Genomic DNA, 72089 nt, shown 5'->3' on the forward strand with positions numbered 1-72089 from the left:
CTCTGTTCAGGGTGCTGGTGGCTGGACGGCTGCCCAGCTTGATGTGTTTGTTGTCGGTGGAGATGGAGCAGCTGTTCCAGCCCTTGTTGTCCCTTCCCTGTCGTGGGGTGTATGAGCCCCGTCCTCCGGAGATGAGGGTCTTCTGGATCCTCAGCTGCTCCATTTGCACCTCCAACTCTGCATCTTTGTGGACCTCCTCGATGGTCTTGGGACCCTGGTCTCCTCGCCTGGGCACCCAGTTGTTATGTTGAAGGTCCAACAGGTCCTGCATCATGAAGCGGATCCTGGGGGAGGTCTTCCACTCCTTGATGATCTTCTGCATTTTGTCCATGCAAGGCCTGGCTATCTCAGAGTCCATGTCTTTGCCTATGGTGGTAATGAGCGTACATAGGCACTCCAGGGACTCCTCGTCAGGTCTCACGAGCAGCTTGCTGACGATGCCTTTGTCCATGGTTGCCCCCGTCATCATCTTGAGCTTGAACAACTCACCGATGAACTTAATGTTGCCCAGGGAGCACCTCCTGGCCTTGTTCTTGTACTGGTCCAGTTCTTCTTTGGAAAGGTCCTGCCCCTGGGCAACATTCAGCTGCTTGTCGAACTCCACCTTGCAGCGGTTGAGCAACAGCCTGCGGAAGTTAACACAGACTCCTGGCTTGTCTGCACTGGGGACCTGGAGCTCCAGAAGGCACTGGCACAGTTTGGCATAGACAATACTGAAGCTGGGCTCCGAGATGGCCTTCTCAAAAATGGTGTCGATGACGCCCTTAAGCCGGCCCTCCGTGTCGATGGGGAGCTCCCTCACCTGCTTCGACAGCTGTTGGAACTTCTGGGGGGTTAGCTTGTTCAGGATGCCACGCACTCTGTTGACTAGATCCTGGGTCATGGCCTCCTCTGTGTCCTTCTCCTCCTCACACCTCTGCTGCTTCTTGCCGGAAGGCTTCCAGGCCTCCTTAGCCTTGTTGAGCTGCACGTCGACAGACAGAATGAAGTGGCGACGGGGCTTGTCTCCAGCAGAAGGCTTGAAAACAGAGCCACGGTCCATGGCTCCTGGTGGACGCCTGGGGTTCAGCTTTCCCACTGGTACAAAGCCATCACAATGCCTCTGGGAAACTCCCAAAGGCTTCATGTTAGCTTTGTCCAGGATTACATCCCTGTTGACTGGCAGGTCATCAGGTTTGATCAAGCTGGCTGAGACGAACTGCAAGCTGAGAATGAATTCTCTCTCATATCTGATTTTCTCCATGATGTGCTTCTCCATAATCACCACCATCACCATCAAGTAGAAGTCAAGTGAGCTCTGTCGCCGCGGTCCGGCTTTATTTATACACGACGCACATCAACAAACGCCGTACACAAACCGCGTCCAATGAGCGCTTTGTTGACACGTCAGCGACATTCCCGTCGCCAGGCGACGCTAGTCCGACGGGGGTCTGTGACACGCCCACTGAGATAAAGCGAACAGCCTCCAACCAAGAGTCAGATTTCAGACATTTAAATACAAATAAATAATTACATATTTATTTTTTGTGTTATTCTGATGGACGTTGTATGTGCGATGGCTGTAGGAGAATGGTGTCAAATTAACTTTATTCAGCTGGTTTCATTAATTTGAAATCAAGGCAAATTAGATATGGCCGGGTTTTAAGTTGGCCCGTTAAATGGACGTGTTTGTGTTTTCTGATTATCTGAACTATTGGGTTGTGATGACGTTTAATTCGTCTGTTAATTTTGAAATTGTGTGTAGAATATATTTACTTTCCACATTCTACCATGTAAACAAACTTCGTCGCCGGCCACGGTTTGGTTTGTCCATATTCACTTTCCGTACTTGGAGGCTGGAGCAGAGTACACACGAGTACACACCAAAACAACATGGCAGCCTCCCTGTGAGCCACGCATGAGGAGTTTAAAGTTGAGGAGATTTGCTGAAATATACATTATACACGTGGAACTTTTTCCTGAATCATGTCAGGCCGACACAACAACAAACTGCCAAACAATCTGCCTCAGCTGCAGAACCTTATTAAGAGGGATCCACAGTCATACACGGAAGAGGTTGGTTTTTATTAGCTAACAAGTCGGTTGGGTAGCTAATGGTGTTAGCAAATACATTTGATTTGCTACGCACACACTTTTGTACTACTGTACCATAATAATTGAGTTCGAATTGAGTTGAATCTGAAATTATATTTGTACAAGGTTTTGTTAGTTGGCAGGTTTGACCAAATCTGTATCTTGATCTCTTCTCAATTTTCCAGTTTCTGCAACAGTATCGACATTACCAGTCCAATGTTCAGATCTTCAAGTTACAGCCAGGCAAGCCCAACAAAGTCCTGTCAGAGCTGGTTATGTTCCTTGCACAGGTGTGTGGTAAACTACTGGATCCGCAAGGGTCCAGGTCCATGTTACAATAAACAGTTGTAGATTGGGGTACCAGAGAGAACGTGAATCAAAGTGGTATCAGTCGTCTAGTGTTGCATTACAAGCTTTGGGCTTTATTCCAGGGGTCTTCAACGTTTTCAGGCCAAGGACCCCTTAGTTGAGAGAGATGAAGCAGGGACCCTCACAACCTGTTCATAGATTCCATATAGTTTAATTGTTTGACAGCACAATCATCAGTGTATTTTGGATTCATGTCCATTTGTGTTTTCGGATATTATTTAACCACTTGAACCGTCAATACTTGACCTTTTACTCAGTAGGTCTACTTAGTCTGCTCTTTTCCCCCTCGACATCAATGCTCTTTGCTAAAAATAGCCGATCTACAAGCTCACAACGCTTTGTGCTGCGAGGCGCTGTGAGCTAGTAGATCATCTATTTTTGTTTAAAGTGATCAGAATATGGACACTAAGGTTCAAGTTGTTAATATAAAAAGGATTGGATTATTTGGAGGACCCCCTGTTTAAGACCCTTGTTCTATTCAATTACAAACTGTTAGAATCGGTGTGGTGGACTTTCTATCTGTCCCATTATATATATATATATATATATATATATATATATATATATATATATATATATATATATATATAAGTGTAACATGAACCATTACAGTGGTTGTAGAAATTGTAATGCACCTTTATTTCTCAGGTTGCACACTGCTATCAGCAGCAGCTGTCCACCTTCCCTCAGGATCTGACTGAACTGCTGTTGAATCATCACACAGTGTTGGAGCATGACTTGCGGATGGTGAGACAACACATGATCCCCCAGTACCCCACACATTAGATCCTCTGTACTTAGTATAGTAATAGTAAGACAGACCTGAGTTGGCACTGTACATGTTGCTCTGTTCTCTTCCCCCTTTAGACCAATTCAATTTGCAGAAAATGGCGATCTACAACTCATGTGATGCATGTCAATGCTTGTGGATTGGCTATGTTCTGCAAATGTTCACCCTCATCAGGGCCAGGGTGTATTATTGCATGGGTCAGGCCCTGGGGACTCTAGCTAGAGCTTTTGCAATGTTGGCATCAGAATTGTCGCTGTTATTGACTTTGTCAAATTTCTTGTCAAAGGGCTTAGTCATTCATGTAAGTAACAGAGCCCTACAATTACTACTGAAATGTGAAGGAGTAGCCTAAATATTTACTTTGTAGATGAACACAAAGTAAACCATCATTCAGGAGTCATGATACCTTAAGTTCATGTTTAACCCACCAGTTAAGGTACAGTATATTGCAGGTTTAAAACGGCATTCATTTGGAACCCCTGAGATGCAGGTTGTGTTAATATGTTGTTGGTGTTCTGTGTAGCCTATTCATGTGCACAAATATTTACTTTGGTGTTGACTGCAGGTCAGTGTAGCTGCTGCTGGGTGGGGAGAGCTTTTACAAGTGTGCCCAGGGCCCCATTTCTAATGTCTATGTATTCCACTTTCTCTGTCAGACCCTCTGCAAAGCGCTGATTCTTCTTCGGAACAAGGACCTGATAAACCCCACTGCCCTGCTGGAGCTCTTCTTTGAGCTGCTGCGCTGTCACGACAAACTGCTCAGACAGGTGAGGGAAGCCCTGAACCCTGGATAGAAAAGCTGTATTTTTATTAACCCTTCTGTCGAGAATATTACAATGAGCGCTACGTTTTAATGGCATGATTAGTTTGGGTACCTGTATAATCGTAATTTGGGGGTATGTATAATTGTAAATCTGGGGTATATTTGTGCTAAAATATACATAGCCATTTCCAATCGGAAAATTACCACTATATTTTATTTATTTTATCATTTTTTGTCCATTAATGATTTATCTTCTTTGCCTCCACAGACATTATACACGCACATTGTATCAGACATCAAAAACATTAATGCAAAACATAAAAACAACAAAGTAAACACGGTAAGTAAACACGCCCACAACTTTTATGTAACTGTTCCAAATGTGCTCATGTACAGTATTTTGACATCACTGTGAGGTTTATCTGATATAGGACTACACCCAAGAAATGTCTTTGGTTTTGGGTGCTCAACATTGTAGCAGAAATAAGTACAATAAGAAAGCTGATGATTAAAAATAACAACAGTAGTTACACATTTAGCATACTGGCTGGCTTGAAGTTGTTGTTTGCATGGTCCCTGCTTCTAAATATTACATTTGCATATATGTACTTTGAGTGTGCATTCATTTATAACTGATATATATATATTTATGGATGTGTTCCAGACTTTGCAGAATTTCATGTACACCATGCTGAGAGACAGTAACCCTATAGCAGCCAAGCTCTCTCTAGATGTGATGGCGGAGCTCTACAAAAGGAACATATGGTGAGCTGCATGTCTTGTATCGTGAGTCAGGATTTAGCTCACTATCAATAATACCCGAGGCAGATTATACAAATGCCTTCTAAACCAGTGGTTTTCAAACTTTCAAGATTTTGTACAAGCTGTACAAGCTCGTATATCACTATGTCTGCTATTTTTTTAAATCAGAGGTGTGTCCAAGAGATGTCCAAATGTTCAGAAATGGATCTATGATGTCACATCAAAGAAAAAGGTCCCACACACTGGAACCTAAATATGCTCTTTATTATTTAATATTATAAAGACAGTTTGCGGGATCTTTTTCTTTGATTTGATGATATCGTATACTGTATATGATGGATGCTTTTAATCAGTTAAACCACATTAAGGTATGTAAAGATGTTGTGCTCAAGGAAGACACATGAATGAATGACTTATTGTTGTGCTATGTTATAGGAACGATGCCAAGACAGTTAATGTTATCACAACAGCGTGCTTCTCCAAGGTAACAAAGGTAAGTCATCGTGATGAAAGCAAGCCCTTGACTCCTTATCTTATTCTACTGAATGAGAACTTTGACTGAATGCACAGTGTCTCTTTCTGTGCAGATCCTTGTAGCAGGGTTGAAGTTCTTCCTGGGCAGAGATGAGGATGAGAAGAAAGACAGTGACGACGAGTCAGAGGCAAGTAACTTTGATGATTCATCAAGTCATCTCTAGGCCTGTCACAATTATTACATAATCCTCTACTTGCAATTATTTGACATAATCACAATTATTTTGTCATAATCATCATAATCGTTTCCATGTTGTAAAATGTTCATAATCTTTAAACATTTTCAAAAATTGTGGAAATAGCAGATCTACAAGATTACAACGTAAGTATAACGTTGTCAAATATGTCAGTCGTTTCTTTGTATATTTAGGTTATGTGTCATATCTGCCATGTGCAACCTCAAAGCCTACAAGCCAAACAGAAGTGTAATTGTTAACGACAAAAATACAATTAAATTGTTGTACAATTATTTGAGTGACAATTAATTGTCATGTACAATGTCATAATCATAACAGTCCTAGTCATCACTACAATGTGGTCATTATCAAAGTAATGTTAACATTACTGCTTGCAAAAGATTAATCTTTATTGTCTCTTGTCTCGTCTCTAGGATGATGGACCAACGGCCAGAGATCTGATGGTGAGGTACTCTACGGGCAAGAAAAGCTCCAAGAACAAGAAGAAAATGGAAAACGCCATGAAAGTCCTCACGGTACCTCAGATATTCAGCACTGAGACATGACTCACACCTTAGGCTTTGTTCAGACTGCAGGGAAATCGGATTTGTTTCTCGTTTCTGATACGGAGGCCTGACTGTCCTCCATGTTATTTGCTAGTGTACAGGTCAGATTTGTGTATTTAGAAATCGTTTCCCCAGCTACTTTGGTTGCTGTGGTAACAATGTAACACCTTAGGCATACGTAATGCAAGAGTTATACTCTGTAAAATTATACAATATATAAATTATACAATATTTTGTATGTAGACAACAATGGAAGGAAGGAGATCTGTCATCCTGCCCGTCATTCTGATTAGTAGAATTCAGTTTCCATGGGTTATTTTAGCTGATGTAGGCTGCCAGTCTGAACATAGCTTTGTCCGTTTCTGTTTTCAGTATTTGCCTATACAAAAACATACACTTGTATTTTACCATATGCTTATGTATTCCTTTTAAAGAAACACAAGAAAAAGAAGAATAAACCAGAAGTATTCAATTTCTCTGCTATTCACCTGATTCATGATCCTCAAGGTACTTGTATACTGTATGTTCACACTTATCCACATTCCACACTCGAAAATTGACATCTAGCTCAGTGGTTCTCAACCTGTGGGTCAAGATGATTAACTTATTTAATGTGCAACATTGGTTTCTCACTCAACAGTAAACAAACCAGCATAAGGTTTAAGTATCTGCACATTTCTAAAGTGACAATTTGAGGACTTTTTAATACCTCTAAAATTACAAATGAAACATTGGCCAAATTGTCAAATCTGAGAGGCAGAAATTGTGAAAATAGCCGATCTACATGCTCACAACGCCGAGGCTATTTTCACAATAGAACCGTGTTATACAAAATGTAATGCCTCAACTCTTAGTGCTCGTCAGGGTGGGGGATCCCCAGTTAAAATATGATTACTTTGGGGGTCGCGGCCGGAAAAGGTTGAGAACCATCTAGCCTACCTCAAAATAATGCTTTTGTGTTTAGATTTCTCAGAGAAACTCCTAAAGCAGTTGGAAGACTCTAAAATAATGTTTTTTCTTTTTTTATTATTATTATTATTTTTTTTTAAGATTTCTCAGAGAAACTCCTAAAGCAGTTGGAAGACTCTAAAGAGCGATTTGAGGTGAAAATTATGCTGATGGAGCTCATATCCAGATTGGTTGGAATTCATGAGGTAAGTTACTATCAGCAACTATCAGCCAGTTACTTTACCTATAACAATGATATAATGATTGTGTAAGTGATCAGTTTCTGTTTGTCTGTTGTAAAAAGGACAGGTGATAAATGAGTTGTTTAGGCCTATCGCTAGTAATTGTTACCTTAAATTAATTACAGTTAAATCATCTAAAGCTCTGTTTAATTGACGACCAATGGCTAGTTAAGAGGAATGAATTAAATAGCAAAAGGGATCCAATCTTGTGTTAACAGTTGAACATCAATATTACTATGCACTGCGAAACATGTTTCAAAATGCAAATTCAATATTTTGAAGAAATAAAATCATTGATAATAATTGAAAAAAAGTGTGAAAACATGAAACATTGGATAATTGCGTACAGGTTTGGGTGTAATATTAAAAACCTCTGGATATTGTTAATTATTTCCTTGAGTGTTACAGTATATTGACAAGGTTGAGAAAACGAGCAAAGAATTTGTAATGTTATTTTCTAGGCCAAAATGTTTCGGTTTATCCATTTCGGCAGATGAATCGCCACCCAGTTGTCTTCTTGTGAAGCTACTTCTTCCTTGCATATTTAGCACCAACCTGAACACATTATGATAATTATGTACACTAGCCCTTACCCGTTCAAAGATATGAGCTCCAAAATGATGTGCAGTGTGTGGGTTATGGGATGTGCACTGTGCATACAGTATCTGAGGGATGGAAAGTAACTTTAACTGGTGCTTGCATGATAATATGTAGGAGCATCAATGTAAGAAATACCCGTTTCGTTTAATGGCTACCACCCCCCCCCCCAAGCACACACACACACACACAGAGAGAGCTGGTTAAACATGTTGCCTCATGCTAGATGCAGAATAGATGTGCCTCATGCTAGATGCAGAATAGATAGTAGATACACCATAAAAATGCTAATATACAGTATACGATTTGTGAAAGTGACAAACGGGCTTCACAGTTATGTCAGGTGTGTTCATATGCTAATGGTGATGCGATTTCAGATCAATTGCTCCAGCCACTGAGGAGAAACGCTGTTTCAGACAGACAGACAGACAGACAGACAGACAGACAGACAGACAGACAGACAGACAGACAGACAGACACTCACTCACTCACTCAGACATTCGCAAAATTATAGTATAGATTGACAATTGCTATTTCCCCTCTACAGCTCTTCCTCTTCAATTACTACCCGTTCATCCAGAGGTTTCTCCAGCCCCATCAAAGAGGTAATTATAAATAATATACTTTCAGTACATTCATCCTGTGTTGACACTAGCGGTGACAAGGCTACAAGTCATTTTCAAAGGAAGCCAGTGTCATGAAGCCTGTGTGACACGCCAAAAATTCTTGTCTCACCTTTTTTCCGTGCTTCAACGATGCAGTGAAGCATCAAACAAACATTCTTTTGTTTCAGCATTTCCACTCCCTGCTCTCAAGACTATTCTTGCTCCATTCTGTTAATGGAATGAAAACTCATTCTCGCTGTTAACCACCTGTTGGTTATTACAGGCAAACATTTTCCCAAAATAACAAAAAATACTGTAGTATATCTAAACTCAATACACATTGCAACTTATCGTCAATTGTAAATCTTATTTTTTTATAGGGCTTAGGCAGTTAGCAGTTCCTTTTGCTATTTAATCCTGACCCCTTCATTTATGCAGTGTGGCTTGAGCAACAACTACAGCTCACTACGCTTGGTCATGTTGAAGCTTTGTTGTCGCTAGTGTGAATGCAGCGGCAGGTGTAAACATTTGTCAAATGTATTTCCTTGCCAGATGTGACCAAGATCCTCCTGTGTGCCGCCCAGTCGACCCACCAGCTAGTGCCTCCCGAGGTACAGTAATATCAATTTATATACATGATGGGACATTGTACTGTATTTACACACATACAGTAGATGCATATGAAAGTCCAACTAACCAAAGTGCACTTGACATAAGCATTATAATCTAATGCTGTGAATTAATTTCTACTTCTGCAGACCATCGGACCTGTGGTCATGACCATTGCCAACAACTTTGTGACAGACAGGAACTCTGGCGAGGTGATGACTGTTGGGTAGGTCTGTTTTTAATTGTCACCAGTCATCAATGTGCTATGAACTAGGGCTGTCTTCAACTAAAGAAATTCTTAGTCGACATTTGTCAACTAATCAATTAGATAATTTAATCGGAAAATTGTTTGCTGCATACGATAAGAGAACTGAACTAAAGTTCTAAAGTTGATTTCACAATGTGCATTGGCCTATAGACCGATATAATATACTGTAACATAAGGGTCCTATCTAGATTTTACAGGAGATGTGCTCATAATGTTTCCAGAAATAATTTGTTTTCATAAAAGGCATAAAAAAAAACGTACTAAGTTGTGATGTACTAAGTAAGAACTGACTAATTATTCAACTATGAGGGTACAGCCCTACTGCAAACAGAGTCTTATTATAACCTTCTAATTGAATGCATTGAAATGTGAAGTGAAAGCAGACACATTAGCTGTTCTGATTAACAAGTGCACCTGATGCCATCCTTATAACATTATGACATGTTATTATGACCTGTGTAGCATCAATGCCATCAAGGAGGTGGTAGCTCGTTGTCCCCTGGCCATGACTGAAGAGCTGCTACGTGACCTGGTGCTGTACAAGAACCACAAAGACAAGAGTGAGTGGTCCAATAACTGGCATTATTAGGGTTGGGATCCGGAACTGGAGGAATCGGGTGGAACTTGATTCAACATTGAGGAACCGGGAATCAGTTCCATAACATTTGGAGCCGTTTCAGGTTCCAGTTTTATCACACTGTCAGAGCTGGCATGTGGACTTCACGTCTGCTATACAATTACAATACAGATGTTCCACAAATCACACATTAGAATGTGGCTATACAAATATTTTCGGTTGTGAGATGTTATTTTGCTTTAATCCATGTATTCATGTATTGTTCTAGATGTGATGATGTCTGCCAGAGGACTCATACAGCTTTTCAGAAACCTGAACCCACAGATGCTGCAAAAGAAAGACCGGGTGAGGAAAATGTTTTTATTTTACACTCTCCCCCACACATACTCTAATCCTGACTCAAAACCGAACTGGTCTCTTTGTTGCCTAGGGGAGACCAACAGAGTCATCAGCAGAAGCCACAATCCAAGACTATGGACATCTGCAAGCTAAAGATTACATCCCTGGAGCAGAGGTCCTGGAAGTGGAGAAGGAAGAAGGACAGGAAGATGATGGTATGGAGCTGTTCATCATACTACTGTATTATATTAAATTAACTACTGGCTCTGTTTGGCCTATCAGGAAGCCCCCACAAAATTTAAGCCACGCTGAGGGTCTATTTGGCTATAAGGAAACCCCGCCGTCCATCAATCAGCCAAGCTGAGGTCAGTTAGGCCTTCAGGAAGCCCAGAATCTGTCTCCCCCTCAGACCTGACTTCAGACCGCACAGCATACATGCTTTTTCGGTTCTCAGTAACCGTAGACACCCCCCAATTGCCTTTCAAGGGGTCTTATGAAACTGTTTGCTCTAGCCTCTATCACTTCCTGAGTTATGCCCCGGTACAGACTGATTTGGTGACTTATACTGTAGATAGAGATGATATACTGTATTGTTTTGAGGTGTGATGGAAAAGAGCTTGTGAGGATGGCTGAGGCTGGACACTGGGTCAGTGTCTCTATGCTGTGGAGGTTTGGTTCATTAGGGGGGCCACAGTGGCCATGGGTGAACCAGGGAATGTACTATACCTAGCTGTCTTCTTTTTTGGCCCTGGGCCCTGCCACCTGGTTAAGTGATGATATGTATTATGATATACTATATTATAATCATAGAGTATAATGTATTATGTATCTATTTTGAGTGCATTTATTGTTTCACACTGAAGAAATGAGGCAGCAGTGGCTCAGGAAGTACACTGGCCCCTGCTTGGGAATCGGGAGATTCCCCGTTCGATCGCAGACATGAACCCGATGAGCTCATTGGTGCCATGCATGGTTTCCTCCGCTGTCAGTGTGAGAATGGGTAATGGGTAATAAACATCGTAAAGAGCCGCTTTTTGTTTTAACTTCCAACAGATGGTTGGGAGGATGCCAGCATAGGTGATGAGGATGAGGATGGTGAATGGGTGGACGTTCATCACTCCTCTGATGAAGACACTGGAGAAATGGTGAGAATGAACAAGCCGACTAGACAGTATGAGCTCCAACCTGGACTAATAGTTGATTGAGAGGATGATGACATTTTGTTGTTTGCTTTAGGCAGAGAAGCTCCACAGCATACCAGCTGAGGAACGGAAGGCTAAAGCAGCAGCAGTCAGTGGCAGCAGGCTCCTCACTCAGGATGACTTTAAGAAGATCCGACTGGCCCAGATGGCAAAGGAGGTCAACAATGCTCCAGGAAAGGGCCTGAAGAGGAAGAATGTTGACCTTGATGACGAGGATGATGCCAGGTTAGTGGGGTTTATCATTTAGATAAACTGTGTGAGGCATGAATTTTGATCTCCTGGCGCTATGAATAATTTGTTTTGTAAATATTCAAGAAACCCTTATTTGGAAAAAGTAGAAATTGTATGAGATCACAGTTTACTCTTTCCAACTGCTGCTTAAAGCTACAATCCAGGTTTGTGGTTGTGTGTGAATAAAACTATTGAACCAAACTGTATGGTAGAGTATATTAATACAGTATCATACGGTATACTAACACAACTGCAGTGGTGGTCTACCTGCTCTTCTATTGAGAAATGTAGAGCCTGGTGTCCGGTAGGACATCTACTGGTTGACAAGTGGTATTGCATGTAAGTCAGAGAGTAATACTCGCCTTCCCAGATTTCCTCTTATAGCTTAGCAGTAGACATGGCAGTAACATTTATGAGTGGGACTGTGGTTTGAATCCCGGCTAGGACATGAATCTTAGGGATTGCAGCTTTAACTAAGATTTTAATTCCCTAATATTAATAGGTGAGCAATGAGCATTGTGTGTCTACATTAAACCTGTTTCGACTTTTTCCCACTTTTCAGAGGCGAGATATTGACTTTGAGGAATATTGAGAAACTACACAAGAAACCAAAACCAGACAAGGAAACAAGACTGGCAACAGCAATGGTAACTATATATATTTGTACTTATTGTTATTGTCTCCACCAGTCGAAGGCATGGGGGAGAGTATGTTTTCCCCTTCGTCCGTCCGTGCGTGCGTCCGTCCGTCCGTCCGTGCGTCCTCGCAGTTTGTGTGCACCAAATCTCAGTCGCTGTTTGCCCGGTCACTGCCAAAGTGAGCACACACATTCCCTGGATGCCAATCTAGAACCTCTGCCCTAAATTTTTCAAATAGGCCTTTTCTAGCGCCACCTAGTGGCCGATGTTCGCAAAACACATTTCTGTGCACTACTCTTACAGATTTTGTCCAAAAATCCTACAAATCGGTAGGAAGTATCTCGACAGTCATGTGATCGACACGGATCTGTCCAATTTTGCATATTCCATCCTGATTGGCTAAGATTGGCTTCCAAAATGTGTAGGATTGAGCCGTTTTGAACAAAATGCCTCAAATCCCAAACGCAAAGTGCAATTATCATGAAATCGCGCACACACGTTCCCACTAGGTCGAGGAAGAAATACCACTTCAAATTTTTGAAATCAGCCTCATGGTGGCGCTATAACAGGCCGATTTGTGGTTTTACCTATAACTCCACCGATCAGTTTCAAACTTTGTAAGCGCACTCCCTAGAGGCTAAGGATAAACCTTTGCCCTGCATTTCTCACATCAGCCTTTTATAGCGCCACCTTTGGGCCGACTTATGTAAAACACATTTTTGAATATTACTCCTTGAGATTTTATCCAAAAATCACACGAATGGGTACACAGTATCTCTATATTGTGATCAAGTCCGATCCGTCTGATATTTCATATTCCATCCTGATTGGCTAATATTGGCTTCCAAAGTTTGCAGGATTGCTCCGTTTTTGAACAAAATGCCTCAAATCATCAACGCAGCTTGCGATTACCGTGAAATTTGCCACACATATTCCCACTAGGTCAAGGAACAAATGCTACCTTTTTCACATTGGCCTGTTATAGCGCCACCAGCAGGTAGACTTTAGCAAAACACATTTTTGGAACACAATGCTTCAAATCATGCATGCAGCGTCCGATTGCCATGAAAGATCTAAGGTGAAGAACATATGCCACCCTTTTTACATTGGCCTATTATACAGTAGCACCACCAGGATGCACGGCCTGGTGGAGACCTGTGCTCGGAAGAGCACTGCTTCTAGTTTGTACAATAATTCACTTCAGTGCATAATTAGGTCACTTTACTGTAAGGGATCTTCCTTATGACCGTTTTAACAATTTTCAACCTGGCGTCCCTATTTTGGGCTTAGGCGAAAACAACTTACACTGTAGGTAGATCAGACCTAATTCTCATGCATGCTTTTTTTGAGATTGGTCTGTCTGTACAGTAGTAAGCAGAATGTAATGACCTGCCATCTTCTCAGGCTGGGCGAACGGAGCGTAAGGAGTTTCATAAGAAGCATAGCAAACTGAACCCGTTTGCTAGCACCAGCAACAAGGAGAAGAAGAGGAAGAAGAACTTTGGGATGATGAAATACAGCCAGAGCGTTCGGACCAAGGGCAAGCGCTCCTTTAGAGATAAACAGGTACGGTAAATCAACAAGAATGTATACTCTCTGCATTTCACTTTTATCTTCTGGAAATATACTGCTGGTTATGTTGCTTTGATTGCCAGAACATGTCAACTGTCATCCTCGTTCAGATTGCTCTGCGAGATGCGCTCCTGAGGAAGAAGAAGCAGTACAAGTAGGAGATCTGGAAGATGACACCATCAGACCCAACATTAACATGATCTCATGTTGCAATATCTTTGTTGTGTACTTCATAAACATATTAACAGATGTTATATTGTATTCCTTGCCTTTAAACTGTGCTGAAATAAATCATTTGACATATTAATAACTCATGTCATTTTATCTCATTTCATACTATGACTAATTCATTGGCAACCAGAACGTAGAAGGTTCCCTCTGCTGGTATGGGGTCGTGGTCCACGAACATCGACTGCAACCCTGTCCATGGGTGCCCCCTCACAGTGCAGATGCAAGGGCGCACAGGACTGGAGTAAGAAAGTGCGGATTGTGTCTTAGTTTTTACATTTGATGTGAGTCTGCACCCAGTATATTCTTGAACTTTTACAGACTGTCCTTGAGCTGAGCAAGACCTTCCCTTGAACTGTAGTATCCCACAACATAACTCTTGCTCTGGCCCCAGCACAATTTCTGTCTCAGCCATCTTTGTCATTGTCACCCTAAAGTATGGGTCTTCAACAGGGGGTCTGGGACCCCTAGGGGGTCCTCAGAGTTACAACAGGGGGTCCTCCAAATCTTTTGAGCGATAGAAAGTGTTTTTTTTCTCCTTTTTTACATTAACCACTTGAACCCTAGTGTCCATATTGTGAGAACTTTAGACAAAAATAGCAGATCTACAAGCTCAACGCCTCGCCTCGCGGTGTGAGGTGTTGAGAGCTTTGGTGTAGAGTGGACAGAAGAACAGACTAAGTAAAAGTTTATTAAGTATTGACGGTTCAAGTGGTTAAATATCTGAAAACACAAATTGACATGAATCCGAAATACACTGACAATAGTGCTGTCAAACAACTAAACTATATAGAATCTAGGGAAAGGTTGTGGGGGTCCCTGCTTCATCTCTCAACTAAGGGGTCCTTGGCCTGAAAACGTTGAAGACCCCTGCCCTAAAGTAACCGACTCCATGAAGTAGAACCTTAATTCCATAATTGCCAGTATGGCTTAAGGCAGCACCTCTTCAAGACTCCTCCCTGTAGTCTGACCCCCGGCTGTTGAGACCAAAGGCTTCCGAGTATTATCCCCCCCCCCCCCTGATTCTTGCAACCATATCCCTGATAAACAGCCTTTATTAAAACTAAGTAAATGCCGACATGTTTCGACTTCAAGCGTATCCCCCTGATGAACACCGCTTAAGGTGGGAACATGTTTGCCCTCTTTCAATTAAGACTGTTAGCTCTTTTATACCAGCAATGTCTGTGGTTGAGGCCTTGGTACAAGTAATGTTCATTGTTCAGCCACCCATTTCAGTACCCACCCTGAGCTCCACTCAGACCGAGGGCAGAACTTTGTGTCCCAGGTGTTTACAGAAATGTGTAGCCAAGATCAACATAAAATAAGACAACCTTGCTGAACGGTTCTTGAGATAGGCAGGGAGTCGGGACAGATACAGTATGCACACTCACTATGAATTTAAAGATGGGAGATTTGATCTGTGTCTGCTTGTTTCAGGTGTGCAAATTATCTTGTGCTTTACAATCTAAGAAACTGAAACTAATATCTAATCATCATATTGCTTAGATATTATCTTGATATAAAAATTGTGAATTCAGTAGAACTCAGTTGTGGTCCTAACCTACAATAAGCAGCTCCCCTTCCCTTAATTAAGGGTGTTTTGTGATTCACTGGAATTATTCAGGGAACAAAAATGACAGGCAGTGTCACGCGACAGGTTTGACATTTATTTAACACATGCAGAACATACAGTACTACATTTTCAGTCGGGTGGCTGGAAGAAGTGAATCATAATGACTGATTGAGATAGACAACGATGGGACAGACATTATGCTGGCCAGAGTCCTAAAGGGAAAATACATACAGTATGATACTGTGCATTATCTATTTAGGTGTTATAAGATGAGTCATACTTCAACAGTGACATCCTGTGTGTTTTTGGCCTGCAGTATCTTGCATGCTTGCATAGGTACAAGAATTACTGATTGCAATTCAGTACAGATACTATCGAGCTACTAAAGTTGCTACTTGAGTTGCTTTGAAAATGTGTCCTTGGAACTACAAGTCTACCCTGAGTAACAGTCACTTAGTTACACCATTGTGACATTAACCAACACTAAATCATAGTGTAAATCACCGGTTCTCAACATGGGGTCCAGGGGGTCCTTGAGGGGTTACAGGCCTATAACTCTGAGAGTACAAATGGAACTAAAAGGACCTTACGGGATCCACTTGGTTCAATTTGTGCACTCAGAGTTAAATTAACACTGACGATTGTTCAGTGTAAATTGGGGTCCCCCACTAGAGATCAAAATCATATCAAACAGGGTTCTGTGGCCTAATGCCTTTCAAGCTGTGGGTCCTTGAAATTAAAAAGATTGAGAACCACTGCTGTAAGTAATAAACACCAGAAGGGTTAATCCGATTGGTTTCCAGTGGCAACGTGCATTCCACAGGACCAGGCGGAGGGAGTAGAACATGGCAAGAAGACGTCAGGCTGAAGAATGCAGAGGGAAGCTTGAGCCAGGAGGAGGATCATGTGTTCACCTTGAGTTCCCCGTCTCAGTCGCATTGTTATTACATTATCACCCGACTGACCACGATGAACAACAGCAGTGGATCTTCCTCGGTAGGGAATGGATCTCTGGTGGATCTCGGGGGAGACGGAGGCCTCCACAAGGCTCTCAGTGTGGTCCTGACCTTCATGCTGGCCCTGGTGGTCTTCTCCCTGGGCTGCACTGTGGAAGTGTCCAAGCTCTGCTCTCACCTGCGCCGGCCATGGGGGGTCCTGGTGGGCCTGGCGTGCCAGTTTGGTCTGATGCCCTTGACGGCGTACCTGCTAGCCACTGGTTTCAGGGTGCTGCCTGTCCAGGCAGTGGCCATTGTCATCATGGGCAGCTGTCCAGGAGGGGTCATCTCAAACATCATCACGTACTGGATGGATGGAGACATGGACCTCAGGTACAGAGGGAATGTCACTGTTTCAGGCGGTCTTGTTTTGCTCTGTCAGAATAGGGCTGGTTAATATTGATATTATATGGATATCGTGATATGAGGCTAGATATCGTCTGGGATTTTGGATATTGAGGCTTTAATCATTTAAGTCCCTTTTAAAACATTCAAAAGTTGTTGATTTTAGCACAAATAGAACTACAAGCTCACAACTCATTGTGAGCTTGTGGATCTGCTATTTAAATTCAAAAATATTTATAAATGTTTTTCATCACAATATATACAATATTAACGTCACAATATCGATATTAGGTCAAAACAAATTGTAATATTTTTTCAGAATATGGCATGTCTGTATGCGTAAGCTGTGATGTGGCATATCTTTACACAGGTCCTGAGGGTCAGCCAGTTAGTAGCCTATCTTATCATCTATAAAGTTGTACGAATAGAATGAGCAGAGGTGGAACAAGATGTGATTCAAAAGCATCTATGCCTGTTTAATTCAGATATGTGAAGGCAGATCGTGTAAGCTGAGTTGACAACAGGAAATGTGTCCTTTCCTATCAGCTACCCATGTTGTTGATGTCTTCTTCTCTTGCTATAGTATCACCATGACAAGCTGTTCCACGGTGCTCGGTCTGGGCATGATGCCGCTCTGTCTTTATGTTTACACTCATGCCTGGGTGGAGGCAGGACACATTACAATTCCATATATGAACATGGGTAGGAAATGTGTTCTTTATAATCTCCATACTTTTACAATTCATTTTAGTCTAGCCTTCTGGAGTTTCTGTGGTTTCATGGAAGATGATAAGAATGTGAAATTCTGTTCTTGTGTGATCTATATGTTTTGGTTCTGTAGTATCTTTGATAAAGTAAAGCACGGTGCATCACAAGCATACATCTAATTATTGAAAAACATGGCCGTTGTCAGCAGTCAAACAATGAATTCATTTTCAATTAATTAATGAATAAATGTCCAAGGTTTGTGCCTCCATGCATCAACCTATGAACAGTACTGTTGCTAACCGGGCCATCAGAATTATACATTGGAAAACAATTGTAAGCTGCGATCACTTACTTTACTTCTATACTTTTTATCTGCCCTAAATACCATATCAAATCCACATTGAATCAGTTGAAAAGGACTCCAAAACCATGCCTTGGAACTATCTAACTGTACTGTATATAACTCACTTACTAATAACTAACTTACTAACTTCTGTAGCTTTTGAGGAAGCATGGGGTGATGGAAGTATCATTAAAGGAACCACCCATTTTCAATATTGAACCATGTCATTAATATACCTTTGAGTTGTTATGTGGAAATAAGAAAACGGTGTACTTTGCAACACAAATCCCAAAATCAATCCTCCAGTTCTAGGCAACAAAGAAGGGGGGGACCTTTTTCTTATTTCCACAGACCACATAACAACTCTAAGGTATATTAATGACAGTTCATTATTGAAAATGGGTGGTTCTCCCCTTTAAATGTTATCATTTAACAGCTCTTAACAGCTCTTGTAAATATAATTTATTGTTACATTTATCATAGGTATTACTCTTATCACCCTGGTTGCGCCTGTGGCCTGTGGTGTTTTTGTCAACTACAAGTGGCCTGAAACAGCAAAAACTATATTGAAGGTACTTTTCATGCCATTCAATCTATACAGCTTTTACCATTTTTATAACAGTTTCTGTATTTCTTTCTTGTAATTTGACTGGAGATGAAGGTGGTGTCTGTCTGACTGTCTGTTATCATTATTTTCCTTAAACGTCCTTATTGCTTTCAGGTGGGGTCTGTGGTTGGAGGTCTTCTGCTGCTCGTGGTTGGTATCGCCAGTGCTCTACTATATAAAGGTTCCTGGAATGCAGATACCTCACTCATCATCATCGGCTCTGTCTTCCCTCTCATTGGCTACAGCGCTGGCTTCGTCATCGCCGTCATTCTCAGGCAGCCATGGCAGAGGTGAGAAGGGACAGGAGTTGTACCTGAACAGTTTTACAATATGTGTCCATTCTCTGTGACAACTTCCAAGCTGAATATTATTAGAACAACATATAGAGTCTAAGGAGTATAGAACAGCAGAAACAGGAAAGAAGCGTTGGATTTCTTTGACTTGCAACTTGTAGAATTTGATGGACTAAGTCCGGGAGTGTCAATCACCAAACATTAAATGTATAGAAATAAATCAAGTAGATGAGTCTTCAGGTTTCTTCAGTTTATTACAGTTACTAAGGTAACAAGCAGTAAGCAGTTGTAGCAATAGTAGCAGGTACAATTCTCTCCCTAACGCACTGACTCATCCTTGGTGAAGTCGGGGCACTATCAGAAACCCACTCCTCCCCAGTCCCCATATTGCTCAATATCAAAATTATATAATGTCTTCTCTATTCTTTCCAGTTGGGATAATCTCTCCGGGGCCCCTATTAATCTGTTTTGGCTCCCATTTTACTGGATTTCTCGGCAACTCTTGGCACCAAACTCTGCTCTTTCGCAAAATATCCAAGCTCATTCATTCATCTTTTGTTCATGAATCCATACAACACTATACATGTGATCTGTTTCCGATATGACAACTTGACAAAAAAACAAAAAGCTTTCCCGAAATTGGCCACTCCCACCCCACCTGATCACCACAGAATAACAGACATCATGCATTGATGTATCCACGAAAGCTAAATGAACAAAAGCAAAAACAAAAACGACAAACCATGGCATGCATGCACATGCAGTTACAAGTATTAACATACCTATACAAATACACAGAATACAGACATGCACATGCACCATATGATTCGCAAGATGAATTATAGCTGACAAAGAAAACAATCAGGGGCAATTACAGTAGAAACAGGAACAGGATGTTTGAAGTTGAGTAAAGATAGATTCTTTAAAGATTTTGAAAGAGGTCATGGATCTATACCATGTGTTCAGATAATGCTTACATCAGCCCTTTTCTCTAGCGTCTCAGCACTTTTCTGGTATTTGAGTATACTTGAGTAGATTTCCAACTGGATGTAACCACTGCGCTGGTTGTGGTATTTTGTGACCATCTCTCGGGGCCTCCTGATCCTCCTTCTTGTGCGGATAACCATTTCCTGCTTCTACAGAAGTTTACATGTTTATGTTTTTATAGGGGCCAGAATACAAAAATAACATTATGGTCAGGCTTTCACCTGTAAGCACATATCTTTCATTAAATTAAAATGGTGCAATCCAGGTGACCATCATCAAAGGTTTCATAATCTGTGACTACTGATGCGGAAGAATGTATCCTATAAACAAATGCTCAAAATAAGGCCTCAAAGGGACTATAGTATAATAAGTGTTTATTACAAAATAGAAATGGTGAAAAGAGGAAACATGATTGAAAGGATGCATGCATTCCATGGAGTGATTTAGCTAATCTGGAAAGAAGTTTTTTTACAGACCCCCTTCCTCAGGTGTCTGTCTCTCTACTACACGACAAATAGCAATTGTGCAAGACTTTGACATCTTTATTGAGATACTGTATATGTACAATACATAAACCTTTATCAAAATGTAAAACACAATAAAGCTGACAGCTTATTGTCATTGTAGTCCTTTAGGGTATAATGTATGTGTAAACAACGTACTGATGAACAAATGACTGAATGCTTGTGAGTGATAACCCTAACCCTACTGTATCTCTAACAATCAGCTGACATTGTGGGTTTGTGTGTGTTTGTTCCAGTCTATCAGATTTACAAACGGAAATACCTGAGGAGAACAACTGCTGTCTCTAGCTAAGAGAAGAGCAGAAAACAGAATGGCTCAAGACAGACAGTCACTGAGCTTAAAGGCATTGCTGTTTGTCTAATTGCCCTAATTGAGTTGTACATCAGGAAAGTTATCTAAAAAATACATCAATCAGAGAGGAGTAGAAGAGACCTTGACACCCCCACCCCCTTATCTTAGGCCCTTGGCCTAACCCTAAGTACAAAAGGGGGATTATTAAAGTGAATCTCTTCTAGCAAAGACATTAATTACCTGACATATTTAGGAAACCACAGGTCAGTTTACCCTAAGCATTTTTTTTTTTTTTTTTTAATTCTGTTTTTATTTGGATCATCATTATTACATTCACAAATCTTCAATATTTCAACAAAATGAAAAACAACCTCTTTGATGACCAATTTTCAACAGTAACAAATGAATGAAAAAGAAAAGAAACGAAAAGAAAAAGAGCAGCAGCAGGGCAGTTACATTACGGGAAACGCTTTCACTTTTTCACTTATTACAAGAACAGTTACATGCGTGAGAAAAAGGTATAAGGTCTAGGCAAATTTACAAGAGGACAAACATTACATTTTTAGCACCAACATCCGCATTATCAGACCAGTCAGCCAAAGTCAGATCGAAACTGTCTCACATATCCAGTCCACTTGTCCCAAATCCACAGGAATTTCTCCTCTTGGTCCCTTATTAAGTAAGTCAATTTTTCCATTTTATATATGTCATGGACCACCTCAATCCAGTCATCCACAGTAGGTTGCTGTGGTTGCATCCACTTTCTTGTGATAGCCTTTTTGCTCGCTACTAGAAGGATCAAGAGCAATTTCTTGTCATTGCTGTCTAGTTCTTCATAAGGAAGGTTACCCAAATACAATGTGTCGAATTGAAATGGGATATCAAAACCCAAGACCGCTTCCAGGTGTTTGTGAATATCCTTCCAGTAGGAACTCAAGACTGGACAGTCCCAAAAGACATGGTAATGGTTTGCAATACCTTGCTCACATGATCTCCAACAGTCTGCACCTGTTTCACTATATCTTTTTTGCAAAGGTGTTATGAAGTACCTTATATGGTTTTTCCAATTAAATTCTCTCCATGTCTTTGAACTTGATGTTTCCCATATTACTGTGCACGTTTTCTCCCATTCTTCCATGGTCATGGTAAAATTACCTTCATCCCGCCATTTATCCATAACATATGCTGTACCTTCGATGTCATTCTGTTGGAGACCATTATATAATCCGGAAATTATCCTACTACAGTTTGGCTTATCAGCAGACAGAAATACCCCCAGAATCCCTGAGGATTCCAGATGCATGGCATCCTTCACCTCCTGGTTAATATAGTGTCTAAGCTGGAAGTATCTATACAGATCACATTTTTCAAGACCATGTTTCTTTTGAACAGATTCAAAGCTCTTGAGTACCCCCTTGTGTACGAGTGTGTAGTGATATGTTATCCCCCTACCAATCCATATCCTAAATCTATTATCATTTATGTTTGGGAGAAAGTCTGTGTCGTATGCACACCATCTTAGCATTTTAATTCCCTTCCCCAGCCCAAATTTCTTCACCGTTTCTTGCCAAATTTTTAATGAGATATTTATCCATGGGTTGTTTTTATCCCTAATTTTATTAATTAGCTTTTCGTCCCCTATTACTGCTGCCAGGGGGACTCCTTGAATCAGTGCCTTTTCAATGTCTTTCCACCTTGCCACATATGATGTGTTGAACCAGTACACAAGAGGTCTCAGTTGGGCTGCACAATAGTAATCATATAGGCATGGAAGGCCTAAACCTCCCTGCTCCCTTTTCAGCTGTAGTGTTTTATATCTAATCCTAGGCCTCTTGCCCTGCCAAATAAATTTAGATACTAATTTATCCCATTCCTTGAACTGGTTCGATGACACCTCCACTGGGAGTGACTGAAATAGGTAGAGCAGTCGCGGTAGGATGTTCATTTTAACAGTATCTATTCTAGCACTCAGGCCCAGAAAGGGTAACAAGCTCCATCGTGCAACGTCCGATTTAACTTGGTCATTTAGTGGTCCATAATTAAGTTCTTTTAATTTTGAGATATCTTTGGGCAGGACAATCCCCAGGTATCGTATCGATTCCGAATCCCATTTCAGGTTATACTTGCCCACCAGACAAGCAGGTGGGTTGTAATTAAAGGAAATAACCTGGGTCTTGTCAACATTGAGCATATAGCCCGAAAGGGCTCCAAATTCCTCTAGTGTCTCCATTAAAATGGGAACTGTCTGTGTGGGCTGGCCTACATATATTAACACATCGTCCGCGAAAAGAGCCAGCTTATGTTCACCATCTGCCATGTTTATTCCCTTAATGTTTTGATTTTGTCTGATCATTTGGCTTAGTGGTTCAATGAATGCGGCGAAGAGCCCGCAGGAGACGCAGTCTCCCTGTCTGACTCCTCTCTCCAATTTAAAGGGTTCTGATAAATCACCGTTTATTTTAATTCTAGCAGTCGGGTTTTTATATAGTGACTGGAGTATTCCAATAAAGGACTCATGGAATCCAAACCTCTCTAGTACCTTAAACAGGAAGCACCAGTACACTGAATCATAAGCTTTTCGAGCATCACAACTTATCAATGCCGCCTCCTCCCCACTCTGTGTAATATGATTTACAATATGTAAAGATCTTTTAATATTGTCTTGTGTCTGGCGTTGTCTTATGAACCCAGCTTGGTCATAATTTATTAATAACGGCCATAAGGAGTCAAGTCTCTGAGTCAGGATAGATGTAAATAGTTTGTAATCCAAATTTAGTATACTAATCGGCCGGTAGCTGCCACATTCTGCTCTGTCCTTCCCTTCCTTCGGAATAACTGATATTACTGCATCTTTCCAGGATGGTGGTGTTTCACCAGTCCGCATTACCCAGTTAAAAGTTCTCATAAGTATTGGGGCCAGGGTGTCCTTCAGACCCTTAAAGTACTCGGCCGAGAACCCATCTGGTCCAGGGGCTTTTCCTGTTTTCAATCTGGAAATAGCAGACTCAACTTCCTCAATTGTTATTTTGGCTAGTAGTGCTTTGTTTTGGCCTTCTGTTACCGAGGGTAGGTCGAGAGATGAGAGAAGCGCTTCAATTTTGAGCTCATCAACATCTTTTGGCTGGGAGTATAGTTTCTTATAATATGTATTAAAACTTTCCTTAATTTTCTCTAGGCTGCTCTCCATTTTCCCCGTTTCAGGGTTCTTGATCCTATGGATGGTATTGTCGGCCTGTTGCTTTCTCAGTCTGTAGGCTAGAAGACGCATTGACTTCCCTCCCACCTCATAATACCGTTGTCTAGTGAATAATAGTGACTTTTTTATTTCTTGTGTTCCTAATTCATCTAGCTCATTTTTCACTTCCCCCATCTCACGCTTCACCCCGGGGTCCAGGCTATTTGCATGTTCTCTTTGTAGATGTTTAAGTTTAATTTCCAGATCCTGTATTTTTTGTTTCCGTAGTTTCTTTGTTAGGGAAGTCAGGGCAATTATTTGGCCCCTAGTTACAGCCTTAAGACTATCCCAAAGTATAGCTGGAGTTACCTCACCATTATCATTAAGTTCAAGAAATGATTCAATATCTTTTTTCATATTTTCCCTAGTCACAGGACTGTTCATAATGCTTGAATTAAGTCTCCAGAGAGTAGATATTGGTTTTCCAGTTATATTCAATGTCATATAGATAGGGCTATGATCTGATAATGCTATTGGGCCTATAGTACAATTTTTTATTCTATGGAGGTCCCTATTAAACATAAGAAAGTAGTCCAGCCTGGCATATATAGAGTGAGGGGCGCTGAAGTAAGTATAATCCCGACTAGTTGGGTACATTTCCCTCCAAACACCCTAAGCATTTTCATAACATAATTTCCCCATTCCACTACTTATAGCAACTTTATAGCTACTTTGTCGAAGACCGTGTCACTTGCTGAGAATATTGCTTATCTTCAGCAAGCGACAATGACGTATATTAGGATATCGTCTACCTTTGACTTAAAATTCCCACTGATGTTTACAGATGTCGGACCATTGCCATGGAGACAGGAGCCCAGAATGTTCAGATCTGTTCCACAGTGTTGCAGCTGTCCTTCCCTCCAGAGCAGCTCGTTCTAATGTTCACCTTTCCCCTCATATATGGGACCTTCCAACTGCTGAATGGCCTCCTGCTGGTCACAGGTGACACTGCAAGAAAACACATGAACAAAAACAAAAGTTGTTAATCGCATATTAAGAGTACAAGTTAGAAATATCTGAATGATCCTTAGCATCCCTTTTTGGGGATGAACATGAACCCAGTTGACCACCCTGTGTAGCTTGGTGGTTCATTTCCATTGAAACAGTACAGTATACCAGGGGTCTTCAACGTTTTCAGGCCAAGTACCCCTTAGTTAAGTGAGAGATGAAGCAGGGACCCCCACAACCTTTTCAGAGATTCCATATAGTTGAATCGTTTGACAGCACAAACGATCTATCTATCTATCTATCTAACAAACAATCAGCTGACATTGTGGGTTTGTGTGTGTTTGTTCCAGTCTATCAGATTTACAAACGGACATACCTGAGGAGAACACCTGCCGTCTCTGGACAGGAGCTACACAATATATCCAGTGTGGACGGTGGAGGTGAAACCAACCTGGCTTTTGAAAACGATCACCAGCCTGTTTCCTCTTCAGCACCAAACAACGGCACCATACTTACACCCAAATCAAAGTCGAGCTCATAGCCAAAGATCAGTTTGCAAACTGTAAGAAATCTTTCTGTGTAGCAGGACGCACGGTCAGCAAATCACATATGCACTGTATTAACCTCTTTCAATCTGACCTAGTTTGTGTTTGTTTTCTCGGCTGGAGAAGTCTTCGAAAGTGTCTTTCCAACTTCCCTTTCTTCACCATCTATTTCTGGAACAACTGCTTGATGAGATATGAGATGAGATGTACTTGGGAAATTGAGGCGTTACAGCAGCATAGTGTGACAATACATAAATAAACTACTAATCAAACAGTAACAACAGACACCATGGACACAAACACACAAGGCTCAGATCAACAAGCACTGTACATGAGGGAGATAGTGGCATTTGGCAAGAAAGAGAGTCTGTATCTCTCCGTATGCATTTTTGGAGGGAGGTGCTCGCCCTTTGATGACAAGGCACCCTATAGCTCTTGTCATTTAAATGTATAGGCAACCTATACTGGTTGTTGAAGACCCTGCGTGTCCCAATTGCACTGTACAAGGTGAGAAGCTCCTTTATCTTACTGTATGTCTGTGTGTTATCACAATGTTATGCTTATGTCTGATACAACATAAAATACTTTTTTTCCCCCTGTATATATAATCGATTGGAAACAATGGTGGTGGGCATTTTGCACAACCAACATGTAACATGAGTTTACTATGATATTCAACGATGTGTTAGTTAGAAGAATCAATCACATAGTAAACTTGTAGGGCTGATTATCACAACAACATTCATTTTAATGGCTTTCCAAAAAAACAATATCTATTCTCTATGATGCTTCCCCACCCACTCTAAGCGGACCACGCAGCATATGTAGTATATACAGTTAAACTCTTCACTGTCATTGTCTAATGTGAATCATACACTATATGATGTGCATATATCTCCAAAATGCCTCTAGTTGACTGAGTTTATGTAAAACCACAGCCTCTTTGAGGTAGAGACTAGAAATCGAATGCAGCCTTGTAATTCTTACTGTATTATCACCATGCACTGTCATAAAACATGGTGGTTGGAAGTAAGCATGTGGCTGAACTTGGCTTAAGTATCTGTTTAGTGTATCAAATCTGTAAATCCACAGGTGTACAAAGCTGGCATTTTATTGTATTCTTATATTTACTTGTATTCAACTGATTTATTTTCCCCTTTTATTAAACTTGCAGAAAGTTATACTTGCAGGACATGTCATGTCATGCTGACGTATATTATGGAACAATGGTTGTCGAGGTTTTTGGTTTTGATCTCATCCCAATAATTTACTTGTTTTTTGTGGGTCGATTTAATTATGTCCTTTTTATTGTTAAACTCAAGGATGCTAGCAAAGAAACAATATTGCAAAGCTGTCTTTCTGAGGACGGTCAATCTGGCTAACCATCATCGAAGAAAAGGGAAAATGGCGTTGTAAAGTTGCCCGAGCGGCCAAGGCTCCAAGAACAGTCCAAGATGGTCTAACACAGTCAGCGCAGCTTTAAAGAAAACTGGATAAAAGCTCTCTTCAGGATACACCTTGATCACTGCTTGATCAAGGCTCTGTAGCTCTAGCCTAGCTGAGCTAGACATCCCAGCCATGTTAAAACAGTTAGTTAGCTAGATGCATTATCTAGGCTGGTTATACCAGGCTACTGCTCTCCCTCAGCAATGTTTCTGTGTTCCTGCACACCTCCAACTAACCTGTCTGTCCCTGCAACCTCCCTTAAATAGAGAGTGGATCATACCTCAGGACATAGCCCAATTAGTAACACTTCCATATAATTATACTTCCATAACTAACCCACAGCTAAGAGTAACATAAACATACTCAATGATGCATTACAATTAAGCATTTGGGTGAACTTCAAATTAATGACCTTTAAAGTACAAACACATAAAGCATAGTGACACCCCTCTCATCCACAGCACTTGGCACCTTCCTATTAAACAAGGATTGCCACCAGCCTTGCAGGAGAGACAATTAGCAACATTGGTGCATATACAGTTCAATACACCAAGTTTAAAACCATTAGTCCTTGCATATTATAGGAAGCAGTCAGTTGTGTGTGTATATAGGGCATGGGCATGGCTGCCCTGTGACAAGCGCCCTCTCTGTTTTATTCCTTTTCATTTGTAGCATCAGAGAGTCTGTTCTTGAGAGATTGGTTGGTAGAGTGCAAAGGTTTGTCACTAAACTCCACACATGATGGAGTTGAGAGTGCATGCATGGCAAAACCTGCCACTGAGCCAGTTCCTGCAGTCACACTGTACCTTTGCTCTGATCAATACAATGAGCCAGGTCATGCCTCTGTTCTGATCACATGTAAGGGCATTGCGTACATTACAGTGTACGTTTACCACAACAGGAAGGAAAACAAGATGAATGGAGGATACATCCTTTACGTAGCTCTTCATGTGCTGACAGTGTGCTCAGCCCAAGCTATCCTCAATGACTGTAAGTAATATAACTATCTCTGTCTGTCTGTCTGTCTGTCTGTCTGTCTGTCTGTCTCTCTCTCTCTCTGTGTGTGTGTCTGTGTGTACTTGTCTCTCCAGTTGCCTATTTCCAGTTTTTTTGTTTAGATTTTATGAAATGTGAATGTCTTTCCTAATGTAAGACTGTGTTGATCATTTAATAGAATGTAACAGTTGAATAACTGTATTATAACTTATTTCTGTATTTGTAGCAAAATCTGCAACATACCTGGGTCTTGTGCATCGCACACTGTGCAATGCACAAGCTGTGGAGAAGCTGTTAATATCTATTCTTGGAAGACTTTATGGGCCAGGATAGTAAACTGAATGGCAGTCATACTCATATGACACTTGTAATTACGCTTTGATGCTTTACGTTGCAGATTTCTTAACAGTTCAGTGCCTTACATTGCACATTCCTTGTACTGTATCCAGGAACTAAAGTTCAACGAAGAAGAAAACATACACTCAGGCTAAAATCATGCTTCCTAAAGCATGGGTCTTCAACAGGGGGTCCGGGACCCCTAGGACATCCTCAGTTACTACAAGCGGGGTCTCCAAATATTTGTGTGATTCAGTGATTGGAAACTTTTTTTATTTGTTTTAAACTATTCACTTGAACCCTAGAATCCTTATTCTAGGGGAACATTTCGGCAAACTTCTTTGCCGAAAATAGCCGATCTACAAGCTTGGGAGGTGCGGTGAACTTGTAGATCTGCTATTTTCAGCAAAGAGGTTTGGTGTGTAGAGGGGGAAAAAGACCAGGACAAGTTCTTACTATTGGGGGTTTAAATGTCTGAAAATACACATTAACATGAATCCAAGATATTAATAGAAAATATATGTCAACATACCATATAAAACCACATCATTTGATTTTACACAACACTTATGATAGTCCTGTTAAACAAGTCTATGAAGCGCCATGATATCTATGAAAAAGTGTAATCTGCAAACCCGTTTACAGTATATGTATTGGAGGTCCCTGCTTCATCTCTCTCTCTCTCTCTCTCAGCTAAGACGCGTTGACCTGAAAAACGTTGAAGACCCCTGTCCTAAAGGCAGGGACATGCTGGGCCCCTGATTGTTCCCGGGAAAAAGAGTTGTAGAGGCCCTCATTGCGTGCTATAGAGAGAGATTTCTCTCTATAGCGCTGCTGCTACTCATAGATTTGTCATTTCAGATCATGACAAGTGACAAGCCAGTGGGCCAATTACATGAGTTATATTTCGTCATTGTCGGGTGGAAACCTTGTATGTCTAAAACCATTTTAAAAATGATTTAAACTAGTGAAAACAGCCAATCTACATTCACACAACGCCTCGTACCGCGAGGCGTTGTGTGCTTGTAGATCTACTGTTTTCACTACTTTTGTGCGACAACCTTGTACGATGAACCAGGGCTTTGCTTTGCGAAAAAATTTACAAATGTGAAAGTTGGAGATACAAGGTTTCTGCCCGACAGTGACAATTTACTTTGTTGGCCGCCCAGCCCCCAAAATGGAAAGAAGGCCGACATTATTATTATTATTATTTTCCTAATGGCCGGCCTGGACCGGCCGGGAATGAACCGGCCGTTTGGGAGTTGTCCCGCTTTTCCCAATGGCCAGCACGTCCCTGCCTAAAGGGAATCTATGAGTCTTGCAAGTGACATTTGTGAGAATTAAATGATAGACTGTACCGTGTAAGACTGTAACCAACATTCTCAAGTAATCTCAACATTTCTGATGCCTATCTAATTTCTACAGGACTGAGAGCTTGAGAACCACCAAGGTCCATTTGGTCCCTAACTGTCAATCATTTACTTGTAGCTGGGGATCCCATGGAACCCCCTCAAGGATCTCTGGGGGACCCCAGATCCCATATTGAGAACCAGTGGTCTACCTCTGTGTATCTCCCCCTGTGTTCTGTGTTCCAGGGTGGATCGGTGATAGAAGGTGGCAACCCGTTGCATCCGACATCTCTCTGGCCCAGACAAACACCTCCCAGTCAGGGCTTCTTATTGAGGGTTTTGTCTGCCTGGGTGTGTCGGTCATCGGCTTTGGTTCAGCCCTGGTGCCGGTCAAAAGCGTAGACACCGGAGACGGTGACTGCCTCACACTACATAATATATCGTCGTTGTCGGGTGGAAACCATGTATCTCCAAAAGCGTTCGTTTTGTGTTTATCATTCAAAGAATGTATTTAAAATAGTGTTAAATAGCCGATCTATTAGCACACAACGCCTTGCACCGCACACTTTTGAAACTTGGAGATACAAGGTTTCTGCCCCGCAGTGATGATATTCTCAATGAAATGATAAAAATCAACAACCATAATTATTATAACTTCCCTTTACCATAGCAAAGCAAATCAGCATGTTGTAATTTTTTTTTATCAATTCCCATTGATTATGTATAAATATGAGTTGTAAATCCTTTCTGTATGTCCTGACAGGTATGTTCTTCCAGTTTGTGTTTTGCAACACTATGGCTCTGGAATCTCTCCTGGTGTATGTCATCAGGGGCTGCCCTGAAATCTGGGCCTTGAGCATGGTCGGAGGTTTCCTCTTTGCCATAGGTATAGTGTCTGTCTGTCTGTCTGTCTGTCTGTCTGTCTGTCTGTCTGTCTGTCTGTCTGTCTGTCTGTATATTCACAATCATGAGGCAAAATAGTGTGTGTGTGTGTGTGTGTGTGTGTGTGTGTGTGTGTGTGTGTGTGTGTGTGTTCTTCTATGGTGTTTTTTTTTTCTTATTGTATCTCCTTCATTGCTGTCTTCGTAGCTAATCTGGCCACTGTACCGATCATAAAGACTATTGGACTTGGAATGGGCTTTCTTATTTGGTCAGAGTTCTGTCTTCTCATGGCATGGGCTACTGCAAGGTACACTTATTTACTTAATGGTCTTCATATCATGATTATAGGTGATTATTATAATATTCTACAACTTTTCAAAGGTTTTACTACAAATTAGGAAACAGTCATTCTATATTATCACCACAAGTTTGTGTTCAGCTCTTCATTCACTCATGTCTGTATGCACTTTAGATTTGGTTGGTTTGGTCTTGATAAACAAGATGTACCAAATTCACTACTCAACTACATTGGAACTTCACTTGCAACAATAAGGTTATGTACCGTACCAAAATGTTTGATTCCTTTTAACAGAGTTCATTTTTAAGTAAATATAAAACAAAGATATCTGATATAATAGAACAATGACAATGTTGATATTATTTAAGAACTAAATAATATACAGAGTTCCTCTCCAAAATTATCATGTTTTCTCTTCATCTTTAGCGTATTGATCCTGTTCTTCATTAAGACAGAGGAGGAACAAGAAATTGGACGCGATGAGGAGGACGATGAGGAGAGGAAACCGCTGCTTCACAGATGCAGAACAAACTCAGACCAGGTCAATTACCTTCACTATTCTTTCATTTGCAGTGTAAATTTCATATATTTAACAACGTTATCTCTACAACAACAGGCCTCTTACAGCATAATGTTCTAGAATTTAGAATATATATCTGTGGCATGGAACAATTAACCAATCGTGTAATACACAGAGGTACCATAATGATGGTAGTGGTCATATTCTGTAGTGGCTGTATTTTTCTCATGTCCATTCAGCTTGCTTCCAAAGACAGTGACTATGTTCAGTCTGTTGATGTTCATATGAACCGTCACTCCAGCTGGACTGACAGACTGAGTCCTGTCAACAAGAAGATCATGTAAGTCTTCTCCTGCCCCCATTTATACGTCATTGTATGGCAGAAGTATAATCTTCTAAAGACATTTCGGGGGCTTTTTCTGAGCCTTTGTTTGACAGTCATAGAGGATAGAAATAATGAGTTTGACCTATTTCAGTCCCACGAAAGAAATTCAGTTTTCCGCTTTACCCAGCCGAGTGCTTCTCTTTGGGGAGCGTGAGAGGGGGAGCAGTTAAGGGGTTAAGCGTCTTATTCTGGGACACCTCGACACATTGCCGGGGCTCAAACCCATATAGAGTACACACACACGTGTGTGTGCGCGTGCGTGCGTGCGTGCGTGCGTGCGTGTGTGTGTGTCCCACAACTGGCTCATTGGCCAAGCATCGCAGGATGCTTTAATGAAAATGTATTCATAAAAAGCACCTCTCACTTCACACTGGGTGTTATTTTCTTTTTCCTCAAAGAGGCTGCTCGCTTGCAACTATGGCTGGGCTATTCTATGGAGGAGCTTATACCCCAATAATATACATTAAAAACAACTCCTTGAAGAATGCCACATCCTTTCCTGAAGCTAGCCAGATAGGTAAGACCAAAGTACTACAATACTTGACAAGACTAGTCAAATTTGCAAGATACATCAAATATTAAGATTAATATGAAGATTAAGATCGTTGACATTGCCATCGTGGTTTATGTATCCTCTTTAGATCTGGACTACCTTTTCCCTTACATGACTGGAGTCAGTACTCTAACATCGGTAGCATTTTTGGGATATTGTGCAGCGATGAAAAATGCACCTGTTTTACCATCCCGGTGTATATTGCCAGGTACGTGGTTCATCTTGGTTCACTAATTCAGGTGGTGCTCTTAATGTAAACATTGGTATGTTTGACTGATATACATTGTCTTAAGACAAATGATAATTGCAGATCTTCAAGCTCACAACACTTGAACATTTCCACCTATAATAACATAGCCTAACATGGCCAGGTTAATATCACTGCATGGATATTAGTCAGGAATCTCTCTGTGGAACCTATATGGGCAGATTAAAAAGAAATGCCTCTGGTGATAAACCCATCCCATATTTGCACACTGGGCCCTGATTGGTGCCACACAACTTTGGGGGCAGCTAAAGTCAATCACAACCGTTCAGGTCAGACTAATTAATCTGCAGAGGGCCTTTTTATTTTATTTTTCCAGGCTAATAATGACATGCCAGAAATACGGGTGGGTACCAGGTTAAAAGTGGTTAAGCCTAAAATTATACATTGTTGCATATCAGAACACATTTTCAATCAGGAAATGGGACGCTTGCATTATTTTTGACTGAATCTGTATTTTCAGCATTCTGTGCAGCATCTCTGATGTTTGCCTCTCAGTGTGCATTTTTCACAGCCTGTTACTGCCTTGGGACAGTCATCACATATCCCATTGGAACCACAGTAAGTTCTGACTACACCAAATCATTTGCTTTTCTTAAAGCTGCAATCCAAAGTGCTGACATTTCCACTGTTGGGCGAAAGATTGTTTGAGCATAGGATGAATTTAACCCTCATGCAATACTTCTTTTTGTTACACTACATAAGAGCAGGTAGACCATTTACAACCAACACAGTTGTGTTAGTTATATTGCATCAACATACAGATTGGTTTAATGTTTTATTCTCACACCATTTCTTTTTAAAGAAAAGGCTGATGCACACCTCAAAGGTTGGTTGACATGTGCGTAGGACAAAATGCATATATCAAAAAGGGATCTCTGATTATAGAATCAAAGAAGGGGACCAGCACAGAGCACACTGTAAAGAAAAGTAGCTTTAATTCACACACACCAAATTGATTAGGACTACAGCTTTAGTAGAAGAACAGTCAAAGAGTCAATGTCCTAAATTGTACTATAATAACTGATATATAAGTAAGATATTCTGTCCATTACAGTGTTATAGGATTGAGTCTATGCTTGCGACTTGTGATATGAAATGTGCTAATAAATTGTATTTACTTGATGTGTATCGTATTTTCCATTATTTTAACTGAAATGAATATTCAACTTTTGTTTAATATTTTTGTAATAATTGAGTTTATATATACTGTATATATGGTCATAAAAACAATTGCCTCTGTACACCACTCTGACCAAATGCCTGCTTCCACAGGGCCCTGCATTAATTTCTCTTATTTGGAGTATATTCTACTTCAAAGAAATAAAGGTAGGTTCTAATGAATAAAATCACATGTCATTAGGAAAACATTACAAAAATGTCTGATTTAATAGGTTCACTGTGTCCTCTGCAGGGAACCAAGAATCTTCTCATCCTTGCAGCTGTTCTCATTACCGTTCTGAGTGGAGTCACACTGATCTCTCTATCAAGGATTGAATTCTGAGATTTATACATCGGATTCTGACTTCTGAGATTATACAATATCTGAATACATTCTATAAATCATATTAATCCTGTTTTACATTACTGGCCCATTCAGGTCAGTTCTGATTTATTGCATTTGTTATGACAAGCACACAAACTTCTACATGGTCAGGCTCTGTCATAATATATCAGTGTCACTGTGTCAGTTCTGTTGTCAGACAGGAGGCCATTCCAAACATCAACAATACATCTGGATGCACAATGTTTGCCCCACATGCTTTGTCATTGAAGCATTCCATAGCTGTTTTTAGACTGTGCCAAGCTACTGCATGGAGCTTGGCCTGGTGCCACATGATTACCAGCCCAATTGGTCTGCAGACTCTGCACCTCCACATTGGACAGCTTCCTTCCCATCACACTTCCCACCCTTACCAAGATAATCTCCACCATGAAACCTGACACCTGTCAACTTGACACTGATCCCTTTCCCCGGACCCCTCCTGAAAGAGGTTGCTGACATTGCTGGTCCCAGCATCCTCACCATTATCACCAGCTCCCTGACAACTGGCACAGTTCCAAACTGCTTAAAGACTAAATGAAGCAAGTTTTCCACTCACTCCACGTCCTTATAGCGATGCAGTTCCTCCTGAAACGGTCCAGAAAGGAGGTACAGAGCATGTGGGTGAATGTGATTTGACGGTCAAAAAGTAGGCAGGCCATAACATAACAATCAGGACCCTCAGGTCAGCAGATAGGGGGACACTAGCCGTCCAGCCATCAAATAAGAGACAAAAAAAATCAAACCTCGGTTCGAAGTGAAGCAGTGAATTTTCATTCTATGTGTTCTAGAGCTTTGAAATCTGTGTTCTAGATCTATACATTCTGTGTTCTAGATTTATACTTTCTATGTGCTTTAGTTCTATATTTGTATACATTCTGAGTAAATGAATGATTTTATCTGGAGGGCCAAATTGTCATGTGAAGCTTGACCAATCCTCAATTCTGGACGCACGATACACAGAAAGCCACTCCTTGGAAGTGGCTTGTGGCTTTCACCGCTTCCAAAAAAAAAGGAAAAAAGAAAACGCACACTATGGAACAGCATTCCCCTCGCTGTTAGGTCTGCCCCCTCCGTTGAGTTCTTTAAAGCCAGGCTCAAAACCCTCTTATATTCACAAGCCTTTGAATCCCCTTGATGAACCTGCACTTTACTGATGATTAGAAAACTTGCCTTGCTTTTTTAATGTTTTATTTTATTATTTATTTTACTGTTGAGTATTTTGACTGTATGCTGTGTTTTATTAATGTTTTAATCAACTGATTTGTGATGTTTTTGGCCTGTGAAGCACTTTGGTACAATGCGAGTTGTTTTTAAATGTGCTATATAAATACATTTGATTTGATTTGATGATGATCTCAAAGACAACAGTGGATTGAAGGATGCATGTATCAGATGAGAAGGTTCATCCCCTGTCTTGTGTTGTGTCTTGGCATATTTGGGCATCTGGGGTGGGGATAAAGGATGGAACTTTTCGGGACTTGCCTACGGATGAAATGAGCATTCTTGCTAAAACCGGGGTATTTACATTATACATTTGTGTATGTTCATCAATAGCCTATGTGCTGTCCTGTCCAAATACACATAAATAAACCAACTGACAGTAGGTCAAAGTAAATTCCTAAATATCTTAATGTGAATATTTAGTGTGGGAATGTTTTTTACATTTTGTAAATTCATAGATTCACATTCCTGCCTTCCCTCTATTGGGCAATTAATGTCAGAGAAACAATGCCAATATTAGACACCCTTGTTTATTAGGCCTATAGGTCTACTTTTGTTCCTTGTTTTGTGAGTGCATGATTTCATGGACTTGACTTATGAAGCAAAGCCCATAACTGATTTAGTGCTATACAAATTAAAGTTCAGTGTTTTATCCTTCTCCCTCTGCCCTTGTCTCACACCATGTCCTCAGTTTACTATCTTTTTATTGAATAGCCTACTTTAGTATTACAGTTTGCAAATAGACAAAGCACAGTGGTACCATTGTACAATATGATGCTAAAAGGATAACACAAAAAGCCATAAGGTCCCGTTTCCATTCTGTTGCTTGTTACAATTGGGAAACTACAATACCCATGAAGCATTGCAAATGACAACAAACGTGCCAGAGTCTCGTCTCGTTCGGGATCTACCGTACTGTACACACATACCTCCGGGCTGTGAATGAAAGTGACATTTGTTTTTCTCCTTTGCTGCGATATGAGGTAACAAATGGCCATGTTTCATTTGGTGAAACGACGCAATATTCCTATTGTAAATGACACGTTTGTTTTCATTTCAAGATGCGTAATTGTAATTCTCGTGTGTGGGTGGCCGCTACCGTTAGCTAACTAGCTAACTAACTAACGTTGCTGCACGTCCACACGTCTGCAACTGAATTGCTGGGTTTAGCAGACGAACGCCTGCGTCAAATGGCGTTGTAATTAAATGTACGACAGTAACTTGCAAGTGGGTTTAATGTGTGAGTGGATGTTTTCATGTGAGACTCGAGAAACGCATCGGCTGTGTGTTGTTTACATTGAGTGCACTTGGGACTGGGGTCAATTAGCTTTCCGGGGCTGCAGATCCGGTAAGCGGATACGGAAACAGCCTGTTTCAGTGCATGCATGTGTGCGTAGAAATGACCGGATACAGTAAGGCGGGCTCTAGGCCAGATCTGAGCTCTGACTGAGCAGTAAGAAACTGGGATTTAAAGCCTGGTTCCATATGCAGCACCAGCTTTATAAGTTATAATGGATACAAATGCATACAAATGGAACAATAACGGGTCCATTTTGTTCCATTTGTACACTGTTAGAGTTACAGACTTGTATGGGTCAATATAGACCCCCATAAAGGAACCCACAAAGTCCCTGAAATCCACGTTTGAGAACCACTGAGTTATAACATGTAACACTTGTGCAAAACAAACTGTGATGTGTTCATATTTGATGCTGTCGAGTTCTGGTAATGGTATGGCACACCACAACACAACACATGGCATTTCACATGCATTTCATATCCCCTTCTATGCTACATATTGAGAAATGCTCAGTGTTAAAGCTGCAATGACTCTGCATGTTTCATATCTAACCTGAGCTCTTTGAACCACACATCAACGGGAGGCAGTGGCTCAGGGGTAGAGAAACCGTCTTTGAACACGGAGGGTTCCCGAAGGGTTCCCAGTTCGACCCCAGGCTCCCCCAGAGTTGGTGTGGAAGAGTCCTTGAGCAAGACTCTGAACCCCTAGTTGGTTTCCTCTGTCATCGGTGTATGAATGTGTGTGTGAATGGGTGAATGTAATGCATGAATGTAATGCCATGGGTGAATCTCTGTAAAGCCCCTTGGATAAAGGCGCTATATAAATGCACCATTTACCATTTTAACTTGGCTAAGAGGGAATCGCCGCTTGCATGAGAAGATGGCCAGTTGGATCTGTCATAGATTTCTTTGATTCTGACATTTGTGTGTCATGGATACACAATCTCAGAATCAATCAAATACATCTATGACCATCTTCATCCAAGGCTAGGGAAGATAATGAGCTTATGGGCGTTGGACTGTACTATCTGTGAACCAGTAGGTGTCCTACCCGATAACAGTTTCTAAATTCCTCAACCACTGCAGGTGTGTTGCTACAATATTCCAGAAACCGTGTCAGCCCATTAAAATAAGGCATTACAATACATACAGAGGCAAGAAAAAAAATAACATCATAAAATCAATTGCACTTGTTTAGGGCAAACCTAGTGCATCTTCTGATCTCAGATAGCATAACTCAAAATGTTCAGTAGCTTATTTATGTTTATTACACACTTAAGACTATTCCTGATCCTGACTGCTCCAACTACTACACCAATTATTTCATCCATCAAGATTAAAAGGTCTTTAAATTAAGACCATTTTATAAATCAAAACTTAAAATACGTTTGTGAAGGTAGTTATATTGTTTGTATATGTGTTATAACATAAATAACGTTTTATTGATTAAAATAAGTTCTGGATAGCAGCTTTAATTTAACTGACACCGTTGTAACCAAATGGACCCATATGTTATGTTATTTTCATGCCGAGACCACGATTATGCATTTATGACGTTGCATGTGTGACCGTGGCCTGCGTTATTACATTCACTCTTAAAGTTGTACAACTGTTTGATGTAGTTTGTTGTTACCATTAGAATGTTCCCCATTCACGTCAAAGGGGAAAATGTATTCACTATTAAATGAATGGCCATATATGGAGATTTCTGTCAGTCCTTGTCCCTTTTATGACCATATATGGAGATCCCTGATGTCATCAATATTAAGCCCATATCTTGGAATGTGGTCTATGATGATGTCAGACATCTATGATGTCAGTCATCTTCATGATTAGTGGAATCTCCTGTTGTTAGCCTGGGTACATAATGAAATACACATACCAGCTGCATAGCAAACATTGTTGTAATTTGCCTCTTTTCTGATATTAAGTTTACTTGCAATTGAGTATTTGTGCTACTCAATTATTTACATTTTTGACTATTTCACTAATTTGACTCAATCAAGCACCACTCCTGTTGTGTGTAAGGAGTAAGGACCGTAAGTCCTAGCTAATAACCCTGGATTGCCATCCAAGTAAATACCTTGATATCACCACTGCATGTTAAATGATATAATTATTATGATTGCATCCCTTTTTAGTTGTAGTTCTAACTGTAAATTTGCTTATGTAGAATTGATGCTCTGCATTTACCATCCTAACTATTAGGAGCAAGTTGAGCCTAAATATCCTCCATTCGTATAGCTGAGTGGACTAACGATGAGGGGGCGATACACTGAGCCTATTCACTGACAGAAATGAGAGCGAAAGAGAGACCCTACACACTATCTGTAAGGTGTGGGTGGAGTCGAGCCCCTCTGGCTGCTGGCTTTCTGTTGCTCCGTGTGCAAGCTGAGCTGTATCAGCTGCAGAAATCCTCCATCAGACTCCACAGTGTTGGATGTTTTAACTATGGATGGCATGGATTCCCCTGTGCTGTCAGCAGTGAGCTACTGTAGCGTTGGATACTCTGTGCATGTGCCTGACCTCATTCTTTTTCCCACATTGCATTAATGTACTATTGAGGGAGTCGATCAGGAAGTGGAACTGAAAGGGAGGTAATACTGACCAAACTTGTTCAGCTGGTAAATAATCTGTGTGTCGGTCCCTTTACTAATATCCCCTTGTGTTTGCCGTATTAAGGTCTCCAGAGTCAGTGTTGCGTTTTCAGTGCCAGAGTTTAATTACGTCCGCCAAAGATTATCTGTGCACCCATTTTCTGTGCAGAGTAGGTACTGTAAAATGCTGGGAAAGCAACATATTACTGTCCTTTGCATTGGAAAGAAATGCAAACCTTTTAAAAAAAAATATATATATTTTCGTATAATTTGCTAAATGTTCCAAAATAGATCTACACCCTCACAATGTGTTGTGGTGCGACATGTTGTGAGTGGGTATATCAGCAATTTACTCTAATCGTATACTGAAGTATACAGTATAGGGCTTAAAGTGGGTAAGTACATTTCTGCTCACTGTATATGAATGATATGATATTACTTTATTGTCAGTTCACACTGAAATGTGTGTTGCGACACAGCAGGCATGTATACAAACATTTAACACAAGGGAACAAAAAAACAGGATTACATACATAAGTATAATACAGACAAGAGCAGTGTCCTCCGCCCAGCCTACCTATGGCTAAGCTCTTGATTAAGCCTTAACGTTGACTGATAGACAAAGGACCTTTTTACTATGACCTTATTGTATGCTGGAACACGGTTTCTCCTTCCTGAAGGCAGCAACAGGAAGGAGATAAGAATAGCCTCATGGCCTACTAACTTTGGTCATCACTTTTCTACGATTGTTCTCTTGTCTTCCTGTCCAGGTGTTGGGTGCTGTAGACCGCTATGGCACCAGGCGACGTGGTGCCAGAGCATGCCAAGCAGCTGAAATCCAAGGAGAAGCGGCTTGGATGCAGGGTGCCTTCAAAGGGGGATTGTGAGCCTGATGGTTCCTTTGTGTTTGAGGCCCACGAGGCCTGGAAGGACTTCCACAACTCTCTCAGGCAGTTCTACGAGGTCGGAGAGCTGTGTGATGTCACCCTGAAGGTAGGCCCCTCCAGAGCTGTGTGATGTCACCCTGAAGGTAGGCCCCTCCAGCCGCTCACAGGGAAAGAGAACAATGTTTACAGCTCAAGTGTGTCTGAATTAGCTTTGGGACAATTACCTGTATGATGTTTTATTTATTATACTGTCACGCAGTAATCACGATGACGCTCACCCACTCGTGTAATATTGCTTAATTAAAATGTAGTTTAGTGCTTTTGTGTGTGATGGGCGGCCCTTGCCTGCTTTCATGTTGGATTTCTGAGATCCACTGAAGAGGGTTACTAGGAAGAAGGGCATACTATTTCTTTAACTGACTTTGATATTAAACATTTCCATGGCAACTTTCCATTTTTGAAGCATTTGGGAACTTTAGTAATCGATACAGACAAGATCGCGGTCTGATTTATTTGTTGTTCATCTCCATTTCTTTCTTTCTCTTGGATTGTCTATCAAATTCAAATTAATATGATTCTATACCTGATTTCACAAATTAGTCTACCTGTTCAGTTGGGAGAACTAATTAATAAAAATGACAGGCTTTTATAAATACTTGAAGACATAGTACACCTTTAGCACAGAGTATAGGAGAAATTCACAATCCTACCAGATTCACTAGCGAGGATGGCATGGTTAAAGGTAGCCCCATATAGAACCTCACCCGTCGCTGCGTCCTGTTGTGCTCCGAGATGAGGTCCTAGAAAGGTGGCCACCGGAATCTTGCGACAGCCTCCACATCACAGTTGGAAAACACACAAAACGAAATTTTGTCCAAAAAGTAACGGCAGTTCCGAGCTCCCAGGTTGTGAAAACCTAACAGCGGTACATAAAACTTGAACCGCGGCATGAAACAACCCCTTAAAATCGCTAGTTTTGTCAGCCTGGAAGTTGGGCGCTAATGCTGCCATTCCGGCTGCAACTTCCAGGCTTGTAAACATTACCGGCTGACAAAACTAGCGATTTTAAGGGGTTGTTTCATGCCGCGGTTCAAGTTTTATGTACCGCTGTTAGGTTTTCACAACCTGGGAGCTCGGAACTGCCGTTACTTTTTGGACAAAATTTCGTTTTGTGTGTTTTCCAACTGTGATGTGGAGGCTGTCGCAAGATTCCGGTGGCCACCTTTCTAGGACCTCATCTCGGAGCACTACAGGACGCAGCGACGGGTGAGGTTCTATATGGGGCTAGGTTAAAGGTCATAGTATTATGGGATGACTCTTCCAGTCATAATCATATAAACATGGTGGATGGGACTCTGAAACCTTGTCCTCATTGCTGCTGCCATTCTTCAGGTTCCACCTTCTGGCCTGCATTTCTATAGCGCCTTTTATCCAAAGCACGTTCACAATGTGCATTCAGTTCAATTCAATTTTATTATAGTGCCAAATCACAAGTTGTTTCAAGACACTTTACATCACGGACACAGGAAGAACTGATTAACTGGTCACATGCATCATCGTGTTAAATTGGCCAAAAGGGACTGTGGTGCCAAGAACAAGCACTGCAACACTGACTTGTCACCTTGGCAGAGGTCTGTGCTCTGCTGTGCACATTTTCTAGTTAAACTATGCGATAATAGAACTTCTGTTATAAAAGAAACCGTTGGTAAACTGCTATAAAAAGCATCATGTTGAGACTCCTTTGTCTTTAGGAATCATGTGTGGTGAATAGGGAAACATTCAATTATAAATGTCAGGATAGCATGAATTGGTACATTTGCAAAGTTTTCATTACCTTAAATAATCCTAAAGTTCCTTCAGAAATGACTGTGGGTGGAACTGCCTGACACTCAGCCCGAATTAAAATTTGTTTTCACTCTCATTAAATACATTCTTTATTGGTGTGACTAGTGATTCTGGGGTTGGAGCTAGGCTTGCAACTCAAAATCTATGTCAACAAGTTAGTAATTCGTTTTCCATGCGTTCTGTCTCTGATTTGTAGGTGGGCAGTAAGCTGATACCATGTCACAAGCTGGTGCTGGCCTGTGTCATCCCTTACTTCAGGTGCATTTCATTTTCATTGTTCAATCACTGTTCATCTTGTTTTTATAATGGTAGTGGTAATTTCATTTCTACTCATGAAATGCAAATTCAAAATATAGTCTTTGTGATCTAGGGCTAGGTTCTAGGTCTTCTAGGTTTGTGATCTAGACAAAAAAAAATCAACAACATTTGAATCAGTGAACATGGAAGTTGAAGTCTGTTTGTGCCCATTGTTTGTGTCAGAATATAAACATTCGTCAGCAGTGTGGTACATTTCTTATTAATATAGCTATTGGTGAGGTTAATAAAAAACAGGAATCAACATTTTTATAATGTTGGGTTAAAAAACCGAACCTTTTTACAGACAAAAATCTCTTGTAACAGAAGTTATTGGAAGCAGTGAGCTTAGGATGTGGTTCTTCTGCATGTTTTGAGTAGCACTTAAGTTTTTGTAGCCGTTACCTCAGTCCCATTAGGGCAGGGTTCCCCAATTAGTTTTCCTCAAGGGCCGAATTATGTCCAGGGTACCAAGCCGAGGGCCACAGCATTGCAGGGGGCGACGGCGGCGTTCCTGCTACTCCAGCGACAGTTCATATATCGTCGTTGTCGGGTGAAAATCTTGTATTTCCAAAACCGTTCGTTTTGATTTTATAATTTTTAAAATGATTTAAACTAGTGAAAACAGCTGATCTACAATCAATTGTGTGCTTGTAGATCTTCTGTTTTCACTACTTTTGTGCGACGGCCTTGTATGATTTGTGAAAGAACGTACAAATTTGGAGATACGAGATTTCCAGCCGACAACGACGATATACTAGTGTTGTTGCTGCTCTTATACCACCATTATTACTGGGGTTGGTGTGGGCCAGACAGTAGCCCCCCGCGGGCCACAAATGGCCCGCGGGCCGCCTATTGGGGAACCCTGCATTAGGGCCATGTTCCTATCTATAGATGTTGGAGTTTTGGTATAGACCTTGTCTGAGAGGCTGTTGGTCCCATCAGGGCCATGTTCCTGTCAGAGATGTCCGAAGCCAAGCAGCAGCTGATTGAGATCAAGGACTTTGATGGTGACGCCATCCAGGACCTGGTGCACTTTGCCTACTCCTCTAGACTCACTCTGACTGTTGACAACGTCCAGCCGCTGCTCTACGCTGCCTGCATCCTTCAGGTGACAAAATATACACGCAAACAAGGTTTATGAGGTCTGTAACACCATGTTGCTCTCTCTCTCTCTCTCTCTACTTCAGGGGTGGGCAACTTTGATGATGTAGAGGGACACTATATTTCCACATTCACTCCAGGGGGCCACATTGCATATACTGTCGGGCAGAAACTGTATACATCTCTGAATTTAAGTTATTTCGTAAAGTAATGTCTTACTTCGTCAATCTGTCACACAAATAGCCGATCTACAAGCTCATAATGCGTCGCAATGCAACACGTTTTGAGCTTGTGGATCGGCTATGTTTGCTACTTTTGAATTAGAATCCTGAAAAGTAACATTTTCTAAAATAAATACAAATACATTGGACATAAAAAATATATATATTTTAGTCATCAAGCTACTGATATAGACTGAAGTAATTAAAGCGGGTCATGCTTGCATGTTTGGAATTGGAACAGCTGAAATCACTAACCTGAGGGCCGCATTAAGTTACCCATATATGCTCTGCTTGATCATACAGTATGTCAAACAAATACTAATTAATTGTATTAGCTGACGGCTGCATTGCTTACTAGCCTGCCATCTGCAGTTGTTTTTAATCTGAAGTGGAAAATCAGCTTAGTGTCTCATGCCCCGTTTAATTTGCTGTCTGAATCCTTTAGGTAGAACTGGTGGCGCGCGCTTGTTGTGAATATATGAAGGCCCATTTCCACCCCACCAACTGCCTGGCGGTGCGCACCTTTGCCGAGAGCCACAACCGCGTGGATCTAATGGACATGGCCGACCGCTACGCCTGCGAGCACTTCTGTGAGGTGGTGCAGTGCGAGGACTTCCCGTCCGTGTCGCCGCAGCACCTGCGCACGCTGCTGTCCTCCAGCGACCTCAACATCCACACAGAGACACAGGTGTACAATGCAGCGGTGAAGTGGTTGAGAGCCAACCCACAGCACCATAAGACCTGGCTGGACCAGATCATGTCTCAGGTTAGAGAAACATATGTTTGGTAAGAGTGTGTGTGCGTGCGTGCGTGTGTGTGTATGAGAGTGTGTGCGTGCGGCTGGCCTATATGGACCAAAAAAAACATCTGCAACATCACAATATTACAATCCCGGATGATATCTAATCTCATATCATGATAATCGATATAATATCAATGCAGAGATAAGCAGACCATAGTCAAGTTAGACAGTGTACAATTGTACATGCATGTTCATGACTTTGTTACTGTATTGAGGATGTGCGAGGATAATTACTATTATCGGTTGTCAATGTCGCCTCCAGGTTCGCCTCCCCTTGCTTCCCGTGGATTTCCTGACGGGGACGGTGGCCAAGGAAGAGATGATTAAAGCTAATCTGAACTGTCGGGACCTGCTGGACGAGGCCAGGAACTACCACCTCCACCTCAGCAACAAGGTGGTGCCTGACTTTGAGTATTCGCTCCGCACTACACCCAGGAAACACACTGCAGGTAGGACTCATTGGGTGGAGTTTTGGCTCTACTACAGTACATTTGATCATCATGTTTGATCTATGTAACATTCATGGTGCTAACATGTTGTTATTTAATTCATGATGTAATAAAGCTATTTTGTTTTTCTTGAGACAAAAACACCTTTTTGGGAGTTGGGAGTTCATTTAGTTCATTGGGGGAGTGGCACCAGCTCGAGGGTTGGTCGAGCTTCACATGACATGTTGGCTTGCTGCAGAATATAGTCAGCCACACTTGCAATTTCCAATTGCATCCGTCTAGTTTTCCTTTACATTCATATAAACATAACAAGATATGCATTTAACCCCTAAAGGGTTAGCATGTTGTTGTTTTTTTAGCATGTGCAAACACTGCAGATAATCTATCTGCAAATCCAATTGCTTATGCATCTCGCACATAAAAACTCAAAACATTTGACTATGCACAATGCCAATCGCATCTAAGAAGTTGTATGCTGTAATGTTCTCAATCTGATGGCGCACATATTGTCTATGAACCATGTTTAAGGGTGCTGTTTCTTTTTAGTCCGAAGTGAATCTTGTTGTCTCACTACTGTTCCTTCTCTTTGTTTTGGGAATGTCATCTCAGGTGTCCTGTTTTGTGTGGGCGGCCGAGGTGGATCGGGTGACCCATTCCGCAGCATTGAGTGCTACTCCATCACCAAGAACAGCTGGTTCTTTGGCCCCGAGATGAACAGCAGACGACGCCATGTAGGAGTGATATCTGTAGGAGGTGAGAAGAGATATGGAGTATGAGAAATGTTTAAAAATGACTATAAATACTGAATTATAGATAGTGGTCAAGATATGTGTTCAAACCTTATAGAATGACAGAAGTAATCTCCACTCTAGAAGAAGTAGAAGTAGAAGAATGTGTCAGTCTAAAAAGCGCCAAATTCTGCACAGATGTAGCCCAGGGCTTGCTCTAATGATTTAGCTAGGGCGCCCAAATCGGCGACCTTCGGGGTCGCCACAGCGGCCAAATCATATTGGGCTCCCATCGACTTTCTATACAGGAGGAAAATACTCAGAAAAACAGTGTGAGGGGTCTAACTAGGGGTTTGTCATGATGCTGAATCCATTGAAAGCATTTGTTTTGCACGAAAAACATTCCTTGGGCTACACATGGCCCTAGAAAACGATGGTTTAGTGATGAAAAGTGATGAGTCATCACTTTTCACTCACTTTTCACAGTTTTGTGGGGGTTTTCTGGGGCCATTTGTAGCCCAAGGAATGTTTTTTGTGCAAAACAAATGCTTGCAATGGATTCAGCATCATGACAAACCCCTAGTTAGACCCCTCACACCCTACTTAAATACCCAGAAAAAAATTATTTTCTGGGTATATTCCTCCTGTATAGAAAGTTGATGGGAGCCCAACTTGATTTGGCCGCTGTGGCGACCCCGAAGGTCGCCGACTCGGGCGCCCTAGCTAAATCATTAGAGCAAGCCCTGCAAAATTTGACACTTTTAGACTGATTAGCACAAAATATCCCTAAGGCCTCCGACTATCATTTATTTATTTATTTATTTAATCATATTGAGTAAAATTGTGTCTCGAAACATTCTAACATACATTTTCAACATTTACTCCAGATATTTCCAGGTTATTTCATGCCACTGTAGTAACTGTAGGAATATTAGTGTTTGTAGAGCAACAACAAGTAATCACAAGCACCCTCTAGTGGATGAAAATTATAAATTGATCCTTTTATTTCAGACTTTGTAAAATGCCATTAGTTTAGTGTCAGTGAGGTTTTTAGATTTGCATTGCATGACCTTTAAGTAGCCGTAGGAAAATGTGTGTACAGTGTCATCGGATGTTGACACAATGTTGAAACGTGTGAATCTTTCCTCAGGGAAGGTGTATGCAGTCGGGGGCCATGACGGAAGTGAACACCTTGGAAACATGGAGATGTTCGACCCCCTCACTAACAAGTGGATGATGAAAGCTTCCATGAACACGAAGAGGTTATTTTGCTATGACTAATACACCATTTGATTTGATTTGATTTATCACAAAATGTAAAAAAAGGCTTATACAAGTCCTCTAGTGCAGTGTTTCCCAACCCTTTTTTTCTGCCAGGGCACACTTTTCATAGCCAAAAGATCCCAGGGCACACCTAGATATACGGTGTGTGGCTATTTTCAAAATGTTTGCCTCTTTCTTATATTATTTTTACAATTTGGCCAATGTTTTACCAGTTTATATAGTTTGTTGATTACTTTTGATGCAGTAATGGTCTTTTTTTCTTTTCTTTCTTGAAGTATTAAAAAGGCTTTAAAAGTCCTTAAATTGGGAACACCAAAGCATCTCAATGATGCAGCATGATGCATCATATGATGCAAAATGCATCATCATTCATGCTGAAATACTAAAATATCTCAAAACACAGATTGAACACAAAAAATAACTCAGGATTGTGTTGATCTTGTCCCAAACAACAATAAAATAAGATCTGGTTGTCCCAGAGGTGAACTTGCCCTTTAAGGTCCGCGGCACAGTACACAGTACAGTAAACACTGCTCTAGTGCACCTATGTATTAACAACATTAAAAACATGAATAGATTAATTGTAAACAACAACATATGAATATATAGAATTGACAAATACATAATTGCTGTATACAAATTAAATTACAACATAATTGATTATGAATGAATAATTATACTGTACCTAATTATCCATTACAAGATTAATAGCCAGCACATACGCTGTGGGTGCTGGGGGCATTTTCCCTCTGCGTCATCATTGCCCATACTCTAGGTGTGGATGGCAAAACGCCAAATCGACGTTTGGATTGTAATGATTGTAACTTCAAGCAGAATATCTACCATTCTGCATACCTTGACTATATTTATTATTGCTTTTGTTATTTTGAGATAATTTGCTGTATTGTGTTTACTGTGTGTTTCTTAGACGGGGCATAGCATTGGCAGCCCTTGGAGGTCCTATATACGCTATTGGAGGTTTGGATGACAATTCCTGCTTCAATGATGTGGAACGTTATGACATTGAAAGCGACCGCTGGAGTGCTGTTGCTCCCATGAACTCACCTAGAGGAGGGGTGGGCTCTGTGGCCTTAGGGGTAAGAAACAACAGGACAGTGTTCATCTACTCTATATACAGAACATACTGTACTGTACTGTACATACATATATACTTTTATATACTTGCCCGGCATTGCTGGGGTTGTTGTGTTCGTTCAGGTTTTGGCACCTAGTATTTAGGGATGGGACGATAAGCGATATTATCATTTATCGTGATAAAAAACACTCACGATAATCGTATCGTGGAGATTTCATTTATCTTGATATCGTCCTCCGTCGTGCACTGGGATCAATTCACGTTTTTATTTGCCGAGCTGCATATCCGATACCACTTAAACCCTCTATAATTGGTAAAAGGTACTTATAATATACATACTCGAACTCGATACAGTCCTTTTTGTCACTCTATATCAAATGGCTTTGCCAAAAAATAGCCGTAGATCAGTGAGCTTGTAGATCAGCAATGTTTTGGCAAATGTTCCGCCCTAGGATAATGGATTTTGATTATCGCGATAATATCGTAAATCGCGATTTCCTTTGTCACAATCATCGTGATATGACATTTTCATATCGTCCCATCCCTACTAGCATTACTGGGTTATTGCATGGTTGAAGGACACTCACTGGAGACCTGTACTGCATGTCCTTCCCCCTCGAAGGACATGCAGTGCAGGTCTCCAGAGAGAAACTGTGGGTGTTGTGATGTGATTATCATCTGCTGATTTATCTCCCGGTCTGATGATACAGCCAATTTGCCTACTTATAAAATGCCCCTGCTTTAAACAGTGGATCATTACCTTATTGTTTTATAACCATATCATCCAGCTATCATGTTTTTATAGTGCAATAATTGATGCGATTGGAAGGTGATTTACTCGGCATGTGACAACTTCAAACTCTCGTCCTGCCAGAATCACGTGTATGCTGTGGGAGGGAACGATGGAGTGGCCTCCCTATCTAGCGTGGAGCGGTTCGATCCCCACCTCAACAAGTGGACAGAGGTCAAGGAGATGGGCCAGCGCCGGGCCGGAAACGGAGTCAGCAAACTCAATGGCTGCCTCTATGTAGTGGGTGAGATGAACATACTTACTGAAATGGATACGAACGAGGGCGCCCACTGGCCTACTGGTCCAGGCGCGTACCACATAGGCATTGCCACATAGGCATTGATGCCTGACGGCATCACCGGTTCGATTCCCGATCCGGACGACCTTTGCCGCATGTCACTCCCCATCTCTCCCCCCATTTCCTGTCAGTCTACTGTCCTATCTAATAAAGGCATAAAAAGACCAAAAACAAATCTTAAAAAAAAGAAGAAATGGATGCGAACGAATCACTTGGAATCACAAAAAGGAGCTTGTTAATGTTAATAATTTGGATATCATGCTTTAAGTACATATTCAACTGGAGCTGGATTATCTAGTCTAGTGCATATATTCGTGTCTGGCATGGAAACAAATGGGACTTGGCTAGAAAGCAAAAATCACAAACATGTGAAAAGCATTTGAAATAAACATCCTACATGTCTCTCATGTATAACAGTGGTGGGAATGTTGACTCCAACTCTAATAAGTTTATACATAATTATATTCAGTGTATGCATCTATTGTCTGTTTGCTCTAGGCCTCACAAGCTCACAACGCATTGTGAGCTTATAGTTCTGCTATTTTTACTTATTTTTGTGTCCCATGAATGATTTTTTTTTGTTTAGAAATGTCTTTGTCTTGCCATAGTAGGGACACCAGGGTTAATGTGGTTAGGACTGGCAGGTCACATGCCTCCCAGCTCCATGCTGTCTGATTTTTATACTCCAGCTACATAGGATGAATGAGAAACGTTCTGGTTACTCATTACGGGCAATACAGGAAAAGATACTTTTATTGTACCTCCTGGATTTGAGTCATGCTACGCTCACAACAACTCTGGTTATGACATTTTGTGTTGTCAGCTACAGCTTTTACGGTTTGCATACAGTATGTGTTATCATTGTGTTGGTAACAATACAATACCACTCCCAAGCATTTGAATGGTGTTTATTAACCCATATTCTGGATACAATGTTAAACGGATTTAAACGGATTGCATTATTGCCACCAATCTGCTTAAATGTCCCCATAATAAGAAAGCATATTCTACACACACATGCACAAACTTTTTATTTTTTTTTGTACCGATGTACTGAAGGCTAACTGTAATATATAATAACATAAGTATTCAGAGTACGTATTCAGTACTTTGTTGAAGCGACTCTGGCAAGTCTTCTTGGGAATGCCTTTATCAGCTTTACACAGCTGTGATCTTTAGGGGGGCAACAGTTAGTTAATCAAATTAAGTTCATAATATTAATACCACTGAGGATTTTACAGTGTAGATTAGTGTCCCAGAGATAAACATTTTATCAAATGGAGTCCCTGGCCTAATGCATGCCAATCTGGGGGTCCATCATGACCTGTCTTCCAGTCCCTGCTGCCTATAAACATCCCCATGGCATGATGGCATTGGCATGACAAGGTGATGATGTGCAATTCACCAAACGTAGCACTTGCTTGACATTCAGGCATTCAAGATTTACATTTTTGACCAGAGAATCCCTTTCCTCTCAATCTGAATCAGAGTGCTTTTATGAAAATGGAAGGAATTGAGATCAGAGGAAAACAGATGCATTATTTCTGAGTCAAAGTTTCTAGCTGTTGTTATTATGGGGTGTTGTGTGTAGATTGTTGGCTCTAATATAACGCCTGTAATATAACTGTAGAAAGAGTGAAGGGGTCTTAATAATTTCCACTATACTGTACATATAGAGGACTATTCATATTTATCTCTAAGCCCAGTGTAATTAAGCCTTTTCTCACAGTAAGCTGATCATACCCTCCATACTTAATTTCTACTCATTCGGGCACCAATTAAAGGACAACTTTGTTTTTACAACAAGGGTTCATATTTTAGATTGTAATTAGAGAAAAGAAATGTTTTTATTTTCTGCTTTCTCTCGTTTTAGCGATTTTAATGACTTTGATTTCAGTGGTTGGGGGCATGCATGCAAGTGGCTAAATATTTTTTTTAGATACAATAAGCCCATTCCCAAGATGCACCACAATCCTTCATGGGCAGATGTGACTTATGGGGGCTACTGTACAGGAATGATATTATATGCCTACTTGTTTCCTTGGACAACACCATTGTGTCCTCCCTTGCATCGTTTTCACACTTGACTGTTGTCCGTGTTCTTGGTCTTGTTCTTCTGAAGGTGGTTTTGATGACAACTCGCCGCTGAGCTCTGTGGAGTGTTTTGACCCGCGGCAGCACCGCTGGGAGTACGTGTCGGAACTGACCACTCCGCGTGGCGGTGTAGGGGTGGCCACTGTCATGGGCAGGGTGTTTGCTGTCGGAGGACACAACGGAAACATCTACCTGAACACAGTGGAGGCCTTCGAACCTCGCATGAACAGGTGAGGACAGCAGAGACTTTGTTCAGAGTGGGGACTACAGGAAAATGTGATTTGGTCCTCAAGCCGACTGGTCTCATCCGTGTGGATTTGTGTATTCATACGTCGTCGACCTATCTGCATTTGTTGCTGTGGTAACAACTTGGTGTAACTTGTACAAGTGTCCAGAAATATACCACCAAGGGACCAGTGGCTGTAAATCTTTTGTTAAGGCTATACATTGATTTATGGAGAGTTGAGAAGTGCAATTGCTTTGTTTCTTTTTGACATTGTTTATTGGGTTTTTACAGCAGAAAAACATAGTCACTCATAGCATTAACATTTATGGAGACCCCATCCCCCCTCAAGGAGTGCAACTTTTAATGGTGAATTGAACTTGTGACGTCGACCTGGTCTGTGTAGCAGCTAGAAGAGTACAGGATTAGGCCTGTCACAATTATTACATAATCGTCTAATCACAATTATTTGACATAATTGCAATTATTTTGTCATAATCATCATAATCGTTTCCATGTTGAAAATGTTTCATATATTTTCAAACATTTTCAAAAATAGTGGAAATGGCATATCTACAAGCAACAGTTGTTAGCTTGTAGATCGGCTATTTCCACCATCAGTGTTCTTTTTTTAAGGATAAAGTTGTCAAATATGTCAGTAATTTCTTTGTATATTTAGGTTACAGGTATGTATCATATCTGCCAAGTGCAACTTCAAAGCCCACAAGCCAAACAGAAATTAAACACAACAAAATCGTTAATCGCAATTATTTGAGTGACAATCAATCGTCATGTAAAATGTCATAATCGTGACAGCCCTACACAGGATCGTGTCGTTGTCTTGCTCCTGAGAGCTTTTCCCGTTGCTTGTGTTTTCCTCCAGGTGGGAGCTGGTGGGTTCAGTGTCCCACTGCCGTGCCGGGGCCGGCGTGGCCGTGTGCGACTCGCACATCAGCCAGATCAGGGATGTCGGCCAGGGCTCCAGCAACGTGGTCAACTGCATGTGACTGACTTGACACTGCATCTCCCAGCGCCAACGCCTCGTCACCGCCAGATCTGATCTGCCTGGCTGGCTGGCTGGGACCCAGCCGATCCACAAGCACTCAAACCCAACAAAGGCCCTTATCCTATCCCCTGTTAATATTGTCCACACTGTCACTGAGAGTTAAAGCTGCATTGTGTGATATCCTTGATTATTATACATTTTCTTTTTTCAAGGTCTGAGAATAGTATTGAGGCGAAACGTCGACCGACCAATATGTGCATGTGCCGGCCCGTCCATGTTGCTTTTTTCCTTCCTCTCGTTCTTCTTTTTTCTTTTTTTTTGTGTGTGCAAAAGTTTTAGTTGCCAATTATTTTTTCCCAATGTAATTGTTGTGCCAATTCTGAAATTTACCACACAATTCTGCGTGGTCTACTGGCTCACCTGCCAATGAGGAGCCTCCATTGTGGGGACATGGCGCTTGTGGACAAACACACTGTTCCTCATCATCAACGCCCGATTTGTCAAATATACAAAAGCTGTGACAATCTATTTGAACATATGACTGAACTCAACAGATACAGACACCGTAACGGGCAGGCAGGCATGAGGTCAAAGTTGAAAAGGTGTGAACTTTGAGCAGCATGCATGCCAGTGTGGGAAATCCATGCGTCTAGCAGTCACAGCCAGGACAATTTGATCTGGAATCATACCCATGCTTTCCACCACCAGCCTACGTTATGTTGGACTTGCCTGCTCAAGATGACTTCTGGCTGCATTTCAGTTGAATGACCATTACATAAATTCACCTAACTACTCACTGAAAGTTGGGCATCACTTCCTGTTCCTTCTAGCCGTTTCATTATGACAGGTTGCTGCTGTGAGCCGGTGACACCTGAATCTCTGCATGGTGATTACTTGGTGATTTGAATCAGCCGTGTGGAGGAAGTGAAGCCCACATTCTCATTGACTGTTTAATTAAAAATCGTCTTTCTGGGTTGCCTGCCACGATTTGCTTACCTTTTAACGCGCCCACGTTAAAAGGATCATGCATGATCCGCGTGCACACCGTGGTCTGTTCGCTATCACAAACAAACTGCATGTTGATCCAAGCTACCGTTCCTGAGTTAGCAGCAGTGTTCGCTAGCAGTGTTTACATGAGAAGTAAATGGAGGCAGGAAGAGGAAGAGTTGTTCCGGCCAAAAAACAGAGATCCGGTTCCTGTTTCCGGTCCTGACAAGAAGTACTGTTTTGGGGGCACTTCGGCACTGCGGATCGGCGACCGATTTTGGATTATTTTTTATAAAGAAATCTCAGATTCTCGAGCAGGGGCAGCCTGGACCAACGGCTATTTCTCAGGATTCTCGGATTGGGGCAGTACGTGAGTTAACACACCCCTTTTCCCCAGTAAGCTCACTGAGAAACTTGTGGATAGGCAAAATGTCTCGAATCTTCGAGAATTCTTCGAAAATATCTGATCTTCACTGGTCACAACACTTCCCAATGCAGCACGTTAAGACCTTGTTGATCGGCTGTTTTCATATATATATATTTTTTACATAAAGTCAAAACATTTAGCAAATTGTGCTTAAGTGGTTTAACATAAGTGGATATCAACACTGTCTCTTGCTGTTTCACGCCCATGAGTGGTCACCTGCACACAGACTGTGGAATATTCTCCTTTTTTTGTGCACATCTGACAGACCTGAAGGCTTCTAAGAAAAGGACATATTTGCAATGATTCTTTGTTTGTGATACTTGCATTTCAGTGATGTGTTTGTACTGTATTTTCCTTTTATTTAATCACATTGATGTAGTTTAATTTAAGGGAAAATGACCGCTGAGGTTAGAGTGTAATTTTGTAAGAGGATAAGTAAGGATTCAGCATTCACAGCACTAGTTGCAGCATAGAGCATAAACATGAATCCTATAATAGGCCAGTATGAAAGCTTTTCAATGACTGCTTGAGCCTGTCTAAAGATTGCACTTTTGTGTTTCAGTTGTTTTCGTTATGCTAGGGAGGCTCAACATAGGAAGAAAAAATGACTACTGACACTTCACTACTATTCTCAAGCCAGACTGTATCTCCCACAATCTTCAAATGCTACGGAGAGAGTAATTCAGTGCATATAAAATCTCTTCAGATCGGTAAGGTATTCAACCAAAGTTATTTTGAAATATCTTGACATATATTAATGCTAAGATATTTGCTCATTTGTTAGGATCCAGTAGGATTAATTATGTGTCTGCCCAGGCAAAACTGGGCTGGGGGTTGGGGGCTGTCCCTCTGTTTAGTTTTCTATTCATTTTCAGAGCTAGAAGCACAGTACTGTTAGGTGGAAGCATTTAAAATTTGTGGGAGCCAACAAGTCTGTCTTGAGAGACTGATCACTACGCTTCCTTTGCAGTGTGGCGTGTAGTTGGAACACTGACACTTCCTGAATTGCCGTGTTTGACCTACATTAGATCTTTGTTAAATCACCGTTTTCAAAGTTTCTTTCAATCACATTCATTTCCGGATGCACAAAGACATCAGGAAAGGTATTTTCTGCGTTTCTGGTAATCTAAACCCCTATCATCATCAGTTGTTCTAATTGACATTGGCTGGATCGTATCTCAGCAGTGTTATAGCTGGCTGTTGCCTCAAATTGCGTTTGAACAATCCTCCCTGCTGGCTGACTGGAACAGCCAAACAGTCACTAGACGTGTGAGGACTTTGCATGGGAATGTTAGTGCTGCAGTGCAGGTGCCAAAACCTAGTTGAGACTATAAAAGTGAAGAGCTGTTGGTGTGCATTGAGAACCCATTCATTTCTCCCATTTCTCCCAAAACGTGAGCTTGTTAATACTGCTCAGGAGCGCAACTATAACTCTTTAAAGAATAGGATTCTTCAGAGTTCTATTCAACTCTGTGGTCCACATGTGGGATCTATCCATGCTGACAGGGAATGATTTTCATATTCACAATTTCTGTGAGATGATAGCTGGACTGTCAGAAATACTTCTCAAGAGTGCTCGGATGTGTACACGTTTAGACTGAGATTAGACTCTGCCAAATGGTTCAAATATATTTTAATATATTTTAGTATATATATGGAGTTTTGTATCATAAAAAAAGTGTATTTGGTGTTGTTCTTTTCTACATTGTGTAATCCATTGCTGTGCACTATTTTCCTAGAATAGATCTGAGGTGGAAGTATATTTTTGTCCTGAATGGAGAATTTGAAGCTATTTTCAGATATCTAGATAATACAGTATCTGCATATTTTAGGCATTGAGGTTGAAAATAACTCGTTAACTCTTATGCCTCTGGTATCTCCAAATAATTTAAGTCATTTTTAAATTAGTCTATTAATGTTTTTTCAGAATATTTAATTTTGAAAACCACCATGATATGACTTGCATTGTTTACATTTGGAGGTCTGTAGAACAAAGGCAAAAATAGAAAAAACAAGTTATTTCACCCTTTGTGTTCTTCCATAATTAAAGCAGCACTATATAACTTTCCTCTTTCACACCGGATTTGAATCCGGTTTCCTGCGCAAGTGCTGACATTTTTACCACTGAGCTAATAGAGCCTGTCTGCTTGCTCAGTGGATAAATTGAATCTTGACCATTGGGTCAAAAAATAAAAATTGGTGTCACGTGACCTTTGACATGATCTAAATGTCTCAATCGAAGAGCAGGGAGACCAAATCCAACCACTCCAACTGTATAAGTTATATTGTATTAACATACTCTACCATAGATTGGACAAAAATACATTTTATTCATTAGAAGAAAAGTTACATAGTGCCGCTTTAATGCTAGTGCAATCTTTCTACTTGATATACCATTTTTACACCAGAATTTATTTGCCAACTTTGATGTGATAACGTGTAAGTCTTTTGTAAAATTGTTATACTGTATTTTGTGTTGTTCACCTTTGACTGCTTTTAAGAGCATGCTATTCATTTCCATTGCATTGATAGAAATTGGTTTAATAAAGTTAAGTATTGACCAGATTTTATTTATCTTTTCACATTTTGGGAACATTTAGGAAACAAAACCAAAAAAGAAAAAAATACCTCTGTGAAAGTGCCTACTGCCTAGTAGTGGTTCTCAACCTGTGGGTCGGGGTCCCCATGATTGTGTGTGTGTTTGTGTGTGTGTGTGTGTGGGGGGGGGGGGGGGTGTCCCCATCAGATGACCGGGAGTGACAATTTAAGGACTTTTAAGACCTTTTTTTTAATATAAAAAAAAAGAGAAAAAACAAATGTAACTAGAAAGTTACAATTCTGGGAAGTTGCAAGTTTGGTTGCTGTTACGCAAGTCACTCTTGCAAATTAATTCTGTACTTGTCCCTTTTATGTTTTTAAAAGTTTATTTGGAAAAATGGAAGAAAGTTGGACAAGTATAGTTGAAAAAGAGTCAAATTAAATGTAATGCCTCAACTCAAATAAGATTATTTTGGGGGGTCCCCAGTTAAGTTTTGGGGCGTCGCGGCCTGAAAAGGTTGAGAACCACTGGCCTACAGTACTAGTGGTACTACTGGTGTCAAAGGAGAACTAAAGTGTAAAATGAGCTGTAGTTCATAGTCTTGTTAAAGAGGACTAATGTTGAATGTATGCTGAAATAATAATATAGTTGATCTTTTCTACAAATATGTTTTTAATTTAGTTTTATGTGTTGTAACTCAAGTTAAAAAGTAACAATTACTGGCATGGTTTTGGTTGTATAAAGCTTACTGGCACGTGGTTATTATGATGAGGACCAGTTGCTGCGTTTGGACTTTGACACTCAGATGTAATTGTGTCAAATGTAATTCATACTCTCTTGAATCTTGAGGATATATTATGGCAATCAAAGTAATTTATTTTAGTCAGTCAAGTGATCAAGTGTTTGTCATCTGTTTTTTTTATATCGCTGCTAATCTTTGGACCCTAGATCTGATGTTGAAAAGTAGCTACCCAAATTGATGATGCTCAGAATGATAAGTGGCAGCTTGTATACAACATTTCTCAGGGCCAGACTCAGAGGACATTAAGGAAAAGATACCTACAGTATTAAGATGTATTAGACAGACACCACTATTAGACCTACAATACAGAGAGGTGGCTGTAGAACGTTTTACAGACTATGAGATCAGAAAGAATGTCTCTACAACTTCTCATCCTATATGCTGTTCTTGCTTGTGGTAAGTCATCATTTATTTTTTCCAATATTCTGTTAACCCTAGCATCCCTATTTTGGGAAAGATTTCCACATTTGTTTTAAAACATTTCATAAACAGCATATTTCCTGCACACAACTAGAGCTGTTCCTCATGATTAAGTATGTTATATTTAAGAGGTTAATTCAAAGTATTGCATTTTGCTTTCATTCCAGTGGGGCCGGAAATGAGAGATGTTTGTACTAGGCTTAGGTATACCTCTGTCCTTAAAATGTAAGATCCCGGGGATGTCTGGGTAGTGTAGAGGTTAATCAAACTGCACACCACTACATATCCTTGTTGCTGCACTACTGACTCCTACTGGTTGGTCAGGGAGTTGTTCAGTGGGGAGGGGGTCTAGGAGAGAGGGTGACCCTCCACATTTTGTTAATCTCTTGGTGAAACTCCTGTCAGCTGAATCACAGGTGACAGGAAGACTGCCTCTATACTAGTAGTTCTCAAAGTGTGGTCCGGAGATTTTAGTAGCTTGTAGATTTTATTTTTCTACAAGCTGACAATTTTGAAACGGTATACTGAATATACATAAAAAATGGTTACAAAATGTGGATAATGTAGTATCCACATAGGATATATGTATTTTTCACAAGGTCAACAAGACAAAAAAGAGTGTATTTTACATTCTATACAAGGTCAATAAGACAAACAGAGTGTATTTTACCCCTTAGAATTTCTTTTAAAACAAATCTCTTATGGGATCGTTATCACAATATGTTTTCAGACGGGGGTCTGTGGAACATGTGTGACAACCACTTCTAAGACTGCGGATTGCAGATTGCGTTGCTAGTTCATGCAGACAGCTCAGGGCAGCGTGCCACCCTGATCAGCTCGTCACATGCTCTCAATCTTTTTGGGGCGGGCTGTTTAAACCTCCCTGCTCAAAGCTCATTCTTCTCGCTGCTGCCTTGTACTCTATGCTATATTTTTGCTCCCATTACCGCCCCAGCTCTGTTTCTATGATTCCCTTATGGGGGTATATTTCATTTCATTCCCTGTAAAATCTAGTTGGCAAATACATTTTTTATTAATGAATTAATGAAATGAGACAGAGCCGTGACAACAAACTATGCTTCATATATCTATGCTCAGTTCAATCCAAGACTTGTCTGACTGAATTACAGAAAGGTTTAGACAATAATTTATACCTTTAGATTTTTATATTCTCATCCCCCAAATGTGATAGGCCTTCATGTGATGAACTGCATATACATGTATTGAGTTGTTACTTTAGTTTAGTGGGTTCAGAGTGTCTTGCTCAAGGACACTTCAACACTAACTAACTGGGGGAGCCCGGGATCGTACTGCAGCCGATCTACAGTAACTCCTGCCGCAGAACGTAATGAGGTTTCCACCAAACATCAACGATATACAAGATAATTGTTTTACATGTAATTTCCTTGTGTGTGTAGTGTACGTGTTATTCTGCATTGCTACATGTTGATGGTTGTGAGGACGATGGTTAACCTGTCCATAAAATATGACTGATACAACAATAAAGCCAACACTTTAAGAGAAGAAATATAGATTGATGCTTCTGTCACATCAGGTGACAAAACACTGCACTTTACTTCTATACACACGCACACACCCACACACCACCTGTATGGTTGGTTCTACAGCTTAGTTTAGGAACCGTTAATGTTTTTTATAGTGCAATTTGACAAAGGTGCTATACAACACCTTTAAGATATATGCTTGTACTGTATATGGCACCAACAAAGGTTCCCCCATGATAGCCAAAGAACCACTTGTAGTACTATTTAGCACCATTTCTGTTTATTGTATTTGTAAAGGCAGTCTATTTTCCACAAATGCAAGACAAACCATCAAAACAATCTGACTTACTGAATATATTGTGCTTGGTTTTCTTTCACTTGTTTGGAGATGAACCAAACATGAGAGTTTCTGTTACTTGTTACAATCTGCAACTTTGCAGAATGTGATCTTTATGGCATAGTGTCTGTAAAAGATGTAGAAGTCAAACATTACCACAAACAGATAGATTTTTATGTCTGGAATTTGTGAGTCTGTCCTCGGACTTTCATCTGAGCAGCATGTTGATTAATGACCTTAGCCTTTATAGTTTCATATAAATAATTTTTATCACTTTCAACCAAGACACCTTCATTTAAATACTTGGGCAACAGCTTAAAGTTTCAACTCAAATAGTTATGGAGAATTTGCTGCCCTGTCTGTATGATTACTACCAAGACGCCTAAGGGCGAAAATGTCACGCCATGTCTTGGCCATCTGGCCAGTGATGTATATCGGACCAGTTACCATATATGGTGACCCTGGTACCCATAGATATTCACATACTGTATATGGTCTTTTCGGCATGTGACGCGTTGTGAGCTTGTAGATCTGATACTCTCGCTATTGTACAACAAAGTATATAGGGTTTAATTAATCAAATCTTCATTTTGATTAGTGTGGCTCCTGTGTGTAACTGTGATATTATGTGGTCTGGTTAAAGTCTACAGTCAGTGTCCGCAAGGCTGGAGGCCATGGGACAGCAAATGTTACTACTTCTCTGTGGATAGGAAGTCGTGGGGAGAGGCCCACACCTTCTGTCTGGGGCAAGGAGGTGACCTGATGAGTATAAATGACTTTCATGAGAGGGTGAGATGATAAAACCCATCACTGACATGATTACTGTACAATCAAACATTATACACACATATATGTTTGTATTACTATCCTTGTGAGTGAGGGCATCAAAGTTTTGGGACAGCAGTATTAATGACCTTTTAACTTTTTGGGACATTTCTAATCGTAAATCTAAAGCCAAAAATAGCAGATCTACAAGTTCACAACGAGTCATGCTACAATGTGTTGTGGGCTTGTACATCTGCAATTTTACTAATTGCAAGCTTAACTCTTGAACATTTTTGAACCATAAATCATCAATTTCTCTTGTAAAACCTACTATACTGGTGGGGCCATCTGGCCATTTGGTAATACACACATAGTACACACATACATTCACTTTACTATACAAATATTCATTATAGACCTGTGGATTTGACTTGATGTACATCTTTTCAGATTGTGTAATTACTTACACATTTCTGCTTGATATTTGTAGCAATGGGTCCGGACACAGATTGGAACATCTATCTACTGGATCGGCCTGAATGATGTTGCTTCAGAAGGTGTTTGGGAGTGGACTGATGGAAGCCCCTATATTCCTATGATAGAGTATGTAACATCTTTTCTTTTATTATTCAAATGTTTATTTGAAAATATGAGTAAAAACCAAGGGCATAGTATCCGGCTTACAAGTTGAGGTGATATAGGAAGAGATTTCAAGAGAAGGTTTACAGTATATGAATGGCCGCTAGTTTCGCTGTTTCCTGCTGGTACCAACAAGAATTATGCGCCATTCAAGTGAATGGGTTTTTGCCAAAATTTACACTTGATTTTATTTCCTTAATAAACATTGTCATAAATACTTTATGTCTTTCAATCACCATGATATGCGTTTTGTTTAGGATTATTATGGTCCCATGTCTTTTAAAATTGATGATAAAATAGCATATGCTGTAGGAGTGGCGTGGCTAGCTTTATTGACAAGCTCCCAACCAAAAGCATGTATTGACCCACCCCCCGCTCTGTCCCAACCAATAGAATCCTGGCCCCATTTCCATTTTCAGGCCAGGATGTACAGTAGAAAGATGGCGGCATGTACACGCTTGCTAAATAGGCTTCATTTACCGTCTATAGTAGTGTATATGGCCATAGCTTTGTCCATCTCATTTTTACAGTTTATGGTAAAAACAGTCTATGGTCATTTTAACTTAAGATAATAAGCCATACTTCTAGGTGTTTACAGCTAATTCATAAGAACAGAATTAAACAATTGATGTAACTATTGTCATTTAAATATGGTACCGCCGGAATAACTATCCTGTGGTTGTAGAATTAAAGCCAGAATTATTCATCAATAGGTCTTGATTTGTCTTGTCTTGTCTTGTCCTGTCCTGTCCTGTCCTGTCCTGTCCTGTCCTGTCCTGTCCTGTCCTCTCCTCTCAGGCAATGGTCTCCTGGTAATCCTGATAACTGGGGTGACCCCCCTGGGGAGGACTGTGGTCAGGTACAAGGAGACCTTGGAAATTGGAATGATGAAAACTGCAATGTCAACAGGCAATACATCTGCAAAATCGTTGACCGTAGGTCCACCAGACATGTTATTGGCCACAATTAACAATATGAACAACACACACGATACTGCCAAACCATTGAAAAGTGTTGAAAAACAGGAAGGTGCACTCAGTCATGTTAAAGAGGTGGTGCCATGATTCCCCCCCCCCCCCCCCCCCCTCTAAAACATGATTATCAGGTATTATGATTATACTAGGAGGAAGATTTTTTCCAAAAAAGTATACAGAAAGAGTTAAAATTGGGTTTTTATGTGGCCACACCCCCAGTTCATTAAGTATGCATGGATGTCATGGTGGGTGGTGACCCAGCTGAAGTTAGCCACACCCCACAGTGTTGGGTGAATGGTAATTAGGGGAGGAGTTGATACTGTGACATACTTAGTATGTGTGTTTTTTAACTGACACTTTTGACCACAAGTGGCAGCCTCCAAGAGAAAACAAACAAATACCAAGAGAATACATAATTGCTTATAAAAACCACACCAGGGGGTCTAATTAAGTACTTTCAACCTCATAGACACATGAAAAACAGAAAAAGTACAAAACTATGGCACCGCCTCTTTAAGATTAATTTGTCTTTTATTAATTTTTAACATTTCTCTATCTCTCCTCAGCCAACCTTCCCACCACGTGTGACTTGGCTAACGGCTGGAGTCAGTACGGCTCAAACTGTTACAAGCTGAAGTCTGAAACCGCTAAGAGTTGGTCAGCAGCCAGATATGACTGTGTGAGAGAAGGAGGGGACCTGGTGTCCCTCGCTACAGCTGAAGAAGAGGTGTACGTCATCAGCAGATTGGATGATTCATATTACGACCTTTGGTTGGGATTTTCTACACTGGTGAGAGTTTTTGTGTGTGTGTGTGTGTGTGTGTGTGTGTGTGTGTGTGTGTGTGTGTGTGTGTGTGTGTGTGTGTGTGTGTGTGTGTGTGTGTGTGTGTGTGTGTGTGTGTGTGTGTGTGTGTGTGTGTGTGTGTGTGTGTGTGTGTGTGTGTGTGTGTGTGCGTGTGTGTGCGTGCGTTTGTCTGTGTGTGAGAGAGAGAGAATCTGTTAAACAATATAATGGATTAGAAAATGTAGGAAACAAGAAACAAACGGATGTTCGCTCACATCTCGACCCACTGTTTTTGGAAACAATGCAGTAGTAGGTCTACACATTGATTAGAATAACTTTTCTTTCTTTGAAATAAGTTTCAGGTTGCAGCTTTAATTTATATTGTCATATGGTTGAAGTGTTGTTTGTTTTTGCTGTTGTATTGTAAATGTATTTCTCAAGTGAAATCATTGTTGTTTTGACAGAAATGCAACAAGATATCATGTGAGATTGAAGCTGGCAGCATTGCTTTTACCTGGTCTGATGCTTCCCTTGTTGGTTTCACGAACTGGGGGACGGATGAACCCTCTTCAGTGTACGACTCTCATTCCATATCTATGTACATACAAGTAAGATGTTGACGGCTTTAGATGTTTCAGTGATTCGTTTTATTGTATCCAACAGTGATCCAGATGGAGGAGCATGCGCAGCCTTGATCAAAAACTGGGGAGATCAGTACGGGAAGTGGAAGTCTCATGTATGTCGACATGAACGTCCTTACATGTGCAAACGAGGACTCAACAGTAAGATATGAGCAGAGAAAACTTTACTAACTCAATCTTTATATTAACCATGCATGCAAATATAGCCTACTAAATATGACTTATCTTACAACCTTTGCTCTGCTTCCCTGACCAGCCATCTGCCCTCCTGGGTGGCAGAGCTTTAGTGGCAGCTGTTACTGGTTTGTCAGCAATCCTGACCTCCTGACCAACTTTCATGAGTCTCATAGAGCGTGCATCCAAATGGGGGCCAACCTGCTCATTATAAACAGGTAAGGAAGTATTTAAATGTAAATGTAGCTGCAGCTTCATAAGATCTTCATGTAGGTATTATTTACCCCAGTCCATCACAGGTCTCTACATCTCATACAGGCCATTGCATTAAATACAAATAAATCTTCCATTATTTCTCCTTGTTTTCTCTTTTCAATTACCATATTTTGTATTTATTTTTGACTGTACATTGTTTACTTCACTTTTTTCCTTGTCATTCGGTATATTCCCAAGTCCCTTTGAAACGCTGACAGCATAGGCATAGAACCTTCGGCTCTGAGGCGTCTCTAAAAAATCAGTGAAAATCGCTGGTACCACTCTTAGCTGTGAGAACCTTCACACAGTCTGTGACATTTGTCTCATTCCATATGTGTAGCCAGGAGGAACAGTACTTCATCAATGGATACCTCCCAGATTTTCACCAAACGGATGTTCCTGACATCTGGATCGGCATATCAGGTATACTCTGTGTTTCTGCAAGAGTGTCGAATATGATTTGTCATGAGTGTGTTATATTTAGTATTTAGGAATCAAACTGGTGATGATTTTGATTTAAATTTCGGTTTAAACATCAGAAACAGTATAAACTAGAGATACTGTTCCTACAAAACAGTGTGGGCTCGCTCGTGACTATATTCTGCAGCGTGCTAACCATCATGTGAAGCTCAACCAATACTCCAGCTAACACCACTCCCAGATTTTCCACACCTCAATTGCACCTCATTGGCTAAGGGCACTGCCTTTGTACTGTCTGCGACGGATCTCACACGGCGGAACTCTATAAATAATGAAGATAACATAGTGTTCTCGCCTTTCAGGCGAGCCCACAATAAATGTGATATTGTGACATACATTTCTGTTTTGTAACATCACCAGACCAGGACCAAGATGGGGCATTTAAATGGGTGGACAAGAGTGCGATCACTGTATCCAACTGGGGTTCTGGGTGGCCCCAAAACACCCCCAACCAATGGGACTGTGGACAGATCTTCACAGGTTAGCACAATTAAGACTTTTACAACAGTTCTGTTACGGAAGGTTCATTATTTCCCCATCACAGCAATATAAATTGATGGGAGTTTGAGGGCTAGAGAGTTCATTTTCTGTCTGTGGCGAAATATTACCAATTAGATCACATTGACGGGGTCATGAGAGAGGGAGAGCATGAATACCAACTACTCCTGTATTCGCAAGACAGAAAGTGCTTGGCAAAATATCTATATTGCAAGCCACGACAAACCAAGACAAGCTGAGAGTTGTCAATATGTGCGTGGCAAGAACACCACTGTCTATACTATAGTATAGACAGTTGCTGAGCGGGAGAGCGGGTTCAATCAGCTTACTGCACAAATCAATAAATAATAATAAATATATGAAACATTTTTTACGTGCTTTCTTCGCTTTCCCACAGGAAATTACGCAGGCAAATGGGAAACAACCAGCTGCTTCAAAAGTCTTGGTTACATTTGTGAGATGACTGGTGGACAGAATGTGAAACCTACTCAAACTCCTAGTAAGATTTTCTATACCACATTTACACCCTCCTCTGTCATATATGGATTTAATATTTATATTCATATTAGCTATATAATATTTATTATGTGGAAGTACTGTAGGACCCATGCTCACAGCACCATTAAGCACCTTACAGCATCCTTGGGATTTTTGAAAGGCGCTATATAAATTCAAGTTATTATTATTTAAGTTATTATTATTAATTTACATACTTTTCTATTTGTCTTTACACTCTACTGTTGTTATTATTCATTATCTCTTTGTAATAACAATGTTGGGGAACCTAAACCAAAGACTTTTGTACTCGAATATAAGAAGCAACAATAACACGCTTGAATCTTAAATCTTGGAAGTTTCATTTTATCCCAATAAGTTTAAAGCTAAAATAAATAATTACATAAACAAACAAACAATCAAACATGTTATGTTGCTGTTGCAGCCTCCCACTGTGACCCTGGATACCTGCTGAATGGAGACTTCTGCTACCACTTTGAGACAGAGTCTGTGCTGAACTGGAACGATGCGTCCTCATTCTGCATCAACCAGGGAGGAAACCTGGCCAGCTTCCACTCTGAGGAGGAACTCAGCTTCCTGACTGGTGAGTGCCCCACACAACTGTCAATGAATAGAATAGAATAAAATAGAATAGAAATACATAATTAATACCTGATTGGAAATTAAGAACCACAGCCGCTCTCATCAGCAAATCACATCCACGGCAGACGGCAGTGAATGTATGAATGAATGTAGTCTATCAAGATTAAATATACATTATGAGTGAATAAACTGTATTAAGTTTCTCAAAAGTTCCATAACAGGCATACAGTATTATATCATTAGTGTGCATCCTAGTAGTTCAGTCAGTAATAATCCAAAAAGAACAGACAATGCCAGAGTCAAAGTAGTATTTCTCAAACAACATAACAGACATTGCAGGGCTTATGTCTTCTTTTTTTAACCATCATCTCTGTGTGTGCTGTAGCTCACATGCCAGCGGCAGCCTGGGTCGGCTTGAGTGACACTGTGACGGAAGGATCTTTCATCTACACAGATGGAACCCCAGCTGTAAGTGATGTGTCATAAACGACAGATATTATGCTGAACAAATTTCATCGTTAGTCTAATTTTTAACAACAAGAGATGCAAGCGTGTCCCTTCTGTAAGGTTTCACTGTCCACTGGTTCTAAATTTCCAATGACCCCCAGGGGTCCTTGGGGGGTTCCAGGGGGTCCGCAGCAAATGGACCCTTGGGTCTGTTACTCTGAGAGTGTACAAATCTCTGAGTAGACAAACTCTAAGAGTGTACAGAAATCTAAGCTGAATTGTACTGTGTATGTACTTCAGGACTACCTGCCCTGGGCTCCTAACCAACCAGACAACTGGCAGAGCAACGAGGACTGTGCCCACCTTAGAGGGATGACCGACGTTGAACCTGGTACACTCAATGATGACTTCTGTACGGCTACAAAGGAATTCATCTGCAAAAAAGGTTTGTTATGTTTGTTGTAGTTGTCATTGTACATACATCCATGCCTTGGTTGTCCCACACGAACCGCCATAGTCTGCTAAACAGATGTTATGCTGTTGCCAATGCTGCCTATGCTTTTCTGCCTGAGCCCCATGGACAGTCATTTGGGATCAATAAGTAGGAAAATGAGCCTAGATGTTATTTAGTGTGCAGTTGTCCTTTAATTTTGTTTTCATCACCTTTTTCATATTTGTTATTTATATTGTCCACAGGGGCGGGGCAAGGTCCTCCACCTCAACCTCCAACTTCTGGACCAGGTAAAAATATCAATGCTGCGAATTAATTACTCATCATGTATGCATTTATACAGGAAGCAACTGTATGCTTATTCATATTTATAGCCTTACATCCTGCCCTATCACAGAATTTCTTACGGATTAGCTCCCTAAGAGGCTAGCCGTCTGTAAGAGGATCTGCCTGTGTGTGTGTGTCTGTGTGTGTGAACAGATTGGAGTGAGAGATGTGGTTCATGGACAGAGGGAACATTGACAGACTACTGCTACCTGTTCAACTACCTGTCTATGAGGAAGTGGTCTGAAGCACGAGCTGACTGCCTCAACCAGGGAGGAGACCTGGCAAGCATCGGACATCCACTGGAACAAAGCTTCATCTATTGTAATCCTTCAAAGTTTTTATGTTGTACTTTATTGTTCCCTCAGGATAAATGAAGGTTGCCTGACTGCTAGCGTCCGACTCAATCACACACTACGTTCTACACACCACCCACCAGCAGGGGGTGGTGATGTGCGGACTGAAGTGTCAGGCTAAAATGAAGGTGCCTTAAGATCATGCAGACTAGCTGGGGTGGGATGGTGGGCTGGTGGGGGCACTTCACTTACTATGATGATGAGGTTGATGCACGCTGGGATATAGGAGCCCATTGTTGTAGTCACAGCTTGATAAGGGGAACCCCAAGTCTTACAGTCGAGACACGTTTAACATTTTGAGGACGTGCTTCAGGACAGAGGTGAAAAATGGCCAGTTGGCATCATATCTCTTTCTGGCCTTCAGAAACAGCACTCATTGCAGTTTTTATTTCAATTAAACTAGTTTCCTCATCACCCTGTGAACACGGCTTTGTTCACTGAATTTAGTTTCCTGCTGTCTCCATCATTACTTGCCCCAGCAGAGCGCGCAAGTAGTGCATGCGTTCTGTGTTTCTGTCGCGTCCTCTCTTTGTGTTTACACCTGTAGACAATCAGGGACCAGCATTCCACGAGTGCACAAGGCGCAAATTGGCACCTCGACAGAGTATAGTTTAGTTCACATCTTTTTCCATTATCCCAAATAAGTGTGCTGATGATAACAATGTAAAAATCATGCAAAGTATTTGTTTCCAATTTACTTTTTTTAGGAACTATGATACTGTATGTATGATTAGCTAATTTTGAGCGGTGCTATCCACTCCTACATCTGGCTTTGTGTGTATGTCCGTCCGTGTGTCCTGCACAGCTTGGCATCGGCCAAGCTTCGGGGGACGTTCTGAGCATGTATTTAAAGGCTCTGCTCACTTCACACTGGGTGTGGTTTTTCATTCTGTATCCTTCCAGCCATGGCCAAGCTGGCTCCCACAGGGATCTCTTTGTGGCTGGGCGGTCATGACTCTGTCACCGAGGGGGGTTGGGAGTGGACCGATGGCTCACCTTTCAGATACATCCACTGGAATGGAGGTACAGTTGACCAATGACATGATGTCATAGAAACTCCTAACGTGTCACATGGTGGTGTATGCCAGACAAACTCACAATGCTTCACATTGTGACATATTGTGAGTTAGTGTTGGCTATTTAGTATTTATAAGACAAAGTTGTGTGACAGAGTATATGTTTCCATCGCTTTCTCCTTCCTCTCAGGCAACCCGGATGATTATTATGGTGAAGACTGTCTCACCATGCTAATTGGCTCAGGCAAATGGAATGATGACAATTGTGACTATAAAAGAGGCTACGTCTGCAAGCGAAGAGGTAAAGATTTATTAGTGGTAATGTCTTAATTGCCATTTCACGGGCAGAAGTTTGTTTTGTAACACTGTTTTTGTTCTTTCAGCAAACACACCTGAGCCTCCACCACCTCATGACGGTGCGTATGCCGGCCAACTGTTTTGAAAATGGCTACTTTCGCTCCTAGAATGTTTTTGAAACCTGTTGAGTGGAGAAGACTATTAAGAAATGTACTAGTGCAGTACCCAGTACACATTATCAGTACTGTGGTATCACGCACGCACGCACACACACACACACACACACACACACACACACACACACACACACACACACACACACACACACACACACACACACACACACACACACACACACACACACACAGAGATTAAGTCTGTAAGTCAGATCCCCAGATATACATTGAACTGTAGTGCCTGCTTATTGCCACCTTATGGTTAACTAGAAGCAGTGCTCTTCCGAGCACAGGTCTCCACCAGGCCGTGTGTCCTGGTGGTGCTACTGTATAATAGGCCAATGTAAAAAGGGTGGCATATGTTCTTCACCTTAGACCTTTCATGGAAATCGGACGCTGCATGCATGATTTGAAGCATTGTGTTCCAAAAATGTGTTTTGCTAAAGTCTACCTGCTGGTGGCGCTATAACAGGCCAATGTGAAAAAAGGTAGCATTTGTTCCTTGACCTAGTGGGAATATGTGTGGCAAATGTCACGGTAATCGCAAGCTGCGTTGATGATTTGAAGCATTTTTAAAAACTGAGCAATCCTGCAACCTTTGGAAGCTAATATTAGCCAATCAGGATGGAATATGAAATATCAGACGGATCGGACTTGATCACATGACTATAGAGATACTGTGTACCGATTTGCGTGATTTTTGGATAAAATCTCAAGGAGTAATATCCAAAAATGTGTTTTACATAAGTCGGCCCAAAGGTGGCGCTATAAAAGGCTGATGTGAAAAATGCAGGGCAAAGGTTTATCCTTAGACTCTAGGGAGTGCGCTTACAAAGTTTGAAACTGATCGGTGGAGTTATAGGTAAAACCACAAATCGGCCTGTTATAGCGCCACCATGAGGCTGATTTAAAAAAAATAAGTGGCATTTCTTCCTCGGCCTAGTGGGAACGTGTGTGCGCGATTTCATGATAATTGCACTTTGCGTTTGGGATTTGAGGCATTTTGTTCAAAACGGCTCAATCCTACAAACTTTGGAAGCCAATCTTAGCCAATCAGGATGGAATATGCAAAATCAGACAGATCTGTGTCGATCACATGACTGTCGAGATACTGCCTACCGATTTGTAGGATTTTTGGACAAAATCTGTAAGAGTAGTGCACAGAAATGTGTTTTGCGAACATCGGCCACTAGGTGGCGCTAGAAAAGGCCCATTTGAAAGATTTAGGGCAGAGGTTCTAGATTGCCATCCAGGGAATGTGTGTGCTCACTTTGGCAGCGACCGGGCCAACGGCGACTGAGATTAGCTGCACACAAACTGCGAGGACACACGGACGGACACACGGACGCACGGACACACGGACGGACGAAGGGGAAAACATACTCTCCCCCAAGCCTTCGGCTGGTGGAGACAATTATACAGTGTGAAATATGTCAACGGTTTGTTTTGTAGGGTTTATGACTGCACTGGTGTGCCAGCGCTCCACTGCTGTGCTCCACTGTCCAGATGAAAGTGTCATCAACATCCAGTCAGCGTTCTTTGGACGCAGGAGTGATGACATCTGTCCTCACCTCGATGGATCAGGAGGAGGTATAGAAACCCCTCACTGGAAGACCATCACACATACTGTACTGACAAATACTGTCTGATATACAAGCTACTGAATTTCACATAGTGGATTTAACAGTGTAGAGTAAATAAACCCCAAACTCAATTCTGAAGTCTTACATCTAATAGTGAAGATCAGGTTGCTGAACTAGGCATCTGCTATTGGCTGGTTTTGTGCCAATTGATGTTACTCTGTGTTGTATTATAGAGAGTGACATCACCTGGAACTAACACCAGATGGCCAGTTCAGAACCATTAGATGCCTGGTGTTGCAAAAAATGAGTTTTGGTAAATTGGTGCTGTGGAAGTCCTCACATAGTTGGTGTGTATCAATGCACTGACCTGGATTATCTTTTACGTAAATGCACTAAAGAAGTAAACATTCATAAATGCTATTTATTAGCTGCTTTTCTGCATAATTTTAACAAAAGAAATCTTGCTTCTTAGGAAGTTGCGACGTGCCTGGGATGCTACCTCATTACAGGAAGTTATGTGACAACCGTGACTTCTGCTTTGTTTACGCCATGGTGGATCCGGACCCCTGTCCCACTGTTCTCAAATACCTGGAAATTACCTACAGCTGTGAACAGAAAGGTGGGTTTTCCACAAAGTCTATTCCCAACGTGTTACAACATACAACCACATTCATAAACCTACAATATGTATGTAGTAATTTAATAATCTAAGACTTAAAACTATAACAAATACTATAATGAATATGTTTTGCTTGTCCGAGACCAAGCACTACAAAAGAAGTCATCTTTTACTTTATTGTTTTTATCCTTGATGTTCTTACTTTTTGAGAAGCCATGTCATACATGTGTTTTATTGTAAATCAAATCAATCATACAGTAAACTGCTTTAATTATGCCTAAACCTATAACTTTCAAGTCATAGCATCAGTTCTGAATAAACTATTATTTGACATAATACAGTATAACAATATGAATATGTTGGTGTGCACTCCCAGTGTGTCTGCAGGGCCTCGGTGTGGAGGATGGAAACATCACAGACTCCCAGCTCTCTGCCTCCTCCTCCATGGGTTCCTTCACTCCTAACAAGGCCCGTTTGAATGGCGACTCCTGCTGGAAGCCCTCTGGAAGCCGTATGTACCAGCCATTCATACCAGGAATAAATGCAGAGCTAATTAAGAATTATAAATGTGAATGCATGATACATATTTATAACAGTTTGGCTGCTGGGTTGATCTTTACCTCTGAGTCAGCCCCATCTGTGATCTCAGTCATCGCTGTGTCTCGGGAATCGGTCACATAGCGTTGCCATCAACTACTGGGGGTGCCGGGTTAATATGTGTATTTTTCAGGGGAAAATCCCAGTTGGGCGGTGTCGCAGTTGGGCGGCGGTGTAGCGCTAGGCGGCAAGCGTACAGCTATGAGACCCCATTGATTTCTCGCCGAAAATTTGATGAGCAATACAATGGTTATATGTCACAGTTATTGTCCACGACATTGCAAGCGGCGCGAAGGCCAGCGGACCTTGGTCCTGCTCTTCGCGCCCGAGCTCCGCAGGCGCGAGTGCCCGTGAGGAGCGGGCCAGGCGCCGGCCGCGCGACTTACAAAGCCGTGGTGAATGCAATCGTTTACGGCCTGGGCAAGCGCACGATAAACGCATGAACGGGATGAAGATCGCTTGCTTTACAGTCTGTTGGAAAGGCTCCCCCACCACCTTATCGCTGCACCACCCAACTGGGACTAGCCCTTTTTCAGTGATGTAAGAAGTACTCACATGTAAAGTATCACTACTGCAATGTACTGTAGATATCCTCTTTTA

At 41.1% G+C, this 72089-nt stretch overlaps 4 protein-coding genes across 4 annotated transcripts; all 4 read left to right on the plus strand.

Annotated features, from left to right (window-relative positions):
- Positions 1–1879: 1879 nt before the first annotated feature.
- On the plus strand, positions 1880–14240 carry sdad1 (SDA1 domain containing 1). Its single transcript, XM_080743065.1, has 22 exons — positions 1880–2055; positions 2259–2363; positions 3091–3189; positions 3889–3999; positions 4264–4335; positions 4660–4760; positions 5193–5250; positions 5345–5419; positions 5902–6003; positions 6468–6540; positions 7084–7187; positions 8368–8425; positions 8978–9036; positions 9184–9260; positions 9765–9862; positions 10148–10224; positions 10310–10433; positions 11272–11363; positions 11455–11645; positions 12214–12298; positions 13694–13855; positions 13972–14240. The coding sequence occupies exons 1-22, from the start codon at positions 1966–1968 to the stop codon at positions 14017–14019; spliced, it is 2061 nt and encodes a 686-aa protein (XP_080599191.1). The 5' UTR covers positions 1880–1965; the 3' UTR covers positions 14020–14240.
- A 2302-nt stretch (positions 14241–16542) lies between these two features.
- Positions 16543–25828, plus strand: LOC308299510 (sodium-dependent organic anion transporter-like). Its single transcript, XM_080743291.1, has 6 exons — positions 16543–16990; positions 17586–17704; positions 18537–18625; positions 18775–18950; positions 24776–24933; positions 25290–25828. The coding sequence occupies exons 1-6, from the start codon at positions 16632–16634 to the stop codon at positions 25478–25480; spliced, it is 1092 nt and encodes a 363-aa protein (XP_080599417.1). The 5' UTR covers positions 16543–16631; the 3' UTR covers positions 25481–25828.
- A 2016-nt stretch (positions 25829–27844) lies between these two features.
- LOC308299785 (transmembrane protein 144-like) lies at positions 27845–34018 on the plus strand (the record flags this gene model as incomplete). Its single annotated transcript, XM_080743573.1, has 11 exons — positions 27845–27920; positions 29858–30025; positions 30375–30497; positions 30701–30800; positions 30966–31046; positions 31218–31332; positions 31551–31651; positions 32095–32213; positions 32338–32457; positions 33029–33075; positions 33929–34018. 11 exons carry the CDS (start codon positions 27845–27847, stop codon positions 34016–34018), a joined length of 1140 nt encoding a protein of 379 aa, XP_080599699.1.
- Positions 34019–36181: 2163 nt separating this feature from the next.
- Positions 36182–56207, plus strand: klhl8 (kelch-like family member 8). The gene is made up of 12 exons (XM_080743828.1): positions 36182–36264; positions 39948–40170; positions 42106–42167; positions 43149–43314; positions 43974–44294; positions 44593–44779; positions 45389–45532; positions 46658–46769; positions 47720–47888; positions 48762–48921; positions 51098–51299; positions 52176–56207. The coding sequence occupies exons 2-12, from the start codon at positions 39970–39972 to the stop codon at positions 52297–52299; spliced, it is 1848 nt and encodes a 615-aa protein (XP_080599954.1). The 5' UTR covers positions 36182–36264; positions 39948–39969; the 3' UTR covers positions 52300–56207.
- Positions 56208–72089: the final 15882 nt, after the last annotated feature.

This window comes from Nannobrachium achirus (genome assembly GCF_963921795.1).
Source record: "Nannobrachium achirus genome assembly, chromosome: 15".
Lineage (NCBI taxonomy): Eukaryota > Metazoa > Chordata > Actinopteri > Myctophiformes > Myctophidae > Nannobrachium > Nannobrachium achirus.

Bases quoted from the DNA above. Each gene is read 5' to 3' on its own strand.
- klhl8 (XM_080743828.1), top strand. From the start codon at position 39,970: ATGGCACCAGGCGACGTGGTGCCAGAGCATGCCAAGCAGCTGAAATCC. The intron at 40,171-42,105 runs GTAGGCCCCTCC...TCTGATTTGTAG, and splicing joins TGTGTGATGTCACCCTGAAG to GTGGGCAGTAAGCTGATACC. The intron at 46,770-47,719 runs GTTATTTTGCTA...TGTGTTTCTTAG, and splicing joins GCTTCCATGAACACGAAGAG to ACGGGGCATAGCATTGGCAG.
- LOC308299510 (XM_080743291.1), top strand. From the start codon at position 16,632: ATGAACAACAGCAGTGGATCTTCCTCGGTAGGGAATGGATCTCTGGTG. The intron at 16,991-17,585 runs GTACAGAGGGAA...CTCTTGCTATAG, and splicing joins GATGGAGACATGGACCTCAG to TATCACCATGACAAGCTGTT. The intron at 24,934-25,289 runs GTGACACTGCAA...TGTTTGTTCCAG, and splicing joins TGGCCTCCTGCTGGTCACAG to TCTATCAGATTTACAAACGG.
- sdad1 (XM_080743065.1), top strand. From the start codon at position 1,966: ATGTCAGGCCGACACAACAACAAACTGCCAAACAATCTGCCTCAGCTG. The intron at 4,761-5,192 runs GTGAGCTGCATG...GCTATGTTATAG, and splicing joins CTCTACAAAAGGAACATATG to GAACGATGCCAAGACAGTTA. The intron at 11,646-12,213 runs GTTAGTGGGGTT...CCCACTTTTCAG, and splicing joins GATGACGAGGATGATGCCAG to AGGCGAGATATTGACTTTGA.